The 55,188-nt window shown below is 36.3% G+C and overlaps 1 protein-coding gene across 3 annotated transcripts; it reads left to right on the forward strand.

Annotated features, from left to right (window-relative positions):
• The first annotated feature begins 1,402 nt into the window (after window positions 1–1,402).
• TBC1D19 (TBC1 domain family member 19) lies at window positions 1,403–53,421 on the forward strand. Of its 3 annotated transcripts, XM_064449258.1 has the most exons (21): window positions 1,405–1,581; window positions 11,587–11,659; window positions 12,451–12,496; window positions 14,303–14,378; window positions 21,979–22,053; window positions 23,009–23,072; window positions 23,965–24,011; window positions 26,021–26,131; window positions 26,973–27,045; window positions 27,828–27,866; window positions 30,150–30,262; window positions 39,268–39,342; window positions 39,822–39,884; window positions 42,699–42,783; window positions 45,122–45,166; window positions 46,414–46,446; window positions 48,730–48,839; window positions 50,043–50,134; window positions 50,870–50,985; window positions 51,964–52,034; window positions 53,035–53,421. In XM_064449258.1, exons 1-21 carry the CDS (start codon window positions 1,483–1,485, stop codon window positions 53,107–53,109), a joined length of 1,581 nt encoding a protein of 526 aa, XP_064305328.1. In that variant the 5' UTR covers window positions 1,405–1,482; the 3' UTR covers window positions 53,110–53,421. The 3 variants fall into 3 exon arrangements, with proteins under 3 accessions (XP_064305330.1, XP_064305329.1, XP_064305328.1); XM_064449259.1 differs by lacking the exon at window positions 21,979–22,053 and having other exon boundaries at window positions 1,404–1,581; XM_064449260.1 differs by lacking the exons at window positions 50,870–50,985; window positions 51,964–52,034; window positions 53,035–53,421 and adding an exon at window positions 50,323–50,853 and having other exon boundaries at window positions 1,403–1,581.
• Window positions 53,422–55,188: the final 1,767 nt, after the last annotated feature.

A 55,188-nucleotide genomic window follows, 5' to 3' on the forward strand; every position in this document is an offset into this window, starting at 1 on the left:
TTAGCTTATTTATTATTCTGGGGTTCTCAAAATTAGTATTTTTAAATCAGTTTATTGAGTGATAATTTGATTACACGGTCCTGTTACTGATGCACATCGGAATAGATTTTCCCAGAAGGACTAAGTGGATTAAAGTTCCTTGCATTTACATTGACCAACGAGATGTATGTAGTGCCACGAGCTACTCTACTTAAATGAGGGCTGTGCTGGCTCCTGGTACTGAGCCTGAATTAATGCCTCACCATGCTGAGCACACGGGTAAAATATTCAAGAGTGCAGTAAAACTTCACCTGACTACAGGACTGCTACTATTCCTCAGGAAACACACAGAAAGGAGCCTTGGGGTTGAATTTGCTGTTCACACCCTCTGGATGTGATACCTCAGGCCTGAAAAAGCAGCTTTTTTAACTGTCTCTCAAGCTTTAATGATATGAATCCTGCTACATCATACAAATACAAAGCCACATAAACCACAGCTAAAGATGTTTTTATGCTAATCTGTCTGCACCAAACTGGGTTTGAAGCCCTGTCGCTGCCACCTCTAGCTGAGAAGCAGTTCAAGAAGATGCTGCCTTGTAGCTACTGATTGCAGGAGCTCAGCTGAGGTGCAACAGCTGACTGTAAGAGAAAGCTTAGTCCTTTCCAAGACAAAGCCAGGCAGGTTAATTAAGACTTTAGTAACGATGATGTAAGATATTATTTAACTCGTTATTGAGACAGACCTCATTGCTGGTTACAGTCCAGCTGGCCTGGCAGGTGGCAGCTAGCGAGTGACAGCAGCTACCAACACCTTTGTAGGCTGCTGTCAGGGACCGGCCCCTGCCAGGTGAGCGGTTGGACGCGCACCCAGGGCTGAAGCCATCTCGCAGGCTGCGGGGAGGAGGACGCTTTTTCTCCGCACGCCCTGCAGAAGCGAAGGGCAGAGGGAGCCGGCTGGGCACCTTTGGGTGCCTCCGACCCCGGCGTGGCCAGCTGCTGGTACGCGGGCTGCCAGGCCGAAGGCCAAGACCCGCACGTAGGCTTCCCTTACACTTATTTCCGAGTTCCTTTCCAGCAGTGACACAACATAAACGCTTATTTAGGAAACAGAAGCGGGGCGTGAAGTGTTTGCCGGAGCCTTAGTTGACCGTTATCCAGCCCAAGACGGGCACGGCCCGCAGACCCGAGGAAGCCTGCCAGGTGCCCGGGGAGAGGCGTCAGCTGAAGGCACCACCGGGGCGGTCTCGGCAGCGTGGGGCCGCCTGGGCCAAGCTCCGAGGGGGCGGCGGGGTCCGCGCCACGCCGTGCGGCACGCTGTCCCTCTCGAGTCACCGTCGGCGGTGAGGAACTCTTCTGTGAGGTACCGCTTTCCTTCCGGACGCCGGGGCGGAGGACCGCCGCCGCTGCCGCAGTTGCCTGGTAACGCCGGTGAGGGAGGCGGGGTGCCGCGGCGAAAGCGGTCCGGTGCGGCCGCCCTCCAGCGGCCAGGGGCGCCGCGCCGCGATGCTGGACCCGGACAGCGGGCTCTCCCTCACCATAGCGCGGATCGTGCAGCGGCTGAAGGGCTCCAGCCTCCACTCCCAGCTGGAGCGACAGGCCCGGGTGAGCCCCGACCTGCCGCTGTGCCCGCAGGCCCGCCTCCCGCTCCCCCTCACCGGGGCTTTGTTCCCGGCCGCCGCCCCCGGCCCGGCCCGTGGGGCCTCCGCCGGGGCAGGGGCCCGGGGCCTCCCTTCCCTCCCTTCCCTCCCTCTCTCCGTCCCTCCCTCCCTCTTCCACGGGGCCCGAAAGCGGGCCGGTTGGTTTCTAGAGCTGTATTTAGAGTTTCACCCCCTCGGACTGAAGGGTTTCGCAGTGAATGTGAAGACCGTCCTCTTGAAACCTCACTGCTTCAAATCGTTCCTGAAACGAAGCGCTTTGTCTTCTGATCTCTAATTTGGAAAGCTTTAAGTATCCCCCACTCGTTCCTCCTCCAGAGTGCCCCCGAGAAAATGAGGATTTGCTGAAAGGAAGCGAAAATACATAAGAAACCTACATGAAAGTACATTCTTGCAGCTGGGAAAACAGCTGCTTTTTTATATTTAGTAACTTACCTGAGCTTGAAACCAGGTTTTCATATTTCAGCTGAACTTCATCTAGGATATTTCAGATTAAAATTGTGACAATGGTAATGACCATAATAACATAGTAGTGGTGCTATAACAATTATTGTGCGTTACCAAAATATGTTGGGTTGGGTTTTATAAAATCTTGGGGTTTGGTTTTTGGTTTGGCTTGATTTTGGTTTGGTTTGGTGTCTGTCCCCGACTGTCTGTCCCTGCTCCCCACCCCCGGCCCCCCAAACACTACTTAAAATTGTACCGGCATTTTTAGGGTAGAATGTCCATTGTCTGCCTTAGTTTTGTTAGGTTTTTGAATGAAACATTGTCTTCTTCTCTGAATGTCCCCACAGCTTTCCATAGAAAGTGACATCACTGTGTTCTCATTGTGGTTTTTTTGTTGTTTTTAAATTTGCTGATTTGGTCTCTAAGTGCTTTTTTAAATGTCTGCTTTGCTCCTCTTAACTAGCTGCTCTCTAGATATGATTAAGCAAATGTGCATGACTTGAAGGGGGCTGGAATTATAAAAGAGTTACAGACATTGGGTTTGGCTAAGTGTTGGGGAATTCGGTATCCCAAATTAACAACTCTGTTACTGATTATAATAAACCTGTCTGTACTCACTTCTGCATTTGTTCTTTTGTGTCTGTCTCCCGTGAGGCCTGATTTCACAGTCATTTGATACTTCGCATGTTTGTTTTGGGACACGAGGAAGCTAGGTGTTGTCAGGACTTGGGGTGTTTAAATGCTGCTGGTGGATGACTATTTTGGACAGCCATTTTGTATAGGTGGACACTCTGAGGACCTTAGCACTACCCTTCCATTGCAGTGTTTGATGTCTGAAAGGGCAGTTAAATGCCTAAATCCCCCCCTGACTCTGTAGCACGTCAATTTGCTCAATACAAGCAGAACCTCTGCATAATTAAAGCATAAAGATGACCTATAAAATAAATACAGTGTAATGACCACAGCCAAATCTGTTGTCATAGCTTTGCAGAACAGTGTTTTACAAATTTCTTGGAGAAGAAAAAACCATGTGTATATATAGGTCGGAAGATTACTCTAGTCATATGAAGTACTAAGGGGAAAGAAAATAAACAGGGTAACAAATATGCAGATTGATTCTTGGAGTAGATGTTTGAAGAGTTTGTAATAGAAGATTAAATCAGAGCTATAGTTCAGTGTAGTGATCTGAAGGACTGGAAAGCTTTTTAGGTACATCAGCTAGAGGAATTCTCAGTGTAAAGAGTCATCTTTTGGAGCTTGTAGTTTAAATTAATAGGGCCAAATGTATGCCCTGTTTGTCAGGAATCTGTATGTTCTCCTTGATCTTGAATTTTTTTTTTATTGACCATGCATTTATGTTCTGTCATGTACAGTATAGCCTTTGTTTATTTATAACGCTTGTATAGCCATATTATTACTATAGTATGCAGTTGGAAAGGCCTTGTCAGTGAGTTCTTTATCTTTGCTTCATCCCTTAGTGGCTGTACAGAATTCTGAAGGTTTCTGAATTTTGCTATTCTCTGTATTAAATTAATGCTTGGTTTCCCTCCTATTACATGGGTTATTTCTGTAGTTGTGTTGTCAAATGTGAAGTCTTTGCTATTGCTATGCATCACACTAGAACTCCAGTTTATTGATAGGACATGGTGGGTTTTTTGTCTGCTGGTTAACAGTCAGTTTCTGAACAATGCTTATTCTGCACTGGTTCCAATATTGATCTATAGGTGGTCCATTTTTCTATTATTTTTAAGCTGGTTTTTGGGAAGCATACTGTATTTTGAGAAATCTGTTGAGGCACTGTATCAGAATAAAACTTACTTATTGTTTTGGATATTTATACTGTGGTTATATTTTACCTTTACAAAGATTGCTGTTTATCTCTCAGTGTAGAAACTGACATTGCTGATACTCCTTCCTCAAAAATATTTACCGTCTCTGAGAAAACAGGAGTCAGAATGTAAAGTCGGAATGGATTGTGAAGTCCATTATAATATTGCCTGAAATTTTTGAGAGGTCATGTAGTTTCACAAACAGTATTTTAACAAAAACTCTGTTCTGTAAATTCATTTCCTCTTTGAATGTCTAGGAAGGAGAACTCAAAAATGAACTGTTTGTTTCATGAGTTAATAGAATTTTGGGGAAAATGCAATATCCTGACATTATTTGCGAGAGTTGACAGAGTAGCCCTGTGGTTATGAACTGATCACGCCAGCGCTATGCTTGGCTGTCACTGAGAGCCCAAGCTAGCGTCAAGGACTGCAGTACACAACCTCTTTGAAATAAGTTTGGCATGGGCACCCAGTGATTTGCTGTCACAGCTTTAGCTCTGGGGATACCAAGATTATCACATTTTTGTCCTGAGGATTGAAATAGAAGTAGGGTCATATGCTTGTTAGTGAGGATTTGGAACATAAACGTTATGTTGATTTTGGAGGTTGAGTTTTGGTATGTTGATAATGTGCCTGCAGTTAATACAAAGAGATTAATGCAGGAAAGGGTATAAATGTGTCTGTCTTTTGCTTTGGAATGTCTTCTGAGCATATTTTGTAGTTTGTTTGAAAGGAAAGAGTAACTGTTACAAAGAGCCAAAATATTAGATTGTAGCTTTTCAACAGGTAGAATTGCAGCTGGGGTTATTGGGTATGGGAGGAGAAATCTGATCTCAGTTTCTCAGGCACACCATTCACTGTGTGGGCTTGTAACCAAATTTGTTTGCTTTTGCCTTAATTGTTCCTTTCCCTTTCTGAAATGTAAATGTTTTTAAGGTAAACATTAGTGGTGGTTAGAAAAACTGAGACATGGACATCTTCAATCACAAAATGCAGTTTGAAAAAACTATTTTTTGTGAAATTTTGCTAAAATTCTGTTTTAGGGAAAATCTTTGTCAGTGAACTGACAATAAAAATGGAACAGTTCAGAGACATGAAAAAAGTGTTACCTTTTTAACACATTTTCATCTGCAGACAATTCAGAAACTTTGTTTTTCATCATGTTTGAAGGAAGCCAGGCTTTATTAATTCATTAAGATGAATCAGTCTTAAGCAATCAGTCTGACTCTGAGTTGCCTGGATCCTCTAGTGGCCAGGGGCAAATAACAAGTAAAGTTTTTTTTAAAAAAAGGGGGGAAGGAGGGGCCAAACAAAAGCTTCAGTAGTTTATTCCTAAAGGTCTTTTCTGAGAATGGGGGGTGAAAATAAAATGAAAGATAAAGGTTCTAGATTATGTTTTAAATTGAACAAGACAGACTCACAATACAAAGAATTCCTCTGGGCATTTTCTGCGTAGATGATGTCAGATTTGGTTTTTGTAGGTATGTCTGTAGTGGGACAACTTGAAGAAGAACTTGTAGAAAAACGGGATAATGGCAAAGTAGGCTAAAAGTGGTAACCTGAATGTAAGAATCAGCCCTGACACCCCACCCTACACTGACAATTGAATATTAAGTTTGGGAGTGAGAAAACATTTTAGGAGGTACCTGAAGGCATGATCAAGGTTTGGAGAGGATATACGCTAGGAAATGTCATGATTGGACTTATTGTCTAGAGGAGAGGTTTCTGCCATCACTCTTTGAACAGGCCTGTGACTAATACCACAAAGATTTAAAGAAAATATTAATTAAAGTGAGAAGTAAGAGTCTTCCCAAGACTTCACATGGGGCTAAGAAGAAGAGCTTGCCTTGGGAGCACTAGGAATGTTGCAGCTGGGGTATTGCCCAACTGTGTGCTTCTAAAGGGAGTACAGATAAATTATTCAAAGATGTTTATGTGGAGTGGATGGTCTGAGGATATTATTTTCATGACATTTTTCTCCGACGCTTAAAAAAAGAAATTGATACTGATCCCTACTTAAGTAAAAGATGAAATTAAGGAGAATGTTTCTGTGAAATGTAGCATTTATTTAATAAAACTTAGCAAATAAATGTAGACTCATGAGTCATCGTAGATAATTAATGACTCCTTTTCATGCATTGTATTTAACAAAGGGCCCTGATATCAATCCCCTCCTGATAGAGCTTGTACTTTGGTTTAAATGGTTCAGTAGTAACATTTGCAGTGCAGTGAATTTTTAAATTGAATGCGGTTGTGACTACATTGAACAGATTATGGAGTTCGGAAGCACTGCAAGCTTGATGCACAGTTTTGGTTTTTTGGTTTTTTTTTTAGTAATGCAGATTGTGTGTTTTGCCTCGTGTGTATTTTATTTACAGGACTTAATTTTATATTCAAATAAAACCTAGACAATTCATTAAAACATCAAAATTATATTATTAAAAACATATCTTGCATATGTTGAGGAAGAACATAACATTTGAAGCTATTCATTTCTGTATGAGGCTAATTGAAGCTCTCTGTTTCAACTGCTAGGTTATTTTTACTTGCGTAATAAAGTTCAAAATACTTTTTCCCTTTGTGTAATTGCTGTAGAAATGTATGAGCGTTGGAAAACTGTCAATGTAATCAGGGTTTCATACTTACTGAAATGTGTTTAGTTATGCTCAGAATGATTCCTCTCCCTGTTACAGAAACGTATAAACCAAAACCAAAATTGCTCCCTTAAATCTGTAGGATTTTAAGTGTTTAGGGAGTGTTCACATTGAAATTGTTGTGGTTGTACTTGAAGTGGTTTTTAACAAGTTGGCTTGATACTGATAAAATCTAGTTATTACAGAAAGGAGTATGTGAGAAAAGGTGAATATTAGCTATCATTAAATTTATTTCTGCTAAAGCTGGACTATATTTGGGGTGGTGTGCTTTATTGTAATTTGGGAAATAACAGCAATAAAAGCTAAAAACATTGTGCACTTGTGCAAAATCATAATGAACAGCAATAAATGCTCTGGCAGTATACATACGTGTCTAAAACAGAAAGGCTCTGAAGAGAAGTTATGGTGGATACCTTGTAAAAATATTTAGATGGTGTAAAGTTATTTGCAGAACCGTTTGCAGCAGGATAAAAATACGCATTCACCTGATGCAATTCCACATTTCAGTACAGTTGGATCACTTCTCTGCAGTGTTTATTCTTGTTGAGAAAAGAAATAGTTTAACACTGGAGTTATGCTGGAACACTTTGTTCTGTCAAACTTCCTGTTTGTAGTATGTTGCCTGTCTTCTAGGTAGGTATTTTCCCATACTTCTTTGAGTGCTGTGCCTTGATGGCTCATCTGCCCTCCAGCATGACCAATGCTGCTCCACTCATGGTGACTGAATGCCATTTCCAGATTTAGATGCAAATTTGCAAATAGATTTGTCTCTTTGTGTTCACTTGCTCTACAAATCAATTTACTACACCCACCAACTTTTTCCAACTAGCTCTGTGCCATCCTTTTGCTTGCTTTCAGCCAGATCAATGTTGAATGTCTGGATTTTCTTCCCTTTTGGCATCCAAGTACAGAAAATGTAATCAATTTAGAGTATCACTCATGATGGTGACTGCCCAGATCTCAGCAGGATACCTTACCAAAACCAAACGCAAAGAAGATGTGCACAGAACATACAAAGGATTGGTAGTGGTACCTTAGCTGCCTTTCAGAAGGTTTGGCAAAATTTTGAAGGTCCCAAAACTGTCCTTTCTCTTCTGTATAGCTGAAGGACAAGAGGGTGTCAACAAATGCTGTAGTGATAGCTTGTTTTATGAAGGAATGTCTAATAGGTGGTTGCTTCGTGATTTGCAAGAAGCTGACCAAGACTGTAGATAAACGTGGACACCCAACACCTGAACCCCAGTGCCCTATCTGTAAGAACATGCACAGTGCCAGTTATACTGTAAGAGAAACTGTTAGGCATTAACTTCTATTAAAATCATTTGTTATTCCATGCTGAATTACACTGCATTCATCCCTGTCTCCTTTCAGGACTCTGTCTTGGCCTGACTGAGCCTCTGAATAGCATGATTTCTTCCCTTGCCTTCACGGGTTGCTGCAATATATTGTTCACTCTCCTTTACCCTGCTTGTGATAGCCTCCTGATAGTACCAGATTGTTTTTTTAAAAAGGAAGATACTTGTTCATCGAGATCTATGGATTGAAGTTGGGAGAGTCTGTAGTTCTACCGGAGTATATGCTGCATTTTGATCACGCAGGAAATTAATTCAGTTCACCAATACAAATTTCATCAAGGTACATTTTTCCTAATTAACTTTAGCCAGGCATTTTTATCAGAGCAAATCATAGTAATGCTTTTTATATAAATTAAATTTTGTCACCTTGTACAAGAAAAAAACATAGTGGATGAAAATACAAATGATACTTAGGCAGTACTTTGTATCAAGCAGTTTACGACAAACAAACCCTACCAAAATACCTAAATGTGTTTTTGCAACATAGTACAACACAGAAATAAGTTAGACCAGTTAGTCCAAAGGAAAAATAAGAGTACGGGGGAGACCTAGTCTAGTATTTTTGGAACATCAGCTCTGCTAAGTCTCCTTGATTCCTCAGTTTAGTGCCCATAAACACCCATGTAAATTGCAAAGAGGTACCATTCTGTTAAGTTACAGCAAAGCAATTCTGAAGGGATTTCCTTTCACTTACCAAAGTAAGTATTTTCTCTGGTTATATTACACAGAGCTAGGGTATGTTGTTCTGTGTTAGAACTGGCTGCAGCCGCTGGCTGGGCCATCTGCCAGATTCTCACCTTTCAGGTATCTAATTTCTGATTTGAAAACTGATAAGCAATCCAGTATACAATGAGTCCGCAGCAGTTTCTGTGGCTCTGTAGATCTGCATAGCACTGTAGGAATCTATCAATCATAATCCAGAAGTAAGCAAAAGGAAAAACGGAAATGGGAGAGGCTTTGGCAATTGCATCCTGAAATGACAAGAGTGGGGACGGGAACGCATCCATAATTTGGGGGAGAATTTTTGTATTTCTTACATGAAAACTTGTGTCAGTGTAGAGCATTTTGCAGCCAAGAGAAGGAAAAGGACTCAGGAAACAGGCTAAAAATAAAAAAGTTCTGTTAAAGATTATCATAGGAATATTTGCCACAGGTGCAACAGGGCTAGGAATAGTGAAATAGAACCTGACTGAATAAACAGGCGCGAAGAGCTGGGGGTAACTGGTGGAGATCATGCGCCAGTGTAGTCCTTGGAGAAAGTTTTCCCCGAAGTCCTGTCCCGCTGCCTTTTGGACTGCCACCCTGCTGCATACAAGAGAGTCACATGTTTTTTTGTTCTGCAGCTGGGGAACGGGTTCTATTGGGAACAGCAGCTTACAAGAAAGTCCTCTGTTTATCTTTTGGGCTGACGGGAAAAATGGAAGGTCATCTGTGTGGACTGAACTCCTTTATCCCCCTAATGCAATATGCTGAATCAATTTCCAGGAAACCACCAAAAAAAGATCATCAGGATGAGTGATCAGGTTCAGACCTTCCTCAGTGAGCCAGAAGCTCACAAATTTTACAAATGTGTGAACAGCAGAGAATTAAAATACTATTCTTGTGATTGCATTTTTCTCACTTCTTGCACTGTTTGCAGTGTCAAGACAGTGAACCCACTTTTTAGTGGATTGTAAAGCTCTTCTTTTTATTGTGATTCATCATCTGTCAATGAATTGTATTTGTTAGAGGTTTTTTTTTTGCGCGTCTAAAAAGGATTTTGAAGCATGCGTACGAGGCCCCACAGGTAAACAGCCAGTGGACTTTGGGTTTAAAATTGGCCATATTTAACCCAGAAGACAAAGTTGAACATTTATAAAGTGTGCTCAACAACTTCTGAGGAACAGTAACGCACAATCTGCCCAGTTTGATGCACGTTACTGTATTTAAAATGTATACAGGAGAGGTACAAAACCACTGCCTTGCAGCAGAAAAAAATTAAACTCAGCCTGACGTACGTCAGTCCAAAACAGACGTAGGACTCCCCATCAAAGTAGGTTCAGAAGGAATCCTTCATAAGACATTCCTTGAGGCTGTTGCTTAGAGGGATATTTTGCGAGCTGCCCAAGAAGTCCCATGAAAATAATTTTCTCCCTGCCTTTACTGATGATCCTTTGCTTGCCTTTACCATTGTGCTGAACAGGGTATGTGTCATTTGACATGAGAGTTATGCAACTCACCACACCTTATGGTTTGTGCTTATGATCACCTTTCTTTCTCAGAAAGCATGCTTACAGTCCCTTTGTATTGCAGTTGGTAAACCAAATACAAAAGCCATCCTTAGCTGTAATGGCAAGGTGACTTAAGAGCAGAAGTGCTGATTCTCTGCATTACTCACCGTTCCCCCTTCCAACTAGGGAAAATGGAAAGATTTCCTTAGAATTCTGCATCATGAATTCATCTCGAGCAACTTTTCCAGCAAGGTGTGCAGCACAGCAAATACCGTGTTCTGTAGGTGAACTGTAAGACAAATGATAGGATTGTGGAGCTTGTTAGTTGGGTGTGATGGACCTAAATTAGCATGCCATGCTGTCAACAGTGCGGTTAGGGCTGGCAAACTGCACAAGCTGGTGAAAGTTAGTTTTTAATAGCAGCAAAACTTACTGCAATATGCCTACAGCATATTGCTGAGTAGCTTTTGGTAAGAGATATCTCACATTTCTAGGTAGGTGATGTGTCCATATGCTTCTAACGTATGCCTTGAGCTGTCATGGCAGTGGAGTAAGTTGCACACAGATCTCCCAGTGTTATTTTTGAGTTAGCAGCCAGGGTTGCTATTTTCTAAACCTCTAGCTCTGTCCTCTGGTGTTAATCAGCTATTGCCACACTCAGTATTTTAGGAAAATAAGTATTAGAAGTAACTTCACAGAAACTCTTGGGTTTCTGATTGTTGTCCTTTTGGACCTTTGTGGTCTATTTGTTTTCTACTCTTGTTCTGACTATGGAAGAAGGAGATGCTATAGCAGCTGCTCCTTCTGTTGCTGAAAAATCTGCAGCAACATCTGCTTGGTAGTGTCGTGGTACGGTTGTAAAACTGGTTGGTGCCTAATAGTCTGTGTTATGTGCATTTCATTACAAGAGTCTTAATAACCTGGTAGTCACAGCTGCAGTGAGGAATGCTTGGTCCACAGTTTTTATTTGAAGTTTGAAGATGGAATTTCATATCTGAAAGAGGTGAACTGTGGGAGGTTAAGTGAGAAGTTATGGAACATATTCAGTTTGATTCTTTCATGTAAAATATAGTGAGTGGCTTCTGGTTATTTACTTGTGTGCCTTATGACCAATCTTTTAATGTGTAGGGTCCAGCATTTATGCTAAGTGTGTAGGGTACTTGCTCAGAATATTAAGCATATATGTCACTGGATACTCCCTCTTCCTCCTCTCTCCTTCCCCACGTAGAGCTTTTAGCGCTGATATAAAAGCAAAGACATTGAGTCAGGAAAAAGTTGATTTTTTTTTTTTTTTTTGGCTGCAATTACCCTCGTCAAGTCAGTAGGAAGCAGTTTGCTTTGTGCGTAACCTTAAGCATGTATGCTTCTTTTTCATAACTTAAAATACACAATTTACTTGCTTTTTAGTGCTTGCTCGATGCTTATTAATTTATTAATTTATTTATTTTTTATATTAGGTTAGCCTACACAAACCAGAAATTAAACTGGAATCGCTAAAAGAAGATATTAAGGATTTTCTGAAGACGTCAGGTTTGTAAGACTTCATTGATACATTTGTGGATAGTGTAGATCAATATAAGAATATGTGTGACATACATGCTGAAAATAATAGCTTGTGCAGCTTGCTGTCTAGTTGCTGACAGTAGCCAGAAGCAGATATTCAGTGATTTGAGGTTATTAAATGAGAGAGAGAAAATTAAAATGGAAAAAAGTTCTTGGATTCCAGCAGCATTTTGAAAAACATACTATGCATGTATTGTGAATAAGTGTGTGAAAAAGTGATTTTGTCATTTTATAAGATACTGGTAATTTTTTTTGAAAGTTCTGAATGATACAGGAGTTCAGTCACTTCTGAAAATGGAAATTAGCATTCATGGAGGTACTCTTGAAAATTTTACCGTTAGCTAAGTCTCCAATTTCCATTGGAAGTTGTAGGCTACGTAACTATAACGTGAAGATTTGATGATAAGAGATATAAGATTTATAATCATTAGGAATGCTGTGCCTATTAATATTTATAGTTGTTTTAATAATACGATGACTTTGAAAAAATAGCATATAATTATTTAACCAAAACTGTGTTGTAATTATTTCATCTGTATATGGAAATAAAGGTTATTCAACCTTTATACAGGTCCCAACTTGCAGTGTTTCCTATCTTAATTAGGTTAAGGTTTCTTCATCTCTTCCTGTCTGTCTGGTGGGTAGACATGAATTGAGGCAGGACAGAAAACTCTCATGACTGTAAAGCAGCCTCTGATTTATGTTCCATTATTATTAATTCCTAAAGTTGTTTTCTGGATATTTTTTTATTTTAACAGGTTGGGAAAAGAAGCTTCAGAATGCTGTTTATAGTGAACTCAACGTGTGAGTTTATTTAGTATTTTTTTTTAATAAGTTCTACTCACATTATTTACTTTTGATTCATTTGTATATATAGATGGAGGATGTGTTACTATTATCTGCAAGATCTGTCATACCAAGGGTGCCTGCTTAATTTCTGTTTTTAAAGTGCCATTATTTCTTTTTCATCTTAGTGAAAATATTGGACTCAAGTACATTTTAAAGATTGAGTGAAACAAATATCACCATGTTTTTTAGTTACTTCAGTAATTTCTTTGTTGTTTTACTTCCAAAGGTACCAACAGTCATCATATAATACTTCCGTAGCTGAGGTAGTTGCTGCAAAGTAATTTTAATTATTTTCAGATGTTTATGACAGCATTGCACATATTTGTTGCATTAATTATTTTTTTAAAATCTTTAAGATATTGGATCTCTAGACTTACCAGATCAGTGCTCATCGTCCTTGGGATCTGCTTATAAACCAGCTAAAATTTGTGAAATTCCCTTTTTATAATTGTTTAGCAGACTTTGGGTTAGACTTCTGGGAAGCGTAAGTTACATTTTTACATTTTACTTTACATTCTGGCAAGGTGGAAAGGTTAATTTCATAACAGGTATGGCCATAAGTGCAACGGCATAATAAGAAATGTGTATGCAAATCTATTTGTGGTAATTTAAATAAGCTTATTAGAGTTACCAGTTTTGAACAATGTGTCTTAGTAGTATGAGTGACTCGATTCAGTAAAATACTTGTAAATGTATCTGTTAGTAAGGATTCATCTTCATCGTATCTTTCAGTGGAAAAATATTTACCTGTCTTTTGGACTTATGCTTTCTTTGAGGTCATGGAAATAAGCTGGAAACAATAATGAAATTAGCCCTGGAAAATTGAAATTAGCTCAGAATACTGTGATTTCATGAGCATTGTGGAATAGCCAAGAAACAGCATTGCTGAAATCTGTTAGTATTGATTCCATTTTACACATAGGCACGGAGTTGTCCAGAAAAACTTAGCAGCAAGCATAAGAATGACCTTACCAGTTAAAAATGAGAAGAAATTTGGAGAGGGTTTCCCAAAATCAGATGATAGAATCTGATTGAATATATATTAAAAAAATGAAAATTCAGACTAACTGTAAGAGGATCTTTGTGTAAATTTTCTTTCCAGAAAGACATTTGAGACAGTTAAAATGGGTGAAGTGTTTGGCAATAACTCATTGGAAATAATCTGCGCTACTAGAAGACAAATTTGTGGTTTGTTTTAGGTTTTGGTTTTTTTTTAAAGTTTTATTGCGGCTTTTATATTTTGGCATAATGCAGTTTATGAATGGATATTCAACTTTGCTTAGGTCAACACCACAATGTTCTAATTGCTGTGGACACATATGTGTTCACTATTGATTTTTAAAAGGAAATCCTCAAAAAAAAAGTTCTCTTTTTAAAAAATATAATATCCTGTATAGTACAAGTTCCAGGGAGTCATAACGATGACATGATGTGAAGAGGATACACTTCTAAAATACCTGTGTTGTTCATAGGAATGTTTGATTTTATTTTACAAATATGTGAAATGATGAGGAAATATTATTTGTAATATAAGAAGAACTCATGTTGAAATGTTATTAATACTTACATATCTTTGTTTGTGTCCATAGGAAAGGATGAGGAAGAAATACTTCTAAAAATAATGCTTATTTTTAGTTCTTGATCAGCATACACAGTGGTTTTACTAGTGCTGTCATGAAAGAAGTTACATTTAGGTTTACAAATACAGAATTAAGCAAAATAAAAATATGAACATTTAAAATATACTATACTTTCTTTAAGGTTTCCTTCGCCCTGTCATCCTGCAGCACCACCTGAGCATATGAAAGAACCGTTAGCTTATATGAGGAAAGCACAGGTTGGTTGTTACCAATTTTACCATTCATGTCAGATCTTTGATTAGACTATTTGAGATTTATTCTCTATAATGTTATTGTACAATTTCTAGTTTTGTATACCTTAGGAAAAATACAAGTTTGTAATTGCATCAAAGTTAATAATAATGTTTTCTATGTGACATTTTACATACGTAGAAAAAATGCTCAAGTAATTCTCCAGCCATGAAGGAAGTAGGATGTAGTGGCAGGTAGGTGAATATAGTAGAATAGAAACAATATGAAATATGTCAAGGAGGAGAATTTGATTTTGTTGGGAAGAAGAAAAAACGTAGGTAAAGGTCATTTTACTTAAGGTTCCAAAAATACTGTTATGAGACGCTGGCAGGCAGTTTGGTAATGAAAGACAACAGGCTGCAGAGATAGCAAGATCTTCGGGAAGAAGAGATTTATTTAGTACTTAGAAATGTGAAAGGAAGATGAAAAGTATAAAGCTAAGGAGCGTAAGGTGTATTGAAGGAGAATAAGAGAAACCAGACAATAAAAGTTTAAATGAGGATTTTTGGTATCAGGAAGAAAATATTTTTGCTTCATTAGTTGTATTTTTTCACCAATACATGTCATTTGAAATAAATTTTAAAAATTCACATAAAACCATTAAAAAATGCTTCCAGAATATGATCTAACCAAAATATCTGAGGTAAGGATAAAATTGTGTTTAACTCAGCTGTGCCTGGAAATATAGCGCAGTGTTCTTTTACAAGGTGTTTAACAAATTGTGTTACTTTTTCAGTCATGTTGTTGCATATTCCAGTTAAGTCTTATCTTGCTGTCCTGGGTTTCAGTCTTTAGCATTTGGGGACAAAGATTGTATTAAATAAGTTTTCTTCTGTGATGTGAAATGTAATGCCACAATTTACTGCCTGAAAATAATCACTCTTATCAGTTTACTAATGCAAAAACCACAAAGGCGTATCTATGTGTATGTTTGTCTAAACCAGTTTCATTGGTTATTATTTTATAAAAGTGTATACAATACTTACAGTAACCAATATTTTTAGCTATATGTAGAAAGGACTGTTTTTCTAATAGTTTAGGAATAAGTAGAAGTCCTATCTTTACTAGTTTCAAAATTTCATAGCCCTGTTTCAAAGGGTATTATGCATCCCTATCCTCTGGAGTGGGTTAACCCTGGTAAGTGGCTCAGCCGCTCGCTGACTGTCCTGCAGCAGAATGGGGGAGAGTATCACAAGTTTTCTCACTTTTGCCCTTCTATTAAACTGTCTTTATCTATCTTAATCAGGTAAAGCAAAATCCATGCACACAAGCAAAGCAAAACAAGGAATTCATTCACTGCTTCCCATGGGCAGGCAGGTGTTCAGCCATCCCCAGGAAAGCAGGGCTCCATCACCTGTAACAGTTACTTGGGAAGACAAACGCTATTACTCCAAACGCTCCCTCCCCCCCCCCCCCCCCCCCCCATCATCTTCCCCCAGCTCTATACACTGGGCATGATGTCCTATGGTATGGAGTAGCCTTTTGGTGAGTTGGGGTCAGCTGTCCCAGCTGTGACCCCTCCCAATTTCTTGTGCATCCCCAGCCCACTCACTGGTGGGGTGGGATGAGAGGCAGAAAAGGCCTTGATGCTATGTACAGACTGTTCACCAATAGCCAAAACACTGGTGTGTTATCAACATCATTTTGGTCACAAATCCAAAACACAGGACCATACTAGCTACTCTGAAGAAAATTAACTCTATTCCAGCCAAAACTGGTAGATCCTGTTTCAAATTCTTTCTTGAAATAAAACTCTTCAGTAAAGACATGAATCCTTTTCATAGAGAAATACTGATAAATGGTGATAGTTGTGAAATAGTAATAAATACACAGTTAAGGATTTAACATATTATCTAAAATTACTGAGGTATGTGTGAGCATTTGATTTTCAAGATGAACGCTGTTTATCACTGTAGGTAATAGGTCCATAAGGAAACAACCATGATCAGATCAGTTGAATCACAACTAGGTTCAATTGTGTTACTCTCTCTGATTAAAGAGCAATAAACAATGTAAAAAGCTTACGAAGTCAGTGTTGCCATGATTTTGTTTGTTTTGTTTAAAGTGTTTGGAAATAGCTAAGATGCAAATATACACGTTGCTACAACCTTTTGGGAGAGAAATAAAAGTGGAAGCTTACCAATTTACTTCGATTAGCTATCAGAAATCTAATCAATGTTTTAAGGGTAGAAGACTGATTTTGTTTTATTTGGAGGTAGATTTTTTCACCTTATTTGTCTTTTAGCATCACAACAGTTGGAAAAGAATATTTTGGTGCTATCAACAAAATTTGTCCTGGCAGAAACATGTTTTCTATATAAGTCATAGCCTATCTTTTTTTTCATGCACAGCCACTGTTTAAGATGCTGTTTCCATTGTTACAAGCTCATTGATGTTTTCTTTATCTTTTACTATCTTAATTAATTTTGCTGTATTTCAGAATTCTGGAAAGAAGGATAATACTCTCTGAAAACCACCTTACTTTTATATCAGTTATTAGAATTACTTTGAATCAGTAATTAAAACCATATTAGTATTTTTCTAGAGTAGATATTAAACTGTTCATAATTAACCCTTTTTTTTTCCTCCCCAAATTGCTTCTGTTTTCTCATTCTTGGGTGGCAGACTGATGTTTTTATACTGTATTCTCTTCCCTACCTCAAAAGAAAAACCGCTTTCTATGAAAGGATAGAGCAATGAATAGTAATGCTGTAAATCATTCATGTAGTTGTGGTGTTGTCCTGTGTAGAAAAAGTGCTGTCATTAATATTTACATACCTTTGAATGTAGCATAATGTATATTTTCTAATCAAGTGTGCTGGAGGTCTGGGCCTGTGTTTTGGTCCAGATAAATCATTGAGTACAGCTGCTTTAGTCTGTCATTGTTTAGGTCCTGCCTAGACAGAGAAATACTAGGTCTTTTTTTTTGTTTCCTGAAAAAATGGCAGATATAATATTTAGTATCTTTCTTTAAAACATAAGGTTATTTCACATCTCTGATATTTTCTCTCTATTTGATCTGGTTACAGTTTTGGAGAGATAGCTCACCTCTTCCCGCCTTGTTAAGCTGCAGAGTTATTGCTTAAACCCTATGCATCTTAATGCAGACGAAGTATTAGCACTAGATCCTAGGACTGAAAATTTGAACTTTGCTAATTTGTTTTACCTGCCCAGCAGAGGCTGATGTGAGTTGAAATATTCCTGAATCCATTGAACTGCTGTATTGGCTATTTTCATTTCTACATTTTGATGAGATGAAATGATTGCAGACCTCTTCAACTCTTTGTTTTGCTCCCAGAGTTGACTGGGAAAGCCTTTGCTAGGATTAGGACAAGCCTGCTGCAAATAGCAATGAAGAAATGAAACGGACAACATAAAAATAAGAGCAAAAAGAGCTACAAAGAAGCATAAGAAGCTGCGTCTGAAGAATTGTTAGGAAGTATTTCCACAGTCTGATACCTCCCATGAAGCTGTCTTTTAGTTGTATCATATGTAGATTTTACAAAATTCACAACAACCCAAATGCTGTAAATCTCAACAAGAACTTTTATCATTATAGTCCTGTAATATATCATTCATAAATTTGCACTGCTATGTTTTAATCCATACAGATCCTTTTTCCAGGTTTTAGCTGTAAGCTAGGAGCTTGTTTCAGGGGTTTGAGAGAAATGTTAAACAAGTAAACTTGAGGAGGAGATAGATGAATAAGAAAGGATGCCCTGTTGTCCAGTTACAAAGCATAAGGAGTAAGACAATGGGAAAGGAGCAGCCAATTCTGTGTCAGAGTAAGTCTGCCTGGTGCCAGCAGCTGCTTACCACAACAGGAGTGGGAAAGGTGGTGTTCTCCAGAGGGAGGCAACATTAAATTAACTAGCTATCTTCAAAGTAAGCTGAGATGCTCTACTGGCTTTGGAGAATCCATGTTGTTTGAGTTAATAATACTTATTTTTACTTGATTTCTTTAAAGTTTTGTTCCATTATTTCTAAAGTTGTCTCCAATGAAAAAATGATAGGTTTATCTGAAATTTGTGCAGTCAGAAACATAACTCTGGTGATCTTTTGCGATACTGTATACCTTCCTGAAGGAACGGGCAGTTCTTAAAACTAGGGTGCTGGAGTACATTTACAAAAATGAGAATTCTGATGTACTACTTCAGGAAATCTTGAGGGTAATTCAGTGTGTTCTACCCGAGTAGCATCAGCTGGTTATCTAAATATACAGGGACCTGAAAAGAGAAACTGTTCTCTGGCGGGCTGCAGTTCAGAATTCTGGGAAGGTAGAAGACCATAATTGTCTGTGTTTTAACCTGTTTGTCCCTTGCTTCATTAGATTCCTTTCCTCCATGCTTCTAGCCAAATCTGTGAAGATCTTACTGAAGTAGAGCTTTGCTAAAGCAAATCCTTTCCTCCCAGTGCTTAAATTTTCCTATGTTCCTCTTTGTTCATTTTCAGATCTTGCATTTTGAAGAAAGTCCATACATAAACAACAGCCTTGATTAGAAAATTACCTTGAAGTACATTTCTGTATTTGCTGTTGACATTCTGGTTGGTTTTTTTGACCAGCTAGGACCAGATTCCCCATGTTGTACATGCTATATGGTCACACAATCAAAAAAGCATTCTGACCTGTAGGATTATAGTTACGAGCTAGAGAACTCCCCAGTCCTATTTAAAATAAGAGTAACATTACAGCTGATTTCAATAAGAGCGTGGGTACTAGGAACTTTCCAAAGTATAATAGAAATGTTCCTATCCATAGCCTAATTTCCTCCAGAAGAGTTAAATAATCCCTAAAGGACAAAAACCAGCTAAATTATTTTCTTTCTTGAAAAAGACTGGTAGACTCTGAAAAAAAATAATATTACAATGTTACATACTCTAATGCTGTGACTGCTAAAGATCTGCTTAAAATGTCTTATTTCAATAGTCAATTCACCTTTCCTAGTTTCTAAATCTCTTTGAGAAAATAGACTTGAGTGCTTGAAGAGTAGGTAAAGAAAAATGGTGCTTTCTTTGAAAAGTATTCAAGTCAAAAGAAATTTGATAACATTTTTATTATTCCTAAAAGAATTTCTGTTTCTTGCTACAGAAGTTGGAGTACAAGATATTCAGATCTCCTTTAGATCATGTATTGATCTGGTTTCTTGTGTCCTAAATTAAGTTATGCCTCTTATCAGAGGCCAAATGAAAAGTTCATGAGCATCAGAATGAAAGTAGTACCAACACAGTTTCTGTATTTCTCTTCTTTTTGAAATTTACAAGTTTTGATTAGAGAAAATGTACCAAATAAAATCTGTGTCCAGAGACCTTGAATTCTACCACCTGCAGAGTAGGTCTTATTAGGTATACTCTGAAAGAACTTTAGGATTCATTACTGTGGAAAAAACTGTAACTAATCCTGGCTAGTTTATGCAGTTGTGACTTATTTCTGTTTAGTTTATTTGTTGCCCACCCAGTTTCATTTAACTGCAGTGAAATTTATAAATTACTTTGCTACAGGATAAGATAAATTTGATTTGTAATAGACATGTTTGAAATTGTTACCAAATTGCAGTATTGCCTTCCTCAGTTTCAACTATTTTACTGAAGGTTATCACTGTAACCATAGCAATCCTGGAAACATGTTTTCTTAGTGATAAATATCTTCATAAAATTAGTGGAATCATCTTGGAAAATTTATTGTTCCCATCAATGAAATGACTTTATGAACTCTGCCTCTGGCTTTTATTTCAGTCAAGGATCCTGCGTTCTGTTTCTGCTCACTGCAGGTAACTGCTGTCCTGAGGAGGGGGGAGGGTGTCTTGCTTGGAGAGGCTGTGTAACCCTCACTTCTGTTTTGACTTGGTTGCTTTTATTTGAACATCTTTTACTGGGCAGAGTCTTGAAGGCTGAATTATGGCACAGTTTACGAGTATCCAGAAGTGATTTATTACTAGTATGTTGCATCCCCAGTGCAATAAGCAGGTTAATGTCTGGTCTGGCAGTTGTCAGTCACACCAAGAATATCAACCTTTGAGTTCCTTGGAACGAGTGGTTCTCTGTTGCAAACCTGCCATCTGCCTCCTTTGTAGCTTTTATATCTTGAGGCATATCCATGCTTCTTTTTTGATTTTTAAACTGCTACTAACACCTCTGCATTCTCTTTATTTCCACTTTCTTATCCTACGTGGCTTGGTAGCCTTCATGCTCTCTCATTTCTCATTTCCTCCAGCCACAAAACCCCACTTCTCAGCAAAACAGGGTACTGTACATGCTCTACACCACCCCTCTGTGAGAGAATAACCAGTTTGTGGCATGGTGTTGTGTAACTGCAGTGTATGGAAGGCATTTGAATATGATAATACAGTTAAATAAAAATATTTTACAGAATATTATAAAAAATACTGCCATTTGGAAAACATTCCTTACAATTAATACTCAGATTTTTAGTTTATGCAAGAGAAGGTGAAAGGATGGCTTGATTGTGAGAAGAAATTTCTGGTGAAAGATAGCTATTCCATTTGATGGAAAAGGTAATGAAAGTACCTTGTAAATGGAAGTGAAAATGAAACAATTATAGACAAGATATCATTTTTATTTTTTTAACAGAACATTTGAACATCTGCCCTTCCCTTCACTTGCTTCCTGTCTAATAAACTGCATCCTCTTTCAGACAGAACTTTAAGTTTGAGGAATATGTGGTTAGACAGTAACTAACTGTTGTAGAATTTGTGTCTAGAGCAAATTACAAGTAATAAATAGAGTTAAATTACATTAAGAGGAGCCTTTGCATTCATTTTATTGGGGCCTGACTCATCATCCACAGAAAACTAAATTAATTATAAAACCCACCAGTGCTGGTGTAATCACGGAAGCGAAATCCTAAATCAGTTGACTGGGAAGTCAGTACTAGTTGGCATTAACCTCAGAGGAATTATCCACGGATTAGGCACCATATGGTACGTTTGAAGTCTAATGCAATGGTTGGAAGAATCTGATTGCTCTTTAAGCTGTCCACTTGCTACTGAGGTATTGTCTACTTCTGGTTTTCTCTTTGATTAGAGAACTATTTGCTAAGCTTTATTTTAGAAGAGCTATTTTTCTGAGCATTACGGAATACCAAATTTCTAAGTTTTTAACTTCTGAGAACATCTAAGATACCTTTTGTGGAGAAAAAGACTTGCACACTCTTCAGGTCACAAAGTGGAGAAGACATTCTCTGTACAGTTGATTGTTCTGCTTTATAATAATTTGAAAAAATTGTTAAATTTTGACATATAAGGAAGCTTGATCATTAGGCATGTGTCACAAATCAGTAGTTGTGAAATACGTGCTTTTTGGAGATCTGAAATGTGAACAACTCATTTTTCTGTTTCTTTATTGTGATGTAAATGATGAAATTGTCTGCTCTATTGTTTCCATTTAAACAAAGATGTAAATATTCTCTTAACGTTTTTGCAGGTGTCTGTCAATGACTCTTGCTATCCTTTCTTATATATGACTTTTAAAAGCTGCTTATTATTACATGATAAATGCAGTGGGAGGAAAAAGAAATTCCGGGTAGTTTAATGTTTTTGTGCATTTTAGGGAAGCTGGGAGAAGCGAATCCTAAAAAGTTTAAACAGCATGTGCACAGAGCTCAGTATCCCACTAGCACAGAAGGTAACGTATTATTAACTTTCTGTTGCCAAACTGACATTTTTTTGAAATTAAGCCTCTTCTTGCACACTTGTAATGTAATGGTCATTTTGCACATGGTTATCAAGAGCTGCAAGGCTGGTATCCAAATAATTTTAATACAGGATAATTTTCACAGATAGTGGCAATGTATGCATCAGCTCAACCTGGGAAAAGATGAAGTCTGTAGGCAGATATTCCTCTTTGCTGTTGCAGTATTTAGCCTCTTGAGGGAGCAGCACGTTGGAAAGCTAATTGCTATGCTCATTGCCCTTAATAGAACATTTTTGTGTGCAGTCTTGGCTGCATAACTTCTAGCTGCATAGCCTGTACACAATATACTTTGTGTGCTGCAGAAAGCTATAGCTGAACTGGTACTTTAGGAGGCAGAGATACCGGTACATCACTAATTTTGATTGTCATTCATTCAGTTCTCTTTTGGTTTGGTTTTTTATTAATTTAGAAGCTTTTATTTTAAAGATCATGGAATTGGGGAATAATGTTAGAACGTTTTGTTATTTATTTTTCTCCTGTTCTGTATCTATGATAGGTAGCAGAACCTCTATGGTTCATCATATGAGATAAAGGATGCAGTTGTGTTTGTTTGCTTTTCATGACTGTGCCAGGGACGGGAATTTGTCCAACAGCTCTATGGAATGAACAGTCAATCTTCAGTAGTATGAAACTGACTACTAAATAGCATAAAATCCATTAGTAAACACATGAAACTCTTTAGTGGGCTCCTTTTTTCTTTGAACTGGAACTTGGACTTCCTACAGGAGAATATAACTTCAGGCTGGGGATGATTTGTAAGCAAGCTAAGTTTGTGTTGCTAGTGCAAACTATTTTTTAAAGTGTTGTATTGATTTATGTTTTTGAAATAGGCATGTTTTTACTGATTCTGTTAAAAAAAGAAGCGTTACTTTCTTGTGCCTTTCAGAGGCCTGTAAGTGAACAGAAAGAACTGCTTAATAAATGGAATGAAATGGGAACTGATGAACCAGGTAAGGTTAACTAAATTTATGTCCATTAAATTTTTGTACACAGAAAAATAGCATACACATCATATCAGTCAAAGACTGGTGTAATGACTTCAAGGTAAACTGATTTAAATATTTTTTTCTCATTGGTAACGTGTCATTATGCATAAATAAATACTTAATTGTTATTTTGTTTCAAGTTCTTGTTGTAACTTTTGAATCGTCACTGAGAGGTTATGATATAATAATCCTCATTCCAGTGCTTTAGAGATTTATACAGCTAGGGCACTCCTCTTAGTGTAAACTCAGGCTAATAGAAAGAAAATGTTCAGAACTATGGATAATTGAGCTCAGATATTTTATTAACAAAAGATAAAAATAACACTTGCACAGAATAGTCAGCCATGTTATCCTTTGGGAGAACAAGGCTAAGTGTCGCCTTAGTTCGTATCCAAGTTCCTCAAAAGAAGTAATTTTGCAAAGGTACTAGTTTGTATTGCGGTACCACCTCTGTGATGGCAAACACTTTTCCTGGATTGTATATGACAAGTCCCTGTTTTTTATTTCACAGCAGTACATTTAATTCAACAGTGTATGCTCTTAAAAAAAACCCTTTTTTGTATATTTTATCTGCCCTGTGTCTAAGCATGGTTCAATCTAAAGACTTATGTGGAATAAGTAAAAAGCTTCCTGTGACTACTTTTCACTTACTTGGGGTTTACAAAACTAAGGCACTAACAGTAGCATGATCTTGGAGGATAGGTGGTGGTTGTAGCCATGATATCTTCGATAACGTTATTTTAATCTTTGCTCTAATATGTTATTGAAGTTGCTAGATTGTGTTACAGCTATGGGAAAATGGCATGGTTTTTTCATCTCTTGGTTTTAACATAGCATCATTGATATCTGATTTCAGATTTAAGTCTCTTCCGGCCTGTTTATGCACCTAAAGATTTTCTTGAGGTATGCATTTATGAAACAGTATCTCAGCCATTGACTGGGAAGTGGAAAAAATAATTAAGTGTATTTCAGACAAGTTGTCCTTTATAGCAAGTGAAATTTGGGATGTGTTTTATGAGTCCGTGTTTTGTTTACAAAACAAAATGCTATTGTCTTTTTTTTCTTTTTTTTGTACCTTCATTTTTAAATTGTACTTGTGGTAAACTTCGGAGAAAGAGAAGAACAATCACTTTGGAGCTAACTTTTTTCCTCTGAGAGCAATTCTCCAACTGATTTAATAAATTGTTTTACATTTTAAATTGCAGTATGTTAAGCTGATGAATTGCAATATGTGAAGCTGATAGACTGGTGGTAGATAGGAGGCCTGTACGCAGTTGAAACTGTAGGTTATCTATGAAGTCTGAAAAATCAAACATGAAACTGAACTTTGTGGAATTTGGAGGCTTTTGTCTGTAATGAAACCAAACCATTAAAAAAATGGTGACTGCTGAACCTTTTAAGTCAGAAATGACAGTAGTACTTATCATTTTGTATGGTTCAGGCACAGAACACCTTAGTAAGACAGAACTTGCTTTGCCAGCTGTTGCTAGAATAGGCATGGAGGACAGACACTAAACATTATTGATGACAGTGAACTTATTGGTGACAAGTGGGAGATTTTGCATTAAAATGTGATTGAAAATAAAATTTAAAAAATCCGTATCTGACTATCCTGTGAGTTACTCAGGAAACAAATTGATTAGAGCATGATGACAGTGTAGAATTATAGAGTTAAGATGGCCTCCTCATTTACAGAATAAAACTTAGAAGTCTAGTATTGAATTATCAGTCCGAATTAATGCATTAATATTTTGATGTGATTCAGTGCAAGATTAGTGGAATGTCTTTTGTAGTGGTAGAGGAGACAGTATTTATGATTGAAGTTTATATTGTTTCATGGTTATGAATTGTGAATATATTTCTGAATCCAACAATAAACTTTCTATCCATTTTCTTACATTTCTGAAAAGCTCCTTTTGTTCTGTTAGTTATAATAATATTGGAAATTTTTTATTTATTCTGTTTTCCATCACTGTACTAAAAGCCAAGTTGTGTATTTAATCTTGAATCTGTAAATAAATCCATCTTCACCTGCAAGGTCACTTTTTTCTTTCATACTGTTTTCTTTCCAGAGCTTGCAGTCTCTTACATTAATCCTTTAATTTACAAGTCTGACAGTGAGTTTATGTGGTATTAGAATACGTACAAATCTGAGAATTGTAGAGGTAGGATGTGTGGAACTATTTCTTAAGAGCTGGAAACTCATCTTAGAAAGAATCCTTACCAGCTGAACATTATAATATCAAAATCTATACCCATGGAATAACAGTATGTAAGAGGGTGTAAATGTCGTTATAGATCAAAGTTACTTATCTTGACATTATGATTTCCTGTCTCTTGAATTTTATCCTTATGTTAGGTTTTCAATTCTGTACCTTTTTTTTTTTTAATTAAACAAAATAAGGTATTTTTCTGTATTGGCATTTAATAAGAAATTATTTTAGTAGCAAATTATGTAGCACTTTGACTGAAAGATACGTGGGATTGCCAGTGTAAGAATATTGATGAAAATTCTTTCAGAAAAAAAGTAATTCTGAAGAATATCCTGGATATTGTAGCCATCAGAAATATACTCTTGGCGTTTGAATGGCTTTAATGCTAAAGTGATTTTTAATCAAGACAGTACTATGTAGCCAGCACTTAATCCCATATATCAAAAGTGTTTTCTCCTTTTTTAATTTAATAATTTAGGCTTACTTTTCAAAGTAGAATATGTTTGCTTCCTTAAAAATTTGGCTTCTTTTTGATTTTGAAGATGTTGAGATATAATTCGGTAATTTGGACGTATATATACGATAGTTGCAGGAAATGGTTTTATGCTGAACATACTGTTTGTAATACTGATGGTAAGAAGAGTTCTGAATGTAACTTTCTGAATATATGCAAGGAATGACAGAGCTACCATTTTTAAGGTACTGATGAATCTTCGAAACCCAAACTATGAAAATGGAGAACAGCCTAGTTTCAGAAATCATCTGGGGCTAATTCAGGTTCCTCTAAAAGTTAAAGATATTCCAGAATTGGTAAGTATATTTTTTTCTTACAAAAAGTTTCTGTAAGAATTATTTTGCCTTGCTAATGAATGAGGTTCTAAACAATAAGGAAGAATATTAATATCATGATAAATTTCTCCTTTTGAAAGTGAAAATCAATTTAAATATGTAGTTAAAACAGAGTGTAAAAAAAAAAATTATGAAAAGATGTTTTTAATGAAAAATAAAACATAAACAGCAAATTATCAGCCAGTATAGAATTTTTCATTTTATGCCACACAGCTTTGATTTGTGCCAAAAATATTTTTCTGTACACATCATTCACTTATTTTTTTCTGTAAAAGAAAAATGTAAATATGTACCTTAATTCTACAGTTGTATTTGACTCTGTACAAGATGAGTAACCTGTCAATCAGCTTCTAATTTTCTTCTCAAAGCAATTTAAAATCCCTTTACTGTCAGATTGTAGATGAAAGGAAATGCTTCGGTACTAGTATTATAGTTTGAAAATGGGAGAGCTGCTCTTAATGTTTCACTGATAAGACTCTTGAAGATTTTAGGCTAGTAGAAAAACTTAGACCTGTGTTGGGAATTAGATATCCGTAACCTAATCTTTCAATCACCACTTTATTACATGCAGATGTAGCTCATAGTTGACATGAAAACTGGGCCTATTCCTAAAACTAAGTAAGAGTTGATGTGAGATTTTTCTCTGTAAAAACCTGAGCTCATATTTAATATAGATACACACACGTAAAAGAACTATGTTTGGTTTGGAAAATATTTGCATTAAGCCTTTGAGAAGAAATGTCTAGTGATTTAGAAAATTAAACATTGCTAATTACTGTTTTATGGGTTTGTTTCTTTTCAGAAAGAAGACTTCAGTGAACTAGGCTTAAATATAGGACAGCTGGGTATTGATGATTCAGCACAAGTGCCTCCTGGTTAGCTAATGCTGTGCTTCAGTCACTTAAATAGGACACTAATGAGTAGAATACTTTGCAGTTATCAAGTAATTTGTGTATTTTTTCCATGGTAAACCATAAATATTTCTTCTGTAACTATGATTGTAGTGATTTTCTCAGTAAAATATGGCTAATAATAGAAAGCACTGAAAATATGAAGGGTCAGGTTTGGAGAGGATGTAAAATCATTACCTTAAATTGAAAATATGTTAATTTCAGTGTGTTTGGAGGACAAAATTGCCTGTCTCCAAAAATACAGAAAATATCAGTGAATGTTAAGCCAACTAACAGAAAGGCATATATACAAACATCTTTTAAATAACTAAGAAAATATTACAGAAAATATCCATATATTAATATTCAGTACCTTAAATAGTGCATAATTTCTGTTGGTTTTCCATGTATGCATTTATTCCTGTAAAAACAGGTTTTGAAATGGTCTTTCCATATAAAAGTTGAAAGCATTATCGTAGCAAGTGATTTTTCTTTTTAAATGGAAACTTACCTAATTGAAAGTCTAGGTTCATGCGGTAAAGGGCTACTTTGGTATTTGTGTCCTTCAGACAAGAAAAAATTCTGTAGTATTATTTCTTAGTTTTTGAAAAAGAACATTGATGCTGATGCAGGTTAATTTTTAGTGGCATTAGCAATAAAAATCAGCTGAATGTAGTGGTGTGTAGTAAAAATATAAAATATGATACTAGCTGGGATATCTTTTTAATTTAATTTTTGCCATTCTTTTTTATTTCTTAATTTTCTAGAGTTCTTTGAAAATGAACATGTGCGAGTTGGACAGAAAGGTATGGATCTAGTTTCATCTAAAATAAACTCTGAGTAGTTAGGAACACATTTAGAAAATTTCTACCTCAATTACATATACCTTTTAGAATTTTAACAATTTAAACAGACTAACGCAAAGCATAGTCAGTAATACCATTGTAATTTAGACAGAGACAGTCAGTAATACCACTGTAATTTAGGCAGAGACAGAGAAGCAGGCATTTGCAGTCTACCAGTAAATAGCTCCACAGATATTTCATTAAAAATGAAATAGGAAGCATAAAGACATAACTTTTTGGTGGTAACTTATGCCACTACTGAATTTCATTTTAAAATCAAAAGACTCTGGACTCCTTTCTCTGCACACGCAGTTCTCATTAGTGTAATGGGGTTTACGCCTGTGCGTCAGAACAGTCTTTTCAATAGTTATTCGCAACTGCAGAACTTGCTAAGTACTGTAGTACTTAGACACCATGGAAAATGCACTCATTTATCTCTGTATACTGCTTGTCTGAAGAAGTTTCAGGTTTTTTCTAGGTTAAGAAATAACCTACAAAAGAAAGGGAAAGATAGAAGAAATAATAATTTAGTAGCTCAAGTTTGCTTATAGGAGAAACATACAAGGAATGTTTTAAATCCATCAGTATCTGCTCCTTACTGTCTCTTGTGATTCCTGCTAAACATTCTCATCATCAAAGAAAAAAATAGAGAGGACACCATCCCAAAAGTCCTCCATCCCCCCCGCCCTTTTTTTTTCTCAGTAACAAAACAGTGACCTTTCTTTCTTACCTCTCCTTTTGTGGTCTTCATTCTATCCCTCCTCCCTATACGCAAAGCCACAAAATTTTGTAAAAATATAAGTTAAGAGCCTTGACCATAAACTGAAATCTTAGTTTATTCAGTGGGAATCCTACTGCATGCTTTGTTGGGTGTTGGTTATGACTTTGGTTGCCACTGATGCATTGATTTTGCTTTTACATTAGACGTATTGCCAAGGTGGGGTAATTTTCTTTTTTGTATTTAGTAAAACCCATCTAGTATATAGCAAAACTACTTTTTAATATTTTGTGTCTCAGTTAGAAACAATAAGGTAAACACTCATGGACACTGAGATGACACAGTCTTTCTTTTCTAAAGTTTTGTGGGGAATGTAGGAACGGTTTTTCTTTTTGCCCTCTTCATTTAGGAAAAAAGGATCACACACCCTCTGTGTTAGAGCTCTGCAGGTTAAACAGAAAATTGGTAGGCTGCTCTATTCAGTATTTAAGAAGAGAGGGATGGAGAGAGGAATCAGTTATATAACTTTATAATTCCAAACCTCATCCTTCTAAGTCACACCAGGTGGCTATTTTGAATATTGAATTTAGTTAAGTTTAGAAAAGCAAGTTGTTTCTGAGAGACTTCAGAAGAATCAGAGGATACAGATTTGGAAACTTTTGAATACCAGCACAACACCTATCTAGTGTCTAGATAATCTCACAGAAGTATTCTCCCAACTCTCTCTCTGTTGTGAAAGACCTTTCAGGTATAAGGGCACAGTTAATCACATAACCTTGATGGGAATCAACACTTCTACCAGATTAGGACAGATAAAGATCATTGTATTTCAAGTTTATAGATTTAAGTAAGGAATGAAATAATCAGCCCTAAGGTATGTACAGTACTGTGTTCAGGATGAAGCCCATGTGACAGAATAGCCTAAAGCGTCACAACAATGACCTGTCTAGGCAAACCTGTCAACAGCAGGCTATTTGTTTTACGTCAATCTGAAGGAAAAACAAAATCTTTTGAGAAAGACAGTCTTCATCCTCCAGAGTACGTATACCAATAATGAGAGAACATGACAGTATACTCTGAAATGGAAAATCCTTGCCCCGCGGTTATCTGTGAAGATAATATAATTAACACAAAAATAGGGGAAACAAAAAAAACCATAGTGAGTGGCAATCTCTATTTGAACTGAGTTACCTTTCATAGTTAAACAAGAGTATTTTGTGGCCAGCCTACTAGCTGCAACTAGCCTTGATGTAGTCATAGGTACATACTAAGAGGATACATACTAAGTGCTATTTTGTGACAGAAGGTAGTATAGCCTTGCTTATTAGTATCAATTGCCTTGTTTCCCAGGGAACTACTTCTAAATCACATTGTGGAAACCAGACCTTTTAGATATTTTCCCATTAGCTAATGCTTACAGTATGGTAAACCAGTTTGTAAAGTTAAAAATTAAAATACTTAGTAATTTAATAAACTTTGGAAGTCTTAAACGACATCAATTCATTACCTGCTTTGTTTCTTAACAGTTTTAGCAGAGCAAGATAGTGCTGCAGCTCAGCAATATGTTCGTCAGGGATGTCCAACAGCACTCCGAGCTGATCTGTGGGCACTCATTCTCAATATTTCTAATCAGCCAGAGGTAAGGAGCAAAGCGCGAGTGAAATATGAAGACTAGGTGAAAACACAAAAGGGCAAGCACTTATCTTCCAGTGATCTTTTTCCAAAATAGACATGCTTTACTGAGTTGTCACAGAAACTGATAAATGTTATATGGGAAATATGCACATGCCTGTAAAAAACTCCGTACTGTGCTGAAGTCTTTTAGGCTCTTCCCTAAATTTTAACAGATATATGAGCAAATTACTGTAGAACAAACTATTCAATTGATCTGGTTGGCTTCTGGGGTTTTCCTATATGGTGCTGACTTTTTTGGAAAGATGTAAAGAGGAACTAGTGAGATGTCGATTGTCAGCAGTTTTTCATAGTACCTTATATTTGACACAAGTCCTCAACAATGAAATCTGTTGCAGTATCTGAAGGCACGCTATAGTCAATATAGCTAATATACCATAAAAAGATTTGTGAATACTTTGATGTAAGGCTTTTATTGCAATAAAATAACATGCATACATATAAACAACATGCATACATGCTCATAAATGTGAGAATTTCATAGTACCTCATGTCCCTTGAGGATGTAGCCATTTTCTTGTAATCCTGGGGCATTTATTAGTAACTACATAGCACAATCATAAGATCTTGCACTTAAAAACAAATGTAAATCTTGTTCATTGACAGTTTACCGAAGGGGTTGAAGTTATTTGGTCTGGTGTTAGAATTAGTTTATTCCTTTGTGAAAAAAATAAAATAGACTTTTGTTTCTAGTAAATAAAAGATCAAATTTTCTGTAGAAGAAAGAGCTTTTGAAATAATAATGAAATATAATACATCTTACTCAAGATACTCAACACTAGATTTAATTTATCTTAAGTTATCGTGACAGCTTGAATTTTAGAAGTCTTTAATGTTGATGGTTACATTGCATCTGTTCATAATCTGTTAAATGCTGCATGCTCTAAGAACATTTTTATCTTAATGTGGAAAACGAAATAATTGAATAAAAAAGCCAGGTATTCTGTTTTGATGACTGAAAGCCAAGATAATAATCAGAAAAATGATAAAATATTTCATTTAATGTTCATGTAAGGCATGAGTTGTCACAGAAATAGATTTATTAAAATCTGATTCCTGAAATTCACATGGACAATTTTCAACAGTTACCTTTTTTAAAGAGGAACTAGCTATGTCTGTCTATTAATATATTTGTCAGCCACATTGTTAGGTCCTTTAAAAGCTAACTCTATTTTATAGTCTGTTTTAATACGTTTTTCTACTCTGCATGAAATGTGAATATTTCAGACCTCAAAAGGTTAGTCTCTGCTGTGAGGGTATTAACTCAATTTGCTGTTAGGTAAGCTAGAGAATGGTACGTTAGCTGTTTGATCACAAGTGCTTATGTGTGTGCCTTTACTGTGTAATAAATGGTAATTCAGCTCCCACTTATTGCAAGGATGCATGTGGACCCTTATGTTAGGGCAATTCATATGTTCTTGTTGACATATTTTACCTTGAGTTAACTTTCTACGCAAATTAGCAAATGATGCTGTCAACTGTAGATGAAAAAGAAAAATAAACTATATATACATACAGTATTCACAGAATCCCAGGTTGGACGGGACCTCAGGGATCATCTAGTCCAACCTTCCTAGGAAGAGCACAGGCTAGACAAGATGGCCCAGCACCCTGTCCAGCCGAATCTTAAAGGTATCCAATGTGGCTGAGTCAACCACATCCCTGGGGAGATTATTCCAAGGGTTGACTGTCCTCACTGTCAAAAATTTCCCTCTCGTGTCCAATCAGAATCTCCCCAAGAGAAATTTGTGTCCATTCCCCCTTGTCCTCCCCATGTGACTCCTTGTAGAAAGGGAGTCTCCATCTTCTTTGTAGCCACCCCTTAAGCACTGGTACATGGTAATGAGATCCCCTCTGAGCCTCCTTTTCTCAAGGCTGGACAAACCCAGTTCTCCCAGCCTATCCTCATATGGCAGCTTCCCAATCCTCTGATCATCTTGGTGGCCCTTCTCTGGGCCCCTTCCAGCCTGTCCACATCCTTTTTGTATAGCAGGGACCAGAACTGTACACAGTACTCCCGGTGTGGCCTGACAAGCGCTGAGTAGAACGGGATGACTTCTTTCTCTCTGCTGGTGATGCCCTTTTTGATGCAACCCAGCATCCTGTTGGCCTTCTTGGCCGCAGCAGCATGCTGTTCGCTCATGTTGAGCTTCCTGTCCACCAGGGCCCCCAGGTCCCTTTCCACACAGCTGTTCTCCAGCCAGGTGGATCCCAGTCTGTGCTGCTCTCCTGGATTATGTTTTCCCAGGTGCATGACCTTACACTTGTCCTTGTTGAACTTCATAAGGTTCTTGCTGGCCCACTCTTCTCCAGCCTATCCAGATCTCCCTGCAGAGCAGCTCTCCCTTCTGGAGTGTCTGCTTCCCCACTCAATTCGGTGTCATCTGCAGACTTCATCAGGCTACACTTGATCCTGTGCGATTGACAGTGTCTTTTAGGAGACATTCTACAGGGTCCAGAGCTTTGAGACTGAACGGAGTAGATTGTGTACAGGGAATTATTGGTGAGTCATTAGTTCGTGATGATGCTGAAAGAACTCGAGAAAGATGATGATAAGTGGCAGGAAAATGGTAATGGAAACATAAAGAAAAAGTGGTAAGTAAGGATGGATGAAGTGATGCAGACTGTGAATTTGGCACTACTTTGAGATTCTTGAAATAAAGGATTGGAAAACAGTGAAATACAAAATCCTCCCTCCCTCCCTCCCCACAAAGAACAGAAACTATAAAGTCTGTGGATAAGATATACTGTGTTGGAGAAAATCATCTAAGCTGGTGATGTTAGTGCATAGGAATGTTTTTCTAGCATGCTAAACTGAAACTGTACCTTTTAATGTAACAGCTATTGGAGCCTTTTATCTTATTTTCCAAGACTGTTTTTGCATAGCGTAGTATAGTGTTTGTTATCCTGAGCTCTATGTTACAGTAGTTTTATGGACTTTGAGTACTATAAACATAAATGCACTAAAGGGACAAGCTTTCTGACTGAGATCTAGCAGACTGCCCAGAGATGAGGTAGGACAGCACATGGGTAGTATAGCGATGTTATAATCTGAATGTTCATAGTTCATTTTAAGGATTGCATTTACTAGTGTTTCACAGAAGTAAGGCTGTAACTACTGCCAGAACTCTAACACCCTGAGATGTTCTTCTTGCATATACTGCTTTCTTTTTTGTAAAGCATAGCAAAGCAGTTTTCAGATACATGTAGCTGTTTTATGATCTTCTTTATTTCATACAGATGTTATTGGTTTATCTAGCACTTCTCTACCTCTTGTGTACTGTTTCTCTGCTGAAGTTGAATTGTGTGGTTGTAGAGATTTCTTGCTGTAATAATTCTGATTTGCAGTTTAGGCTCTGTTACGTTTACAGATGTAAGAATCTATAACTCATAAGGACTGTGAATTTCCTTTCTTTAATGTAAAACATTATTGAGGGTTTGGTATGGGCAGCAGCATTGTGTATTAGCATCCAATATTGTTTGGAAAATTTTATTCAGTAAAGCTCAGCCTCAGTATAAAGCTAATATACAGCGAAGCAGGGGATGATACTAGCAATCTAGCATCGTAATCATAAAACTGATAAACTGTAAGCTCTATATGCAGCATTATTTAGAAATGTGTAAACACATTTCCTGGCAATGAATTGTTTGTTAGTTCTCATTTGTAATGGTACATTTTAGAGAAACTGTGTTAAAAGAGCATTATTAAGGTTGCAAAGTCAAACATTTAAAAGCTGAACAGTGTCACGGTTAATATTGTCTGTGCAAACAGTCCAATTTGCTGTGTGTATATATATTTTATCATATACTCTTGAACCACAAAATCACAGTTTTTCCTCTGGGATGTCTGCCTCATTGATTGCACCAAATGGATGGCACACACTGGGAATCTGTTTAATAATTTTTTTCTTCTGTTCAGTGTGTTACCCTATTGTTTATTCACTGCATGCTATTCAAGCAGTGCTTAAAAAACAAAATTGTTTCTTACCTTATAGGCTTTTTCCCCTCCAATTTTTTTTTAAGGTAATGGGTTGAAAATCAGTCTTAATTCTGGAAATTTGAGCATGCAGAAATTAGTAATGCTTTGCTTTACTATGCTTTTATTGGATGTAATTCCTAAGTCTAAAACCTTAATAAATAGGTGAGATAGTAAGTTCATAATGGAGCATGATGTAACTCTATGCCTTATCAGTAGGGTTATTTAGATTAGGATCAGTAGCTGAAGATACCCACTGCACCATTCAAACAGCTGAGAAGCCAGTAGCAGTAATGGGCTGTCCTCATCTTTGGCTGGAAAAAGATGTACTTTACAAATAGATTTCACGGGTGTCTGATAAAAGGAGAATAAGGTTTAGATCCTCTTCCAGGATTTGCCAGGAGGGACTTTCTTTAGCTGTTTTGTCCATTACCTCTTTATGTAATCTATTTAGTTTTTTGTTTTGTACTTGTTTCTGGTACTTCTGTTCCCAAATCTACAGCTCACCTAATTAATGCCAGTTGCCATTCTTTAGGCTTCATCCAGTTCCAACAAATCTTAGTGTCTCCTTTCTAGACTCCCCAATGTCAGTCTTTCTTCGTATTCCTAGTTGTATGTGTCACCCACCCATTTCTTGTATTAGATTTGAGAGGCAGGTATAGACAGCGCAATCAAATGACGGGGGTAACCTAAAAATGAATCATGAGCTGCCTATGGTTCAGCAGTGACAGTGCAGCTCATGTACCAGGGATTTTATGACAGGCCACAGGTGGGATGTGCCTGCACAGAGGCTGATGAGTAATCCAAACCTTAATTTCAAAGGTGAATCACCAGACTCTGCTTAAACTAGCTTTGCTGGGTACTGCTGAAAGACACTGTTCTCTCTTGCCTGCAAACTAGTCTCAGAGCTCCCTTTTCCTTATGCTCTTGGGAGGATGCAGTATGTATTTTGGGTGGAAATTTTTGTTATGTGGCTTTGTAAGGTCAAGAGGGCTGGGCACTGCAATCCTGAAATGTGTTTTATTCCAGCTTGGAAAGATAAGTATGTTCGGAGGTGTAGAATATAAAAAAATATATATTATTTTGAGAAAATCTGTGGTCTATATAAAAACACAACACAGTTTCAGAAAGTAAAAAGTTTACAAATCAAGGTTACATTAAGATTTGGCAGACACAGAGGAAAGGTTGAATCAGATGAAAATGGTAAGATTTTGGTTTTATAAATGAAAACATTTTAGGCTAAGAAACCTGCCACGTTTTTGGACACTCTTGAGACTTTGTAGTAGTCAGTTGTCTCATCTGGAGGAAGAAATGCAACCAATAAAACAGTCAAACAAGACTTGAATCTTTTTTGAAGCTTGAGTGAGTGTCTTAAAAACATTTCTCACTGTGTGAGGAAAAATTGATCACTGAGCAAAAGGGTCATGGGGCTTGAAAGCAAATCTGTGACCAATCTTGTTTATGATTCAGATATAAGGAATAAATGTATTAATAGAGCATGAATCACAAGCCTCTTGTCTTACTAAGAGTCATGGGCAAGATCTACTTGTGGTCAAGTTGTATCTAAATAACTGGTGTGATTCCCAAGCCGAGTTTTCGTTTTGCATCACAGCAATCACAATTTAAGAGAAAATTAATGACAAGTAATGAAATAAACCATTAATCTTAGAATGGTTGTGATCGGTTTTGCATTGCAAATACCTTCTTAGTAATTTCTGATTTTTTTCCCAAAATTTTTCTCATGAGTTCTAGTTCAGGTGGACAGCTTGGCCTTTTGGTCATTTTACTAAATTATTTAACTCTTAAAATACTTAAGTACTGTTTTACCCTGCTAATCTTTGCAATGTAAATTTGTTACTCATTTTTTCAGGGTGGAGTTTCCAGTTGTGTTTTAAATATTAGTTCATGCCGAAATTGTAACAGTGACAGCAAACGATGCTTTATCTTCTGAGAAACGACCAAGTTGGCCCAGTTATACCTAATAGGTATACCTAGTAGGTTTCATAATAGCGAAAGAGAAACTGTTATTTATGAAAAAAGAAAAGGTGATAAACTGTTTACCCTCTTTATTTAAAATCGTACTGAAGAAAGTATTCAACTGAATTATAAAGAACTTCCATTCAGTTTCTGTGAGCTGCTGAAGAATCTGAGCAGTTGTTCTCTTTTTTAAGGTTGCTTATTCTTACCACTTTAACTGCTTGAAATATTTACACCAAGTAAAACAAATTGAGGAGGAAAATTGGGAAGGATATATATTTCAGAAATTGTACATCGTGTTGGTTAAGGCTAAGTGATTCAAATATCTGTTCTAACTCAGGCAATATTTGCCCTGTATTCTAATGAGTACATTGTTTTTTAAAATCAGTACACAAGTCTGAAGGTGAGAAATGGAAAGCTTCTACACTTCAGCTTTATTGTGTTGGGTTTTTTGCTAAAATAAAAAGAAATTTTACAAAATGTTTTAAAGACATGTTGTTCTGGATTAACAAATAGCAAATACCCTCTTCTGATTAAACCTATTTAAATTTCTTTCAGTGCTTTTCTGTTTTTCTTCTGGGGAAGATACTGTTCACTGGCTATACTAAACTGTAACTTATACATAATTGCAATTAACATGATTCTTTACACTTCCATCAATAATGCAGTTGAATTAAGTCATATGAAGCTAGTAAATATTTTAGAGATTAATAACATAACAATAATAGTTCAATGTGATGCCATAAACAAAACTGCATTGAAACTAGCACTCTAAACTCATTATGTCAATACAGCAGAGCATCATTTATGAACAGATTTCTGTACAAGAAAAAAGTGTTCTTCATACATTCAGTGAAGTCATTCCTTGCATGCCAAATCACTAATTATGAATAAAACAGCGGCAATTTAACTTAATACCAGGTTATTCTGACTGTTAAGGTGAATGGACCAGGTACTTAAGTGACTACTTTTTAGTTGCGGTTTTACAATAATTTTAATAATAGCAGGAAAATGGACTCTTGTAAGTAAATGTAAAACATAATTGAATGGCTTCCTAATTGAGGAAGGAAAAAGTTAGCACAAAATTCTGGACTAGTGATAAAGTTAACTTGTGGCTTGGACCCACTGTGTGACCTCCAGTGAAAGTACTTTAGGAAGAAAACTTGTTTCTCCATATGAATTTCAAGTGTGCTGTAAGTGTGTAGCAAAAGATTACTGTCCTTCCTCATACCACTTTCTTTTTCCACTTCCAGACAGCCTTTAGCAATTGTTCAGGGCGGTTCTAAAGAACTAAAAACTAGGAAGTGACAACAAGAAACCATGAGGTTATTAGAATCTCTTTCCCAATTTACAATAAATCAGTAGTTGCAATATCTAGTACCCCTTGTAGCCATGAGTTTCATTGTACCATTTCTAATGCAGGAGTACTTCCGTGTACAACAGAAACAGTAAGTCATGCGATCAGCTCAGCATGAAAAAGAGGGGTTTTTTATTAGCTCCTTCTGTTCCAATATATATACAGTCATTTGGGATGGAAAAAAAGAACTGTAGACATTATTCATTTGACAGTGTACACTTAATTAGACTACAGTATGGATGCTTTAAAATTGTGACTTGAATATTTGAGTAGTTCTCTGTAGCTCTTAACAGAATGATACATTTGTACTGCAATTAATTTACATTTAGTAAGCATTCGTGTCTGATCTTTCATAAATAAATAGTATATTACTTATACCTCCCCTTTTTATTTCTCAGAAAGAAAAATGTAAATATTTTCCCTGTGGTAGTTATGTAGTTATCAGTACTTAATAAATACAGCTTTTGTCCTCATTGCAACCTAACAGTCTGATAATGTATTAATTCTAATAATTTCTAAGTGTATAATATTCACTGCTTCTCAGTTTTGGATTAATACAAAGAACCGTTACAATGTTCCCTAGCCTTCTCTTTACTTTTTTCCATTCTCTCCCTGTCAAAATTTCATCTCCCTTCCCATTTGTTCTCTAAATCCTTACTCCAGACTTAGCTTTCGCCCCCCCCCCCCCCAAATAATTAATCAGTAAATATTATGTGAAACTTGGAATAATCAAGCATTTATGTGGTGCCTGTAGAGACACATTGAAATCAAAAGTGTTTTGTGAAGTGGGAGGAGCTTTGGGACTGTTGATTTTAGTTTATACATTTGTTCCAAATCCATTTGAAACTGTGGTATTCAGTATGAAACTGTGGTATTTAATTGTAGGCATGATGATAGTGAGGTATTTAGGGATTTAAGAATTACATGATGATAATGCAATATTTATTTTTTTGTTTCCTTTGTGAGCCCTTTCTAAGAAGAAAGGGACAGAATAAGCAAAAGCAGAAAAGCATTTGTTCGGATACTTCCCCATCATTTCACCCTTGTGTATGTTCTGTAGATACTCAGGAAATAACTGTAATTTAAAAAAAAGGTCTGAGTTATTTGTACTCTTCACAAGATTTTAAAAATATATTTATCATTTCATCTTTTCACAAATTTATACTATTTAGAGATTCATTTTTAGATTCAATCAAATATTTGCAGCAACTCACTAATTCTAGAAGATACGACAGAACCTATGAATGGGGAAGTGTGTGAAAGTAGGGGGTAGCAAAGAAAAAAACCATGCTGATTTTGAGCATGGGAAAGGTTTTAGCTGTAGAGACCCAAAGGTTGAAAGATACTGGTCTTTGGTTTGAATTAGTTCCTTCATTCTCATTTTATTAATTATCTAAAGGGGAGGTCATTTTATAAAGTCTTAAATATCTGCCTCATTTCTTAGGGCTTAAGCTAGAATAAACAGTGATAGAATGCTTCAAAAAGTATGCAGCTTATGATTTTTCATAATTTTCATAATTATGATTTTTCATGCTCATTATTCTTCTTGACTTTTTTTTAACTGCTAAATATTGGCTTCATTAGTTTAGCTATAAATTGAAGTTGTGTCTCAGACTCATGATGATAATATTTTTAATTTTAGGATATCTTGTATTATGAGCAGCTTAAGTCAAATGTGATTCAGCACGACCTTTTAGTGGACAGCCTGATTTACAAAGTAAGTGATTATCTAAACAGGAATTAAATGCTTTATATACTCATCACTCCAGTAACTTGTTTTTTTTAACAAAGAAAATGTTAGGTAGTTTGGTTTTAAGGAGTTTAAGAAAAATTAGTGTGAATTTATTATTGTAAACTCTCTCCTTGTGTCTGTGTTGGCTCTTGTGTAAGACATTTGTTTGAGTTGAGCCGTTAAGTTGTAAAGAAACGGTAATTTCATTTGAAGGAATAACTGGTTTTGCGAGGAAGAAAGCATTGGGGTCCAAGCACTTCCATTTCAAGTTTCAGTTGTGAATATTTTAATCATCAAGTTAATATAGCATTTTTAAATTTTAAAATATGGAGTATATACTTAACTACAGCTCTTTCATGATTCAATGGTGAAACAGTGTCTTCGACCACTGTATTAAGATTAGCTCCTATGGGAGACTGAAAAGATGTCTTTCATCTTCAAACGGGTGTATTTTTTGATTACAGGATGTAAAGCTGACAGCAAGCAATGATGACTACTATTTTGTATTTGAGGATTATTTATATCAGGTATGTAACTGTTTTTGTTCTTAGAAAAGCTAGAAAGTATAGTCCTGTGGGATTATATAATTTTTGGAGTAAGGACTGCCTTTGTGTTCATGTGTAGGCAGAGTACACAGGGACCCTAGACAGCATCTGTTTGCTGTGTTGCATATACTTTCCCTTCTGAATAACAACACTGTAAATTAATCTTGTACACTTAAACAGATTAAGCAGGACAGGCTTCTAAAAATCCTACTCTGAAGGACCGTCCACAGTGTCTTTCGAATGCAGTAAGCCAGCGAATACGGTCAGCCATATTCTTCCCCTTTCCAGCTTTGCAATAATAAAATGGTTAATGTCTGTGGCATACAAAAAAATTAAGACTTGAGAAGTATATTCAGTGTTCCAGTTGAAAAAAAAACCCAAACCAATATTGATTTACAGTGACCTACAGCAATAAACAGAAAATATATTGTATTGATGTATTTTTAAATTGAAGACATTGATTCTGAATAAGGTAGTGATATGTATGGTTCTTTTAGGATTGCTCCCATTCCAAAGCTGCTTCTAGCAATGGGAAATCCAGCTAATTTATAAAGAATTATCTTCGCTGCTGCCTGTTGGATGCCTTTAAATAGAGGGACATTACATTTATGAATTTCCTAATGCACAGTTGATTGCAGTGTCAACATAAATGTCATGCAGCAAACTTACCATTTCCACAGTGCCTTCAATTTCATTAGTCACATCTGTTAGGTTAGATTTGTTTGATTTTTTTTTTTTTGTTGTTTTGAAGCTAGGTGAAACTAAATGATTTCTTCTTTGATGGTAATATGTAAAACTGCTAGTAATTTAACTAAGCAAGAAATTGTCCTTAATGCTGCTTAGTCCATACAGGTATAGAAATATGCTTTACTATATTAACATACTATTCAATCGTGTCTACATGTTATATTTTAGCATAATAAGCATTTAAACATTAATACTTAAAATTGTAACCTTGTGAAATTATAGCCTTTTTTATTTAAAATAGTTCCATTATTAAGATCTGTATCTGAATTTGTTTCTGAAATAAAATTTGAAAAGTGGCTACATAATGACAACTCAAACATTGATATTTATTCACTAAATATTTGCATGTAGTTTTTATTGATTTAAGGGTCAAAGATGATCTTCATTATTACAACATTTTCACATCCCATGATGAAGAGATAATTTCATTCGTATTTCTGCTTCATTCTAGTATAGACTAGTAAGGCATATTAAGTAGTCATTAACTGACAGTTCCAGCGGACACAGGATTAGAATCTATGAAGGACTATGCACTATTATACAGTATAATCTTTTGTTTTAAGACCATCAGAAATAGCTTTTGTTCATCATTCTTAATATATAGCACTGTTGAATATCTAATTTTTTATATATCTCTATTAACTAAAAGAATAATCACAGAATGAAAATCATAAAAAGGACTAACTGTCCTTAGTAATTTGAAGGAGAGTCACCAAAAATCTTCGAAAAATAAAGTGTCTGGTTTTACTGAAAGGCTTTGAGGCAAAGAATATGTCAAACTTGTAATTATTAGCTGCTCTAGTTTTGTTTGGTACTTTGTAGTATTCCTCAGACTCTTTTTCTAGAAGAAAGTTATCCATGTATTGCACAAAAATAATATTTAGCTTAAACTGTTCAAGATAAAGAAACTATTTTTTAAAAGGTGTTTGTATCTGAGAAATAGTTTTGTGGTTCAAAAGAGGAAGAAGTTTCAAAATATGACCCACTTTCCATTAAAAAAATAAAAAAAAAAGCAATGATATTCAGATGTCACAATGTTTCAGTTTTGCATGTTTCCTTTTGACAAATGCTGGTGTCTGGAAAATGTTTGCAATAATTAGTTGAAGGAAAAATCCAATCATTTGTATTCACAGTAACTTATGTAGCGAAACATTTCCACCTTTTACACCTTGGCTACAGTTAAAACAAACTAACTCTTAAAAACCTACAAGAGCAGAGAGAGTTTAACGTTTAAAGTCAGCAGGAAGTTGAAGTCTGTCTTACTTCTGCCCTCTTGTGTACGTTCTTGAAAGTGCAGTCCTTCATTGCATGAAAACATGAAAATTTTCAAGTACAGTACTAATTATTCAATTATTTTTTTTTTACAACTGCATATAGGATGGGATTCTTAATTGTTATTTTTTTCTAGGAATGCTTTTAGTATTTAATTTTATACTCAATTGCTGTGAATACTAGATATTTCATTCATGTAAACAATACAAAGTACAAATATATTTTACCAAATACAATGTGCATTTCAGAACTTACGGATATGAGGTGAACATTATAATATGTGCTTTTTGAAAGAACTGAATATCATGCCAGCATCTGTAAAGCTCCTGGGAATGAAAGCGAATGTAAGGATCAGTCTTCTGGAACCGCACACATGTGAAAATGTGAATGTTTCATTTGCCTACTCACTTACTAGGACTTCCCCAGGTCATAGCAACTGACTAGAAAAATAACCTAATAGATATCAAAAGCAGACAGTTACCTGCCCTAGCAGCGTGACAGAAGCGGATAAACCCATGCCAAGAGGCAAAGAGGAGGGTTGGAGAATAGGGATGTTTTACTGACAACAAATGAACGTGAAGGTAAAATCATAGCAAGTTCAAAGTGAGCCCGGAAATTTGAACAGGAAAGTAAATTAAGTCAGTCAAGAGCTTTCAACCATATTAGTTCTCTTCAGTAGCATCTAATAGGTGCTAACTAAGGCAGGTCCTTAAATCTGTCTGACGTTGCTTTGTTGATCCAGTAAGTCAGCTGATTTTCATATGCTGTCTTGCACAGGTATTACTCTGTTTTTCCCGAGATACATCTGTATTGGAGCACTTCACTTATAGTAGTGCCACCCCACCCAAATCATATATACGAGGTAAAAGGAATTGTTTTATAAAAGATTGTGTAGAATTTTGTTGACTGCTATAGTAATACAGTATGTAAATTTTCTTTACGCTCGTTACACCTACAATTAAAGGAATGGTAATAAAAACCTCATGTATCCAGTTGACTTCAGCACAGATTCTGTTATGACAGTTTAGAAGCTGATCACATGAAGGCCAGATTGCAATGTTGTTCTTTTGCTGTAGTTTTCTGTCTGTAATTCTCCAGTGTTTTACCAAAATAAATTAAACACACAGCTATGACAACATGATAAAATCTTGACAACATTTATCTTCACCAGAGTCAGAACTTTAAATACGCAATGTTGCCCTCTACAGCTTCAGTAAATTTAGCAACTGGAAGTGGTGGTTAGATGTTATCTGCCCAAAGCAGTGAGTTTTGCAGATACTTTTAGACAGGACCAGAACGTGCTGCTGAAGAACTCTGGGCTCTGTTTGAAGGTCTGGAAGAGCAGAGCTCTACGAAGCAGGCTTATACTGGTTTTTTTTCAAATCATGGCACCTTCCAGAGTGTTAGCTTACTTTTGGATGTTCTTTGGCTTAAGTTCTCATGTGAGTCTTTATTTTTCTTAACAACCTTAAATTTATGCGTTAGTCCACTTGCCTCCTCTGCCAACTTCTGATGCCATATCTCTGGGCTCTGTTTCCTTGCTTCTTAGATCCCCACCTGCCTTGGCTTTACCCAGAGGTTCCTAATATTGTCTTCTTGAATCATACAGCCATCCAATCACTTTTTTTTCCACGTACCTTTCCCATTTCCTTCCTTGGTCCCTCGTGCCAGTGTATTTAGCCAAATGTGATCCCCGTACCAAGTACATTTTTTGAACAGGACCTCTGCTGACAGTTTTCCTCTTGCTTCTTCTTATGTCGCTCGAGGCAGTGTTTGGTTTTGAATTTTTTTCTTCCTCCTTTATTACTTTGTAGGTCTTTTCTCTCTCTCTCTAACTGAATTAGGGAGTTTTCTTTACCTACTTAAAACAAGCAAAAGACTCACCTGAGAGCAGAACAGCAGTGGGATCCCTGGTCTCACTTCAGGCACAGAGCCATGGCAGCCCGGAAACACAGCTCTGTGGAACATTCTGCTTGTTCTTAGACAAATCTGGGGGGTGAAATTGCTGAAATCTAAATCTCTGCTGAACCTGTGCAGTGTAAATCTGAAGGGCTTGTAGGTCCTATTTTTGGCTAATTTTCCAAGAGATGTGCTTTATGCTAAAAATACTCTCCTTCCAGATCACAACTCTCTGCTGCACAGCAAGCAAACTATTGAAAGGAAAAGTAAAAAGTATCTTTTAATTTAACAAAACAACTCATTTCTGTAATTGGAAAATATTGCATTTTATTTTCCTGGGGTAGTAGACAAGAGCTTTGCATGTTAATTTAGAATTTAATTTAGTCAATTCTTGCTACAGGAAAAGAGCCAAGTCGGGATTCCATTTACCCTGACAAAAGTTCCCCGTGCTAAATTCTTCTGTGTAAAGTGAACTAAATATACAGAGGACCTAAAAGTTCTCTGAATATTCTATAAATTTTCATTTAAGTAAATACACTTTCTAGTTGAATTTGAATTTTCTCATTTTAAAACTAATTACAGCTTTTAATTAGTTGTAATTATGCTTAAAACACTTTTATATTTCTAAATAAATTGTTAATTTTTAAATAGTGGATTTTAAATTATTAGGTTCTATAGTTAAAATATGGTCAACTAATAACATGTTCATTTTGCAAGGCAGGAAAAAAGTTACATGGTCAGTCTATACTATCAGTGATTGTCTTGACTTAAGTAATCTTTTGTATCCAACAGATTACTTAATTTTTTTTTTGTTATATCAAAAATATACCATCCATCTTTCTCTCTGTTGCAGGCTTAATGAAGCCTTGAGTATTTTTCATCTGTTCCTACACCTTTTTAAAAGCCTTTCCTCTCCCTAGGTCACTCTGCCACAGCACGGCAGACTTACACCCTTAACCTTATCCCCTCTTAGAGCTTCACTGTCTTCAAGGTCTCCAGGAAATCCTTTAGAGGTCCTATGACACACCCAAATAAAATGTCTTTCAGCATTTGCATTGCTGAAATTATCCTCCTCTTTTTTGCTGTTTGTCATCCTCCCTTATTGGTGCCGCATGTTAGTTTTAGATTTGACGCTGTACCTGCCCTATTGCATTGTTTGCTTGTTTTAGACAATATCAAATGGTCAATAATGTAACTAGTTGCGATTTTTACATTTGTGATTTAGAATCTACCATTTAATTTCAGTCTGTACACCTTTTAACAGTTTAATCACATTTTAATTGTGGTTTGATGATTCACAGGAAAACTTGGAATAGAAGAGTATGCTGTTTTCTATCCTCCAAATGGTAAGAATTATACTACTGCCTCCTCTAGTGGTAGATTGGAAAGATACAGGATTTTTTTCTCAAATACATGATAACTTCTTTTTCTATTGAAAATTATGTTTCACTGTTGTTCTGTGAGATTCATTAATTTAAAGGAGTAAGCTGGACTGAAGCTATTCCAAAACCATGTTCAGCCTGGTGTTAGTAGTCACATACGGAGTCTGTCTGTGTGTGTAGGAAGGAGAAGGAAAACAACTTCTGGTGCAGCAGCTTGTATTCCAGTCTTGTATCACCACTTAGAGGATCTGAATGATACATGCTGAAACTGTCTGACCCCCAGCTTTTCAGTACTGAACAAACCATGCTTTAAAGTCTTTTCCTTTCAAAATTTGTGTGAATTTAAAAAATTCAGACTTAATCTATCTAATTTTATGTTAATATCATCGCTGCTGGTTTTGTTACATCAGTTACTAAAATTATTTTCTTCAGATCTTACTTTGACTATTTCAATCCCTGTCTGTTGAATCCATTCCCTGTTTTTGTGCTGCATTTGTATTTTAAGTTCAAGCTCTTGGCTCTTGTTTTCAAGGCCTTATGTCACCAGTCTTAAATCTGTGTCTCTGGCCTTGTCTTTTACGTCTTCTGTGTTCCAGTAGTGTCAGTTGTAGCACATACTTTTGTTCCCCCTTCTTCCATTGTTGCCTCCACAGTTCTTTTCAGCTTTGTAGCCATAAAGCATTGTCCTTATGACCTTTTGCCAAAGCAGCTCCCTCTGACTGGTCCTATGTGAAAATGAATGAGAGCGAAGATCAGCTGGAAAGGAGGCAAGAACTGTCCTGATACAACGGCGAAATCCTCTAAATGTTTTGTCTGAATACTACATGAGTTAGCAGAGGTCTTGGCTTGCTTTTTCCTGCTCCCTCTTTGTCAGTGCATGACATCTATGGGTTGTCATTTATCTGAAATTAGGTTCTGATTTCAGCAAAGCTTATACGTAACTTCATGGAAACAGAGCTCTACTTGGCTTTCTAGGAACTATACCATGTGTTTAAGCACGTAGGTGGTTGTACTGAAGTAAGTGATACAATTCCTGTACGTAAATATTTACAAGATTGAGATGTAAGACTACAGGTGCTATAAAAAAGAAATATTTTATTTCTATGGTATGCAGAATACAATTTAGAAACTTGGGGGGAAAATACTTTTTTTTCACATGGATAAAAAGAGATAGAAAAGATTTTAAAAAAAGAAATATTTTTGTTTTGTAGGTGTAATTCCTTTTCACGGCTTTTCTATGTATGGTAAGTGTGACTCTCAGAAACAATTAAAACCTCAGGATTGCTTTTTATCATATTGCAGTTTAAAGCTATATGTACTTTTCTGCAACTATTAAATGTGTATATTCTGTTTTTTAAAATTCCAGGCTGTTTTCATTTACTTGCGTTGCAGCTCGCTATGGTGTGGGAGTTTCTTCTTTGAGAGCTAATAGCTGAGCTATACATCTTAATGTATATGAATACAGGGATAAAGTTTGTTGACAGAGTGCTCTTTTCTTGTGTTTCACTTCAGGATAGACCAAGTTACTGTGAAAAGAGTTCTTAACACATGAATTATGTGAAAGGCCTGTTGCTGTATTCATTTGCCTAGAACAAGCATTAAAGGAGCATTAAACGATAGAATACTTGCTACTTTACTGCACAGAGGAAAGCTCAAATGTCAACAAGATTTCTAGGAAAAGAGCAGAAAAAAAATCTCCTCAGGTCTCAGATGTAACAAGGCAGCTAGTGCAGAGAGACTCCAACGACGTGAGGTGTTTGTTACAGCTTCCCAGTTTTCCTTTGATTTATCAAAGTTGTTTGTGGCATCACAGGACAAGCAGATTTTAAGATTATACTTAAAATGCTATGTTTTGCTAATAAGAAAGTTTAATGATCACATGAGAATTAAAATTGGGCGATTTAAATATGAAATGCAATTTCGAACCTGCATAGGGATTGTAAGTCCTTGAAATAATGAACAGCTTAGTTACCAACTCTTCCTTTGGTACTCACTTAGGAGGCTTTCGCTTTTTCTGTGTGAAGCCACTTTTCAAAATGTATTTGACTTTGCCCTTCAGAACAGCGTCTCTCAAACTGGGTGTGAGCTTCTTCCCTCCCTCCTGTCCTCTCTCTTTGCAAGGGCTCAGAATGTGCTGGTTGTGACAAGGAGGGAGGCTGAAAAGCAAGGCAGCAGAAGCACTAGTGTAACTCCAGGCTGTGGGTAAGGTAGCTGGGACCAAGCAGAGCACGCTGTGTATTTCATGCTGTGCTGCTCTCGGAGGAGGCATCTGGGTCCTTACGTAAATGCTGTACGCTTTTGCATGTTCGCATGCATACACTCGTACGGTGCCAACCGTCAGGCACTGTCCTGTTATCCTCCTGGCCTCTGTGTACATATGCACACTGCCAACTCTTCCACCTCCATCTTCAATCCTTAAAAACACATGCACTAGTAACACCCTCTGCTTTTCTTACCACTATGTAAATACACATTTCTGTGAACATATTTCCCTACTGTATATATATATGCATATATATATATTTAAAAATGTACCTATATTTATGAGCGTACATATGCAGACAAGTGTATCCATATCCCCATCTTTGTGTAAATAAAACTGGAAGGGAAGGTGAATGTAGGCATAGTCTATGGGTGTGTTAAAATGTAAGCTGTCATCCAGAATGAACGCACCTGTAAAACGAAGCAGTAGATGTGGTGAGTGGGCAGATGAAAAGCCTGTTCGCAGGAATGTATACAGAACAACTGTCTGTGAAACATGCATTGACTGAATGGAGTAGAAATTGGGGGAACTATGTTTGCACAACATACACACAAAATAGATTTGTCTATATGCTAGACTTTTACAAAAATTAAAAAGGGACTGATTGAAAAAGTTTGAGAACCGCTGCTGTACAAATGTAGCCAACTGTTATTTTGAATCGGGTGTATTAAAAGGCTTAAAGTACCAAACGTCCATGTTTTTTCAGATCTTATAAGAAATAAACAGGTCTTTATCAATTGGTCATACTTATGTGATGTTATTGTGGCAGCCAAAAGCTATCTTTTTTATATTTTCATTTTCACAACAGCCATCTTCAAGCAATGGACTTATTCCAGTCTTACAAATGGGAACCAGTTCAGAGATGGTCGCTAGCCCAAGAGCACGTTGGAAGTTATAGATGGTTGAATCAAAAACTTGCACTGGTCAATATATCGTTGCCCTACACCCCAGAGAACCTATCCTTAAAGTGTATTTCTTATGTTTAGGAAGCCAGCACTGTAGTAAGCAGGTTCTAATTAGTTTAGGTTCTTGAAATATATGGAACTATTACCTAGAATGTATTATATTCCCTTTCTTAACTTTTTATGTCAAATAATAGACTCTATTATAAAATATCTCTTTCTAAATAATTGGTTTAGCATTGTTTTTGTAAATTGTACTACTATAAATTACTTGTTTTTTCCCCATACTTCATGCACTTAATCATTGAACTCTTTCAGCAGTTTACAGCGTTGAGTCAATTATAATTCTTTTATCCTTTCAGTTGCTCCACTTTGTTTTCTGTACCATGAACCTTCCAAATTGTATCAGATATTCCGTGAGATGTATGTGCGTTTTTTCTTCAGACTCCATTCCATCTCTTCTCATCCCTCTGTAAGTTCATTAGGAATTAAAACCCACTCACTTGATATTCTGTTTGCTATGGAACAATAATATACAGCGCGTGATGGAAAAATATAGATATATATACACTTCAGGCAAGCTTGGAAAGAATATTAGGTAACTCTGGTTTGGATATTTTTGTTTTCTATAAAATATCGTGTACTTTAAAATAGTACTGTTGTCATTATATGAGGAGGGTTTTTTCTGAGAGTCAAGTCTGTTATGTAATAGATTTCTCAGTTCAAGAAGTCACATAAATGCATACTTGCTTTTATTTTAATCAATAACATGTAAGTGCACACACTTCAGTGTTTTCTGGGGCAGAGGAACTAAAATGTAGTCATATATATACAGGTATTTTTTCAGTGATACCAAGTTAATGTCTGTTTCTTTAACTCAAGTATCTTTGTGTAACAGCACATGCTTTTTAGCACTACTAGATGAATTTTAAATAACTTGTTTGTGTTTATGACCAAGACCAGCTGTCTTGAATGTAAGACAATTGTAGAAATTTGCTTGTCTTCTATTTTTGAAGAATAAAACATCGTAAATTTTGTTTGTTCCTTCACAAGGTGCTGAATAGTTACATTACTTTTTGAAAACATTTCCTGGTTAAAAGAAAATCCTTTCCTTGATATACCATTTCAAGGCTGTGCATTGTGCTTTTGGTATTAATAGCAGGGAAGTTGGTTAGGCAGGAATCTTTTAATTTTCATGGTAATTTAAAAAAGAAATTTAAAACTATGTTTACGTTTTACTGCTTGTAATTACCCTCATTGCTGTTTCTTTTTAGTTATCAGAGATACGTTCTTTCTCACATCCTCTATTTTTTAGTGTATATCTAATGTATCTGAGTTCTGTAGCATCAAAGTGGAAATATTTCAAGTAGGTCATATCATAATAACACACTAAGTACTTAGACTCTGACATATAAATACCATAAGTAACTTAGAGCTAAAAGGGACTATCAAAATACATTATGTTGCTAATACATACGCAGAATCTTAGGAGCAAGGCTTTAGTGACTGAAGGCATTAGAGCTGCTTGTGTCCTGCTTGCGTGAGCTATATATTATATCATTAATAGTGTTTTAGTGCTTGAATTAAAAATTCATGCATACTTACATGCTGATACTGTTTTCTCAGATTTGACAGGATGAGTGTTAGTATTCAGGGTGTGATCTTGTTTCATTAGGGCATTGTGTCGTTGTGTTTGCTGTTCGAGACTCTTCTACAAACACATCTGCCCCAGCTCTTTTATCACCTTCGAGAAATTGGGGCTCAGCCGTAAGTACTTCTTTCTGACTTGCTACAAATGGTGCAAATTCATTGGTTTGAAAATGCTGTTCTGTAGTATTTTAATTTAAAACCTACGGGAAATTATTCAAAAGTGCAATTGATGTGCTGTTTTTCCTTGAAAGTCAGTTGGAGTCCTTCGTCTAACCTGCGTGTATGTGCTTTGTGCATTTCTTCAGTATGCTCTGTGAAGAAGAGAGGACAGTTGCTCTGTGAGAAATGCTGCATTATTCAGCTAAGTTTCAGTTATTCATGTCAGATCTGATGGAACTAAGTGATGTATTTCCTAGGGGGCAAAATACACAGAGATATGTTAGTTACAGCAGAAGCTACCGGAGGGGAGAGCAAGAGGTTGTCATTCTATAGTGTAGTCATGGCACCAAGTGCAACAGAACCTGAAAATCTTAATGTTATAATTGGTATCCATCGTAATAGCGTACCAGCGGAAAAGATGAAACATTGGGGGTGATAATAGCTGAGGATCCCTCTAATGTGACTGTTTGATCAGACTATTTTACTGATACTCATACTTCGGTAAATGAAGCGCTAAAGGATTTTCTGATGGCTGTTGCAAAGGAAAAATATTATTAATGCAGCAAGAGAAAATGGCTATTCTTCCTGGAAGAGAAATGTGGAAGAAAAATAAGATATTTTCAATTTATAGAGGATCTGTCTGATTGTTATGGGAGACAAATATAATAAATATTGGTTTTCACTTGTTTTCAGGCTACGAATTTCATTTAAATGGATGGTACGGGCATTTTCTGGTTATTTGGCTACAGATCAGCTCTTGCTTCTGTGGGACAGAATCCTGGGATACAACTCTCTAGAAATTCTTGCTGGTAATAGAATTATTTTTACAAAACATGTGAAGTCCAGGTGGATGTAAGGCAAATACATGTTAGTTTAAATGTGTTCTGTGGCAAGAAGAAAGTAGTTGCTTTTTGAATGTTAAAAGCAGATCACTTGTTGAAGAGTGTAACTTTTAGAAAACTAGAATTGCATAAATACTGCATCTCTAACAGAAATATGTGAGGTAATTTTTTTTATATCAGCACTCCAGAAATGCTAAGTGCTCTGGGAACAGAACATAGGATGTTTTCTCAGCTTCAGTGGTAACAATGAGTTTATCACCTTTCATAAAAGACAAGATTCATGTTACTCATTTGTGGCAAGTACCTCAGTACTTACAGGCAACTGAGAATTCCGTAGATTGAGATGGATTTCTTCCTTCAAAGCCCCATCTTTTAAGAGATGTTGAAAGTTTTGTACTTATATTTTATAAAGGAAATTCTGTTGTAAGTTTCATGTGAGGTTTTAAATGGGGCTTCTAAGGAAGACATGTCTTCAGTTGGGTCAGATCTTAAATATGAAGTAGGTGAATAGAAGAGAAGAGAGAAGGTTCTGGTTGTATTTCTGCATGAAAGACAGCTATCTAGAGAGATACAATTATATAAGATAGTGCAAAATAAATTAACTTTTTAATGTTATATAATATTCATAACAAATATTGCTATTTGAATAAATTAAAACTGTAGGCTTGGAAATGAACTAATTGTGAATCACCTTGTCCCTTTTAATTAAATGCTAGTCACCTTAAATTCAAGCATTTTCACTCAGACTTTTGTGACAGAATGTTGTGTTTCTCCTACCCATTTTAAAGAATGGCTGAAGAAACTCAAACACAGCCATCCATCGTATGTTATTCTTCAGAATCAAAGTAACTACTCTAAGGGAGTGAGAATTGGTATTTTACATCAGGATTAACTCTCACACTAATTAACAGGCCAGCAACTTAAATACTGGGCATTTTCTTTCAGTCCTGGCAGCTGCTGTGTTTGCTTTCCGAGCGGTCAACCTGATGGAGGTGACATCACTGGCTGCAGCTGAAGTAAGGATACGTTTCAGTTAGAAGAGATTGAAATAGTTTCTGATGTTTTGCCAATAAGAGTAACTTAAGCTTCACATGGCACGTGGTACATAGTGCACATCTTTCTGCCTAAATTATTACCTTAGATAAAAAACTGAGGAAACTGTGAACATGCAGTACATAATACTGCTTTTCTGGAGTAAAAAGAAATAGAAGCGTATACTTGCTAAAAAATGCAATGTTCTGAAATTATTTAGTACAATGAGATCTTTTTTTCTATTTTAATATATAATCTATGTTTGTGGGATATATTATTTTTGAAATATCGTGGAGGTTTGTACCTTTGTTCTCAGTGCATTTTAATGTAGTTGCTTCTGTGCTTTTTCATGTTACAAAAATTTTACAAGATTACTTTTGTCAGTATTGAATCTGAGATTTCACTGTGAGTACTGTCATTTTACAGGTGGGAAATAAAGAAAATTAAGTCATTAAGATGAAGAATATTATTTATCTCAAGTAATTTGTTAAAACATATTTTTTCAAAAAAATCTGATGATGTATTTCTTTTCATACTTTGAGAGCTTGTGATGACTTTTTCCTTTTGAACATACTTCATGAGAAGACATTGACTATTTGAGTCATTACATTGGACTTACTTCACAAGTACTAGCCAAGCCACAGGATAAGGATTCTTAATTCCCAATTATTTTTAGAAGCAAGTTGAAATGTTAGATCCCTTATTCACCCATGATGCCATGTATATTTGAAGTAAGGCTAAAGGCTAAAATAAAGTTACTTGGTTTATTATATATGTAAACATATGCTTTTTCTTTGAAGTGTTAGAATGAAAACTAATACAATAAGGCACTAACATTAAACACCATAATTTGTTTCTAGCCAGGTCTGAATCTAATTATTGTTAGTATTGTAGTATTTGAAGCTTTTTCTGACTTCTTGACTTGCTTTAAAGAAATTTCATTCAAATGTGAGGTTTAACAAGCCTTTTTGTTTTCTATCCTAGGCTGTGCTTGCTGACCTTTCGACCCTGAAAGTTATGCCTCTTCTTCAAATCTTCCTGTTTGCTACTGTCACTTGATCTGCTTCAACAATACTGGTACCACAATTCCAGCCTTTCTTGAGAAGCTAATCATCAACTATGCAATGTCTGCATAAAACCAAAATTAAGCTGTATGTATAATATTAATTTAGAAATCACGACCTTAAAATTTTCTAACTGAAAACAATAATTTTGCGCACGGGTGTGTGCAGTGCATGCTACTGAATTCCACCATAACAGCAGTGGTTATTACTTGTACATTAAGAATTACTATTTGTGCAAATAAACAATATGAATCCGTGTCTCAAGTGCATGTGATATTAAATTAAATAAAGTAAATGTAATTCGTGATCTGGGTGTTGTGATGTTAATGTCAGAGTTGTAAAAGGTCTCTTTTAATAAGAAATTACTTTTCACACTCACAGCTTAGAAGGTATCAGCTCAAATACCATTAATTGGGTAAATAAAGATACTTGCAAGATATTTTTTCTCATTTTCCAAGAAAAAGATAGGATCATACACCAGTTCTGATACCTCTATCTTATTTGTTCTCTTCGCAGAAATTTTCTCCATGTTCTTTCTCATGTTAGCTACTTCCGTTTATTCTTTTCATATACAGAGATGTAGTCACGCATTCCCCATTAATCTTCAGTTAGGTATACAGCTATCTCAGGCGTCTTCTGAACTCCCACGCAGAGTCCCATCAAAGGCCCCGTGTCATAAAATATGTTCCCCTGCAGAGAAGGCCTGAGCATAGCTTCCTCCAGAACTTGTTGGAGCCGGTCCTTACATGAGCCAAACTATTCCCCTGAGAACGATGCCAAGAGTCCTTTCGCCGTGCCCCACACCCTCTTTGGGAGAGCAGTGAGGGCTATGCCTTTGCCAGTTTTCCAGCCTCTGTGATTCAACAGCTCAGGCTTCAGTTCAGAATCCAAACTCATATCGATGTGTGACAGATTGTCACTATGCTGTCAGGCTGGCCCATCATCTGTTACTGGTCATACCTTTTTGAGAGATCTTTCAGCTTTTTCCACTGATTTGTTTAATACCAAAGTTGGAATCAATAATCTGGTTTGATTAACTGTATCTTAACACCTGAAAAAGGATCAAAGTCAAAAGAATGTAATGGGTAGTACAGCCACTGCATTTGCTGTAGGACTTCTGTCTTCACCTAACTTACATACATGTAGTTGTCATCATTTGTCATACAGACTGAATGTATGACAGTGAAACATGAATTCTGCATAGTTTGCTCAAAAGTTGTCTGAAAAGTGATTTAAGCTGTAGTCTCAGATAGGGTTATGAGCTTTATGTCTGTGATTCTTGCTGTCACTGTCAGGGTAATGTAGTAAGAAACTTAACTTCTATAGACCGACCGCTGTAAATTTATATGTCTAATTTTAAAAAAGGTAAAGTAGTAGACTCAGTGCGATCGCATCATATATAAAGAACCAAACTGCTTAACAGATATGATGTATTGAATGAGAATGTTTGGGGAAATTTGGTTCTGGATAACAAAGAAAATTGATCTTTTCCTTAATATTTGCCAGAAATGGTTTTAATTGTTTAACTAGAGGCTTTTCTATGACATGTAGTTTTAAAAAAGAGGACACATGCGACGGCTTTTATCTTCACAGCAAGTATTACCCTGTTTTATATATGTGGAATGGAGGCATAAAAAGATAAAGCTTTTTGATAAAGATTACAGAGTAATTCCTAAAAGATACGAGCAGTCTCTCCTCTCCTGAATTCCTGTTTATACTTCGAGATACACATAATGCACATCTACCTTTAAAAGTGCATCATTCTGCAGTTTTCAAAATCCATAAGATTGGGTAGTAATTTAGAAACTAATGTTACAAAGCAGTCATAAGAATTGTGGCCCAGTAAGGTCATTACAAGGTTACCATGGCTATTTAGTGTTTGTTTGGGGTTTTTTTGGTTTGGGTTTTTGTGGGTTTTTTTCTTTTTTAGGGGATTAAAAGTATTTACTAAATAGCAAGGCAGATTCCCTAGAGGCCTGCTGACCCTCTAATTCCCATTGCACTGTGCAAGTACATTGTGCAGTAGCCAGACAGTATCTGAACCCATTCCATGTTGGGGTTTTTGAGTGACATT

Source organism: Phalacrocorax carbo, chromosome 4 (assembly GCF_963921805.1).
Source record: "Phalacrocorax carbo chromosome 4, bPhaCar2.1, whole genome shotgun sequence".
Taxonomy (NCBI): Eukaryota; Metazoa; Chordata; class Aves; order Suliformes; family Phalacrocoracidae; genus Phalacrocorax; species Phalacrocorax carbo.

What these genes read in the sequence shown, in the direction of transcription:
- TBC1D19 (XM_064449258.1), top strand. Translation starts at nt 1,483, where the DNA reads ATGCTGGACCCGGACAGCGGGCTCTCCCTCACCATAGCGCGGATCGTG. An exon ending in CTTATATGAGGAAAGCACAG is followed by an intron (nt 14,379 to 21,978) that starts GTTGGTTGTTAC and finishes TGTGCATTTTAG; the next exon opens with GGAAGCTGGGAGAAGCGAAT. An exon ending in CTCTCTAGAAATTCTTGCTG is followed by an intron (nt 50,986 to 51,963) that starts GTAATAGAATTA and finishes ATTTTCTTTCAG; the next exon opens with TCCTGGCAGCTGCTGTGTTT.